This window comes from Phoenix dactylifera, unplaced genomic scaffold, assembly GCF_009389715.1.
Source record: "Phoenix dactylifera cultivar Barhee BC4 unplaced genomic scaffold, palm_55x_up_171113_PBpolish2nd_filt_p 000216F, whole genome shotgun sequence".
Lineage (NCBI taxonomy): Eukaryota > Viridiplantae > Streptophyta > Magnoliopsida > Arecales > Arecaceae > Phoenix > Phoenix dactylifera.
The window spans coordinates 817,200-889,288 of record NW_024067726.1 but is presented as its reverse complement, the minus strand read 5'-3'; the positions used below and the strand labels follow the sequence as shown (position 1 = coordinate 889,288).

The 72,089-nt window shown below is 40.6% G+C and overlaps 1 protein-coding gene and 1 pseudogene across 1 annotated transcript; one reads left to right on the top strand and one right to left on the bottom strand.

Moving 5' to 3' along the window:
* The first annotated feature begins 38,923 nt into the window (after nucleotides 1–38,923).
* On the top strand, nucleotides 38,924–39,021 carry LOC120105172 (annotated as a pseudogene).
* A 19,129-nt stretch (nucleotides 39,022–58,150) lies between these two features.
* Nucleotides 58,151–60,861, bottom strand: LOC103697724 (transcription factor BHLH148-like). The gene is made up of 3 exons (XM_008779641.4): nucleotides 60,408–60,861; nucleotides 59,456–59,743; nucleotides 58,151–58,537 (listed from the first exon to the last, which is right to left on the bottom strand). Exons 1-3 carry the CDS (start codon nucleotides 60,798–60,800, stop codon nucleotides 58,448–58,450), a joined length of 771 nt encoding a protein of 256 aa, XP_008777863.1. The 5' UTR covers nucleotides 60,801–60,861; the 3' UTR covers nucleotides 58,151–58,447.
* Between the last annotated feature and the right edge of the window lie 11,228 nt (nucleotides 60,862–72,089).

The following is a 72,089-nucleotide window of genomic DNA, read 5'->3' as shown; positions in this document are numbered from 1 at the left end:
TATTTTTTATCTTTGGGAAATCATTCCCAGAATGACCAAAACTCTTCTCTCCCTTCTCTGTTTCCGTGGGACTCCGCCTCCGAAGAGCTTCATAGAAGCCTCCCCCCCCCCCCGGTGGGGGAAGAAGAATAAAGGGAACAATCCCCTCCCCTGGTGGGGAAGAGGAGGAATGGCCATCTCGGTTCATGCTAGGCCTTTTTATAGGCTGCAACTCCCTCTTTCCTCCCCTGTTTCGAATCATGGATAAAGATGAACAGATGACTTCTATCCCTTGATCCTTGGACGCGGTGGATGATTTCATTCTATCCGTGTCTGCTGAAGCTTATCTTCCTGCTGGCGAGAACATGGGATCATGAATGTTGAGAGGATCTCGGACGGTTGGAACAAGCGTGGGAGAGATGGGATGTTGGGAGATTACATGAAATTACGCTGGAAGAGGATGGGATCCCGTGAGTTATGTAGAGGATTTGGCTCCATTCTAGAAAGATAATCTGAGAGATAATCTTTGCAATCAGTTTGGTGTTGAAGACTTATCTGTGGATGAAGGAATCGTTGGTCAAGAAGTTTGCTGGGGTCAATCTGACAGAAGAGGATAGGTTGGTTCGGAATGAACACGGAGAAACAGGGGATGATGTGGTTGAAGTTTGGTGGATACGGCTGATGGCTGATTCATGGGAATGGGACTCATGGCTATGTGGAGATGCCGGAAGAATCGGGATGCTGATCCGGATGGCCACACGATGAGAATAGATTGCGGGATACTCGAATGCGGAAGGATGGATTACGTCCGTGGATGAGGTGCTGGGAACGGAACTGGGAGGGAGTTTGGATAAAATCTGTGATGATATGGATGACGTGGGAGCGTAGGTTGATGGGAAGATGAATACGGTTGAAGCTGGGATCAAACGTGGATGAGAGGATTTGATTCATGATGACGAGGAGATGATTTAGGATGCGGGAGATCGCTTCCGGCTGAGATGCGGCTGGGATTTGATTTTATCCCACGGATCATGCGACTCTATTCCAGAACAGGGGAAGACGCTGGGACGTTGGGGAGTTCATGAGATCAAGATGGGATTCTATTCCGAAGAAGGGGTAAGGCTATCACAGACGTGGATGACAGAGTCAGTCCGAACGACTGGCATGCTGCGGGATTGGTTTTGTGAGAGGAAATCTGGGATACAAGCTAGATTTGCATCTATCTTGGCTGAGAACATGTCCACTCGGCTGGGAATGAATCCAGATGAAGACGTGGCTTTGGTTGTTTCGGATAAGGAAATCATCCTTGGGTCTCGGCTCTGTTCCGGTTGTGGAGAATGTGATCCGATTGGGAACAGGGGATGCTGGGATTAAGGATGATGCGGACGGTAAAGGATGGTTGCTGAGATATTGGGATAAGGTTGATTGCAACGGGATGAAGCTTGGAGTTGGTTCTGTGATGAAGAAATGATGGGAAGATGACACGGACGAGAGAAGATATGGCTTTCGGCTGGGAATAGGTTCATGTGGCTGGAGTGTTATATTTTATTTTTGAATGGGGAAGGGACTTGGTTTGGAAGGAATAAGGGAGTCGGTTGTTGAGCCCAATGTTGATAGAAATAAGGAAGTTGGGAGAGTAATGAAACGGATCTGTGAGCTAAGATATTGGGAGATCAACATGGGACAGCTGGGATCAAACTTGGAGCATTAATCGCTAAGCACTTAGAGGGTGATGTGGACACAGGTTCAGCTGCAAACGCGACCTGCACACATTAGTTCAAACATCATCCCAATTAATTCGACTTGACCTGCACACATTAGACTTAATCATTAAATAATTAAATCAACTCGAATCACCTCTTATAATTTTTAAAATGCAATGATGATGGTAACAAATATTTAATGGTTAAATTTACGAAATATGCAAATTAAAATAATGATAAGTGCTATGAATAAAAGGTTAATTTATGCATTATTTAGCACTTATCACACCCCCCAACCTACATTTTGTTAGTCCTCGAGCAAAATAAAAAAAAACTAACTCACTTTCGCAGGAATCGCGATTGCATTTACCGTATGCAATAAGGCTTTAAACCCCTAGGTGGCCCTAGTAGACGAGTTTTGTCTCGTGAGGGTTTCCGGCTCAGATACCCACAAACTGTTGTCTCTACCTAATGAATTTGTTTTATTGCTTTATAAAATCTAATTTTAAATGCATAAGTGCCAAGAATTTTAAAAGCACACAAAGTTTTAATTACTAAGTCAGCCCAAACCTAAATCAGTATGCAATTTAAGTTGAAGTCATTAAGTTTCTGTTAGAGAGTTGTAAGACTAATTTATACTTAGGTGCTCGGTGATATCTGGACCATACACAAGCTAAGATTTTAGATCCCCAAAATACTGCTAAAGCTAGTAATTTTCAAGAATTGGTCAGATAAGACCTAATCACTGATTCAAAATCATCCTATCTTGCAGGATTTCGAGAGTTGTGGATGTTTACTTTAATATCTCATGGGCTTTATCTGTAATATTCCAGTTTACTCGAATTTTTACAACGACGGCTTTCACACTATCGTCTTTTTCAAGGTCAATATTATATTTTTTTTCTCTTTTTCTTTTTCTCTTTTTTTTTTGAGATTTATAAATTATGCACTTTTACTCTTGTAATGATTCCTCCGTGTAGCGAGCACTCAGTCAACACTCCCACACCAGATGGCGTAAGGTGTTGGGCATCAAGACTCCCCTACGGACCTATGCTCGGGTTCCTCATTACAAGCCCGCTGACCTTTGACAATAGGTAGCCCTTTTCGATGTACCTGACTAAATTCACCCTTTTTTTTTTCTTAAATAGTGAATTAGATAGGTATGATTCATCAGGACTCAAGGTTGCTATCAGACTTAACAACATAATGTTGAACCTAATCCTTAGAAGTGCAGGCCATGTGTGTTGTGAAATTCTAAAGTAAAAATTATCTTACAACTCGCTAAAAGAATTTTTAATAAAAAGAACTCAAATTGACTTACTCCTGACTAGTTATTGGACTTTTTAGATTTTATATACTTTGTGTGTTTATCATTTCAGCACTAAAGCATAGAAATTAGGTTTTTTTTTTTGAAATTCACTTTTTTTTTAAATTCACTTAAAAATGTGAAAATGCGAAAAATTTCTTCAAAAATTCGAATCCTATACCCCCCAACCTAGATCAGACATTGTCCTCAATTTTTTTTTTTTGATGAATTTTTTTGAATATTATATTATTATTTTTATTGTTTTATATATTTTTTTATTTTGGACGAAAATAGGATGCATATGGAGGATAGAAGCATTTTACCGTAGTTGCATCAGTAATATGAGGGATCCTGAAAAAAATGTGACAAGAAAATATGCAAAAATAACCAACGAGAATTGGGTTGCCTCCCAACAAGCGCTAAGTTTAACGTCTTCATCCAGACGCATCAGGTGCAGTTAAGCATGCATTAAAAGAAAAACACATCAATTCCTCATGTTTGTCCTAAAATCACTAGACAGCTCCTAACTGGTTTGAAGAGGGCACCTAAGCCTCCAATCCGGTCTAATGAACTGAGTTGACCAGGTAAGCTCCTAGGTAAGTGGGGGGGTCACGATGCGTTGCAAAGGTCCCACTTAAAAACCACTTGCCTCGAACAGATGAACTGTCTCCCTTGGGACAAAGCTTGCCTAGACATCAACTGAGCCACAGAGCGAAATTGGTGCAACTTTCGGTGATCTTCGTCCTATTGAGCTCGAATGTCCCTAGGGGCCAACATCTAATTGATTTTATTTAACATGATAGCTATGTGAGAATTGATTCACCTAATTTGGACTAGAATCTGGTGATGAAATCCAGTTCTTATCTTGTTGGGGTGATTGCCCTTACTATGTGCGGATTAATTGGTGTATGTGTATCAAGCATGCATTCACACTTTTGCTGAAATTAAAATCAAACAATCACCACAAAATTTTAGGCTAATTGGGAATCAATTTAAATAAGAAAGATTCAGATGTTACCAAGAGGAATTTCCTCAGCAATTTTTAAAGCAAACCTTTACAGTATTTCTTTTTCAGCCGTTCCCTTTCTGATTGTTCCAAACTTCCCCTTCGGCTCCTGATCAAATGATACCAGGAAAAATCAAAAATTAGTAAGAGAGAAGAAGGGGATAAAGAAAGTAAAAATAGAAACTATTTTTATTTTATTTTTTTTTGAATTTTGTTTTTTTTTGAAAAAAAAATTTTAATAAAAAGAAAAACAACTATGCTACCAATCCCCGGCAACGGCGCCAAAAATTGATAGTCAACTTTAAAGACCATGCAATAGCACGTATCTAGTAGGATAGTGATTACGGGTATCGATCCACAGGGATTGGGGTATAGTTGCTTTTCTTAAAATAAAAATATTTAAAATGATGAATTTGTGAAGACTATTAAACTAAACAATTCAATAAAAGAAAATGCAATTAAAGGGATATCAGTTTAGGAGAACCTAGGGCAAGAAATTCACCACTAACATCAGAACAAGGGTTATTTATATTTTATTTCATTCTTGGATTAACATGCAAATTGGCTACAAGCCTAATAAGCATTTAAATAAAAATTCACAAAAGTAATTTGGGTATAATCCATCTTCAGTAGGCATGAAATGTCTACCCTAATCTAAGGTGGCAGCACATCGCATCTTTCCTAAGCATGGACTATCTTATATTTACTTAGTGATCATGAAGAACAGTTGTACGAACATCATACTTAAAATCACAAAAATTAAATATGATTCAAAAGAATATATCCATTAAAAACAATAAGTTCATACAACCCCAAGAATATAAAATCAAATATAAAACTCATGTCCCTGTGTTAGGGCTGCATCCAGCCCTAGAGAAGAGATCAGCCTTCCATGGAGTTGGAGATGGCAGCAGCAGCACAGCAGCGGGCTCCCATCTCTCCCTGTTTCTTTATTTTTTTCTTTGGGAAATCATTCCCAGAATGACCAAAACTCTTCTCTCCCTTCTCTGTTTCCGTGGGACTCCGCCTCCGAAGAGCTTCATAGAAGCCTCCCCCCCCCCCCCCCCCCCGGTGGGGGAAGAAGAATAAAGGGAACAATCCCCTCCCCTGGTGGGGAAGAGGAGGAATGGCCATCTCGGTTCATGCTAGGCCTTTTTATAGGCTGCAACTCCCTCTTTCCTCCCCTGTTTTGAATCATGGATAAAGATGAACAGATGACTTCTATCCCTTGATCCTTGGACGCGGTGGATGATTTCATTCTATCCGTGTCTGCTGAAGCTTATCTTCCTGCTGGCGAGAACATGGGATCATGAATGTTGAGAGGATCTCGGACGGTTGGAACAAGCGTGGGAGAGATGGGATGTTGGGAGATTACATGAAATTACGCTGGAAGAGGATGGGATCCCGTGAATTATGCAGAGGATTTGGCTCCATTCTAGAAAGATAATCTGAGAGATAATCTTTGCAATCAGTTCGGTGTTGAAGACTTATCCGTGGATGAAGGAATCGTTGGTCAAGAAGTTTGCTGGGGTCAATCTGACAGAAGAGGATAGGTTGGTTCGGAATGAACACGGAGAAACAGGGGATGATGTGGTTGAAGTTTGGTGGATACGGCTGATGGCTGATTCATGGGAATGGGACTCATGGCTATGTGGAGATCCCGGAAGAATCGGGATGCTGATCCGGATGGCCACACAATGAGAATAGATTGCGGGATACTCGAATGCGGAAGGATGGATTACGTCCGTGGATGAGGTGCTGGGAACGGAACTGGGAGGGAGTTTGGATAAAATCTGTGATGATATGGATGACGTGGGAGCGTAGGTTGATGGGAAGATGAATACGGTTGAAGCTGGGATCAAACGTGGATGAGAGGATTTGATTCATGATGACGAGGAGATGATTTAGGATGCGGGAGATCGCTTCCGGCTGAGATGCGGCTGGGATTTGATTTTATCCCACGGATCATGCGACTCTATTCCAGAACAGGGGAAGACGCTGGGACGTTGGGGAGTTCATGAGATCAAGATGGGATTCTATTCCGAAGAAGGGGTAAGGCTATCACAGACGTGGACGACAGAGTCAATCCGAATGACTGGCATGCTGCGGGATTGGTTTTGTGAGAGGAAATCTGGGATACAAGCTAGATTTGCATCTATCTTGGCTGAGAACATGTCCACTCGGCTGGGAATGAATCCAGATGAAGACGTGGCTTTGGTTGTTTCGGATAAGGAAATCATCCTTGGGTCTCGGCTCTGTTTCGGTTGTGGAGAATGTGATCCGATTGGGAACAGGGGATGCTGGGATTAAGGATGATGCGGACGGTAAAGGATGGTTGCTGAGATATTGGGATAAGGTTGATTGCAACGGGATGAAGCTTGGAGTTGGTTCTGTGATGAAGAAATGATGGGAAGATGACACGGACGGGAGAAGATATGGCTTTCGGCTGGGAATAGGTTCATGTGGCTGGAGTGTTATTTTTTATTTTTGAATGGGGAAGGGACTTGGTTTGGAAGGAATAAGGGAGTCGGTTGTTGAGCCCAATGTTGAAAGAAATAAGGAAGTTGGGAGAGTAATGAAACGGATCTGTGAGCTAAGATATTGGGAGATCAACATGGGACAGCTGGGATCAAACTTGGAGCATTAATCGCTAAGCACTTAGAGGGTGATGGGGACACAGGTTCAGCTGCAAACGCGACCTGCACACATTAGTTCAGACATCATCCCAATTAATTCGACTTGACCTGCACACATTAGACTTAATCATTAAATAATTAAATCAACTCGAATCACCTCTTATAATTATTAAAATGCAATGATGATGGTAACACATATTTAATGGTTAAATTTACGAAATATGCAAATTAAAATAATGATAAGTGCTATGAATAAAAGGTTAATTTATGCATTATTTAGCACTTATCAAGCAATACATCAAAGGTTCCTCCATCTCCCTCCCTAAGAAATTAGCCGTCCATCAACATAAAAGAAATCTCCCCTGTTCCTCTTCCTTCACTCTTTTTTTTCTTTTTATTTTCGGAAACAGGACATGCCCTGTTTCCTCTCTTTCTTTTTTTCTTTTCAATAGGGGCTGAGGCTCTGTTTTTTTCTCGAATGAATGCCTGCCCCCCTATTTCCGAAAAGAACTTCCTTTATACCTCTCGATGGACTCCCTGATCACACGGGATGCTCCTCTCGTGCTGGCTGCCGAGTATCCCGGACGCGGAGAGGCTGTGATTGCGGGATCTGGGGCTCGGGTGATTGCGAATCCGGGAGAGGCGGAAGCATGGAACGATCCCAGTGCCTTGGATGCTGGAATCTGGGATCTGGAAGGCTTCGTGGACGGCTGGGAGCTGATCAATCGGACGCATGGGAAGCTGGGAAGCTTCACAGAAGCCGGGATCTTCGGTAAGGGAGGAAGGCTGATCGCAGGAGGCAGCTGAGATCCTCTGTGAACGTGGAAGCTTGGGGCTTGAACACTTGGGATCGGTTGGAATGCGCGTGGACTCGGAAGCGAGCTGATATTCCGGAAGATTGCAATCGCCATGGGATGCGGAAATGCTGGGATTCGGATGGAGGTTTGGAGCTGGGATCACGGACGCCTGCGGGAGAAGCGGAAGGAAGCTGAGATCTTTGCTGGAATCTTGGATGCGGACGGCTGGTCGCAGGAGGATCGGACTGCTGGCGCTTGGATGGAGTTGCTCGCGAACGGACACTGGGAGGATCCAACGCTGAGAGGAATCTGGGATGAAGTCGGGACTTGGATGCAGACATGGAAGCTTTACGGGCAGATCACGATCACGGAGCTGGGAGGCGCTGTGAACCGAAGCTGGAGCTGAAGCTTGGGAGGCTAGGAGATGAACTCGGATGGGAGCTAGGACGCGTGGCTTTGAGATCACGAGTGATGAACCTGGGACGCTGGAGTGGACGCGAGCTGATGATGCAGGGGTGACGACTGGGAAACAATCCAGAACGTTTGGCTGGTCACTTACAGTGATGCATCTTTTTGGACCCAATACATATTTTAACTTTAATTTACGATCACCTGCACCCCACAAAAAAATATAATATTAATACAGCACTTCTATCATCATTTGTTAGCAATAATACTAATTTGAGTGATGTGTAGATCGCACTTTTGTGCTCTCATATGCTAACTCTACTTGGCCACTAGTCTGCAGGTGATAAGGGGTTGCAATTCTATGAGTGATACCGTACTTTCGTAACAGGATAGCAAAAGACTTATTACAAAAATATTTTCCCCCATCACTAATTATAACCTTGGGCATCCCAAACCTAGAAAATATGTTTTCTTTAAGAAATTTTAAAGCTGGTTTGTGGTCATTTGTTCGACAAGACACAGCTTCTACCCATTTGGACATATACTCAACACCAACTAAAATGTACTCATATTCAAAAGACGGTGGGAATGGGCCCATGAAATCGATGCCCCACATGTCAAAAATTTCAATAGCAGTAATGGGCTGAAGAGGCATCATTTGCCTACGAGTTAGACTTCCAACACGTTGACATGGGTCACATGTCCTACAGAACTCGTGGGCATCTTTAAATAGTGTAGGCTAATAAAAACCACATTGCAACACCTTAGCTGCCGTTTTCTTAGATGCAAAGTGTCCTCCGCAAGCACTGGCATGACAAAAAGAAAGTAAACTTTGCATCTCATGATCCGGTATGCATCTTCTAAAGATTTGATCATTGCAATACTTGAACAAATAGGGGGCATCATAATAATAACTCCTTACTCCATGCAAGAAATTATTCTTATCATTCGATCCCCAATGCTCCGGCATCCAGTTCGTGACAAGAAAGTTTACAATATCAGCATACCATGGCATAATAGAAATTGTAAACAGCTGCTCTTCGGAGAATGAATCCTTGATGGAAAACTGTGGCACCGAATCATTAAAAACTAGCCGTGATAAATGGTCAGCAACTACATTTTCCACTCCCTTTTTATCTTTGATTGTGATGTCAAATTCTTGGAGTAGAAGTATCCATCGTATTAAGCATGGTTTGGCATCTTTCTTATCCAATAAATATTTTAGCGCTGCATGATCTGTAAAGATAACAATAGGAGCACCAAGGATATAAGAGCGAAATTTGTCTAATGCAAATACTACTGCAAGCAATTCCAAAAATAGACCATTGCACATAGTCTTTATAAATTGTTTTAACTGTGGAGACAACCCTTCGTAAAAGAAACTAATTGTTGCCCAGAGATGGTCACCCAAGAGGGGGGTGAATTGGGTGTTTTAAAATTTTTTGTCTAATTAAAAATAAAACACACAAATGTATGAACTAGAGTAAAGATAGAGGTATGAGAACAGTCAATCGCAAACACAAGGTTTTATAGTGGTTCGGAGCTTCCACTGCTCCTACATCCACTCCCCAAAGCACCTTTGGAAATTTCCACTATAATCCAAGATTACAGTCCGGTAGTTTTGCGAGTGCACTACCCAACTCGTTGTTTTACTCCGGGCTAACAACGAACCCTACAATCCCCCAATTTCACCTAGGCTTGGGATGCCTTTCCCTTGTTCCAAGTCCCTTGACTGGAACAAGCACAATAATGAAAAGTTTTACAAGGATTTAAAAGCTCTTAATGAAGCGAATATAGAAATGAGAAATATTAAAACCCGGAAGAACCTTTTTGGCCGTTGGAAGCTTGGGGAATGATGGTTCTTCCGATGTGGACCGCGTTGGCTTGAATGTGAGCTTTGAATGCCAAGTGGGAGTGAGTGGTTGAGCACGAAATCAGTTGGAAAAACTTGAATGCACTTGATTTCTCCTCTTGAAAGCTCTAACTCCCTTGAACCTCTTTTTCTTTCTTCTCTCTTAAATGATCTTATGTTGGGTTGGTGAGAAGATCTAGGAAGGCACTCAAGAGCTCTCTTTTATAGACCAAAAAACAAATATAGCCGTTAGACACAAAGATATGGAAGTTTGAAATTCAAACAAACCTGAAAAAGTGTTGGGGTATGTGGAGACCTTTGGTGATGAAGAGAATTGAAGGAAAATCAATTTTGCATAGTTTTCTGTCTGGCGGACTGTCGGAGTCGACTCGAGCTTCAGTCGAGTCGACTCGGGAACAGTCGAGTCGACTCGAGGTCTGTCGAGTCGACCCGAGAGGAGAAAGCCGCAAAAACCATGTTTCTGTCTGGACTGTCAGAGTCGACTCGAACTACAGTCGAGTCGACTCGGAGCATCGTCGAGTCGACTCGAGATACAGTGGAGTCGACTCGAGATCGTGCCAGTTAAACTGGAAGTTGTTCAGACGTGCCAGAGTCTACTCGGACTTCAGCCGAGTCGACTCGGGCTCGCGAAAATCGTACGGACGATTTTCTTTTGGTGTTTTTGGTGGCGTTTCGACGGCTATGATCATCTGAAGGTCTTGAGACTATATATAGGACTCATGAGAGCCCTAGGGTAGGGTTATTGGCCGTATATTTGAGAGAGACTCTTGTTTGTGAGCCTAGGGTTCTAGAGAAGAAGAGGATTGGGATCCTACTTCTTGTGCAAAGGGAATTCTGTGTGAATCTCTTGTAGATCGATCGCTTGTGATCGTTCGGGTGTGTGCTATCTCTGTAATCAGTTCATCCTTATTGAGATTTGGAGCGGTGGAGGACGTAGGCTATTTGTAGCCGAACCTCGTTACATTTTTGTGTTTGCTTTGCTATTTTCTTCCTTCTTCTTCCTTTGATCTTTGATAATCCGTTGCGGTGCTCAAGTGTTTTATCCTACTGATACCACGGGGTAATCTTTTGCCCTTCGTAGGCGGAGCGAAGAGGTGATCCTTGAGTCCGGAGTCGAGGGAGCGAGAGAGTGCTTATCCGTTTGTATCTCTCTTGCTTATCCGACGTCGGTGGCGGCGCTGGTGTGAGTGGGTTCCGGTGCGGGGCGCCGACAACAATTGGTATCAGAGCTATTGGTTATTCTGCAATGGCGGATGAAGGGAAGTTGCGAATTGAGAAGTTCAATGGCACGAACTTCGGATTTTGGAAGATGCAAATAGAAGATTACCTTTACCAGAAGGATCTCTATTTACCTCTTGGAGGTAGAGCAAAGAAACCAGAGAAGATGTCCGATGAAGACTGGGAGGTCCTCGATCGGAAGACGCTCGGCACCATCAGATTGTCACTTGCATCCCAAGTGGCATTCAACATCAAAAACGAGAAGACGACGATGGAGTTGATGGCAACATTGTCGCGGATGTACGAGAAACCCTCAGCATCAAACAAGGTATTTCTCATGAAGAGGTTGTTTAATCTTCGTATGAAAAATGGCGGCAGCATAGCAGAATACCTCAACGAGTTCAATGGACTCACGGCCCAGTTGGAGTCAGTGGAGATTAGTTTTGACGATGAGATTCGGGCATTGCTAATCCTCTCCGGATTGCCTGATAGCTGGGAGGGCCTGGTGATGGCGGTGAGCAACTCTTCGGCAACGGGGAAGTTGATTTTTGATGACGTTGTGGGAGTGCTTCTGAGTGAAGAAGCAAGAAGGAAATCTTCTGGAGCTACGGAGTCGTCTGGAAGTGCACTAAACACCTCTGACCGGGGAAGACAAAAGAAGGACGGTCGATTTCGAAGCGACTCGAAGTCGAGATCCAGCAGGTCTCGAGCACCTCAGAACAAGGGAGCGAAGTGCTGGAACTGTGGGAAGACGGGGCACTTTAGGAGGGATTGCAAATCTCCTAAAGGAAAACAAGGCGACCACACCGAAGGAGTCAGCAAGGATCTGGCAAATCTTGCTGAAGACGGTGATATGGATGCCCTCGTTCTATCTTTGTCTACCTGTGACGAGTCTTGGGTGATAGACTCAGGCGCGTCTTTCCATGCTACATCCCAACGGAAGCTTCTTGAAGGATATGAGAAGGGAGACTTTGGCAAAGTCTACCTAGGGGATGGAGAGCCTTGCACCATACAAGGAAGGGGAAGCGCGGAAGTGAAGTTGGTTTCTGGATCTTCACTTGAGCTTGAGGACGTACGGCACGTACCTCAACTGCAGAGGAATCTGATTTCTGTTGGACAGTTGGCGAGCCAGGGGTACAAGGCTACTTTCACAGCTGATCAGTGGAAGATATCCAGAGGTTCGTTGACGGTGGCTAGTGGCAAGAAGGTTGGGACACTTTATGTCACCAACGGCACGGAGAACTCTATTGGAGTTGTTGCAGCAGATGTGGACACCAAGTTATGGCATTGTAGACTTGGGCACATGAGTTATCAGGGACTGGAGGTGATGCACCAGTTGGGAAAGCTGCAGGGTCTCAGGAGTGTTGAGATGGACTTCTGTGAGGATTGTGTTCTCGGAAAGCAGAAGCGTGTTTCATTCAACAAAGAAGGTAAACCTCGGAAGCAAGAAAAGCTAGATCTCGTGCACACGGACGTGTGGGGGCCTGCACCAGTTTCTTCCATTGGTGGATCTCAGTACTATGTTACTTTTATTGATGATGCTACCAGGAAGCTTTGGGTGTTCTTCTTGAAGCACAAGTCAGAGGTATTTGGGGTCTTCAGGAGATGGCAGGTGATGGTAGAACTCGAGACAGGAAAGAGGTTGAAATGCCTGAGATCGGACAACGGTGGTGAGTATTGTAGCAGGGACTTTGAGGACTACTGTGCAGATGCTGGGATCGTCAGGCAAAGGACAGTTCCAGGAACACCACAACAAAATGGAGTTGCTGAAAGGATGAACAGAACAATTAATGAGCGTGCCAGGAGTATGAGGATACATGCTGGATTGCCACAGCAATTTTGGGCGGAAGCAGTTAACACTGCTGCCTACTTGATCAACAGAGGGCCATCAAAGAAACTTGAATTTGGGATTCCTGAGGAAGCATGGACAGCGAAGAAGATTGATTTGGCGCACTTACGAGTATTCGGTTGTACCAGTTATGTCCATGTTGATTCCAGTCAAAGAAGCAAACTAGACGCCAAATCAAAGAAGTGTATTTTCGTTGGATACGGAGGTCAACAGTTTGGGTACCGGCTTTGGGATCCCGAACACAAGAAGATCATTCGTAGTAATGATGTGGTATTCAATGAGAAAATGCAGCAGAGCACTGAATCAGAAACAAAACCTGTTGAGCCGTGTTTTGTGGATCTTGAAGAGGAGTCTACAAATTCTGGTCAGAAGACTCAGTCAGAGCAAGAACCTGAAGCATTGGCACCCCCTCCACAACTAAGAAGGTCCACTCGTAGTACTCATGGGAAGCCTCCTCAAAGGTATGATGGGACTCTTAGTTATTTGCTGCTCACAGATAATGGCGAACCTGAATGCTTCACGAAGGCATTGGAGGTTGATACCAGGAAGGAGTGGGAGTTGGCCATGGATGATGAGATGAAGTCATTGGAGCAGAATCAAACATGGGATTTGGTGGATCTGCCCAAGGGGAAGAAAGCACTGTCAAACAAATGGGTTTACAGGCTGAAGGAAGAGCAAGGCGGGAAGAAGCGATACAAGGCCAGGCTGGTTGTAAAAGGATTTCAGCAGAGAGCAGGTATCGACTTCACAGAGATCTTTTCTCCTGTAGTCAAGATGAGTACTATTCGAGCGGTGCTGAGCATGGTGGCAGTAGAGGATCTTCACTTAGAGCAGCTTGATGTGAAGACGGCCTTTCTCCACGGAGATCTCGATGAGGAGATATATATGCAGCAGCCGGAGGGATACATTGCAGCTGGCACGGGTGACTTAGTCTGCAAACTAAAGAAAAGCCTCTATGGTTTGAAACAGGCACCCAGACAATGGTATCTCAAGTTCGATAGTTACATGCTTGAGATAGGATACAGGAGATGTCAGGAGGATCACTGTTGCTACTTCCGGGACTTCGGTACATCTTACATTATCTTGCTATTGTATGTTGATGACATGTTAGTTGCAGGAGCTAGCATGCATGAGATTGCAAAATTGAAGCTGAAGCTGTCAAGAAAATTTGCAATGAAGGATCTAGGAGCAGCAAAACAGATCCTTGGGATGCGGATCAGTAGAGATAGGTCTAAACATATCCTCAGACTATCTCAGGCGGAGTACATCAGCCGAGTACTCAGGAGATTCTGCATGGAGGGTGCCAAACCTGTTGGCACACCGCTGGGTGCCCATTTTAAGCTCTCAAAAGGGCAAAGTCCGAAGACGCGGGTGGAGGAGCTCAATATGTCAAAAATCCCGTATGCATCGGCAGTGGGGAGCTTGATGTACGCTATGGTGTGTACGAGACCAGACATTGCTCAAGCAGTGGGAGTTGTGAGTCGCTTCATGAGCTGCCCAGGCTTGGAGCATTGGCGCGCAGTCAAATGGATACTGAGGTATCTGAAAGGCACTGAGCACATGTCATTGTGCTATGGAGGTTCTGAGATCCGGTTACAGGGCTATGTGGACTCAGACATGGCAGAGGACTTGGACGGCAGGAGAAGCACGACAGGGTACTTGTTCACCTTGGGCAGTGGAGCCGTCAGTTGGATTTCCAGGTTGCAACTAGTTGTTGCATTGTCGACTACGGAGGCGGAGTATGTGGCAGCCACAGAGGCGTGCAAGGAACTAATATGGCTTCAAGTCTTGATGAAGGAGCTTGGGAAGGAACAGAAGGATTGCATGTTATATTCAGATAGTCAAAGTGCAATTCATCTGGCAAAGAATTCAGCTTTCCATTCAAGGACGAAGCATATTGACATACGGTACCACTTCGTGAGGTCATTGCTCGAGCAGGGACTCGTCAAGTTGGAGAAGATTCATACAAGTCAGAATCCTGCAGATATGTTGACGAAGGTCGTCACGGTGGAGAAGCTGAGGAGTTGTTCAGCTTCTGCTGGTCTTCATGCTTGAAGACGTTGAGGAGGCATCGTACCTATTTCACTAGGATGATTTAGTTTCAGTGGGAGCACAGAGGAGAGCCAAGTAACAAGAGGATATACCCAAGGTCTCCAAGTGGGAGATTGTTGGGGTATGTGGAGACCTTTGGTGATGAAGAGAATTGAAGAAAAATCAATTCTGCATAGTTTTCTGTCTGGCGGACTGTCGGAGTCGACTCGAGCTTCAGTCGAGTCGACTCGGGAACAGTCGAGTCGACTCGAGGTCTGTCGAGTCGACCCGAGAGGAGAAAGCCGCAAAAACCATGTTTCTGTCTGGACTGTCAGAGTCGACTCGAACTACAGTCGAGTCGACTCGGAGCATCGTCGAGTCGACTCGAGATACAGTGGAGTCGACTCGAGATCGTGCCAGTTAAACTGGAAGTTGTTCAGACGTGCCAGAGTCGACTCGAACTTCAGCCGAGTCGACTCGGGCTCGCGAAAAATCGTACGGACGATTTTCTTTTGGTGTTTTTGGTGGTGTTTCGACGGCTATGATCATCTGAAGGTCTTGAGACTATATATAGGACTCATGAGAGCCCTAGGGTAGGGTTATTGGCCGTATATTTGAGAGAGACTCTTGTTTGTGAGGCTAGGGTTCTAGAGAAGAAGAGGATTGGGATCCTACTTCTTGTGCAAAGGGAATTCTGTGTGAATCTCTTGTAGATCGATCGCTTGTGATCGTTCGGGTGTGTGCTATCTCTGTAATCAGTTCATCCTTATTGAGATTTGGAGCGGTGGAGGACGTAGGCTATTTGTAGCCGAACCTCGTTACATTTTTGTGTTTGCTTTGCTATTTTCTTCCTTCTTCTTCCTTTGATCTTTGATAATCCGTTGCGGTGCTCAAGTGTTTTATCCTACTGATACCACGGGGTAATCTTTTGCCCTTCGTAGGCGGAGCGAAGAGGTGATCCTTGAGTCCGGAGTCGAGGGAGCGAGAGAGTGCTTATCCGTTTGTATCTCTCTTGCTTGTCCGACGTCGGTGGCGGCGCTGGTGTGAGTGGGTTCTGGTGCGGGGCGCCGACAACAAAAAGTGTGTCAGTCGCGTCCCAGGCGCTCCGGAGACGTCTCCGCTTCAACGCGAGACGTCTCGGCTGTATAAACTTTCTTTTGACGTTGTTTGGGGCCGACTCTGCGCTTTACGGGGACGACTCCGCAGAAGGACTCTTTGACTTCTTGTTTTTCTATTTTTCTGAGAGAGTCGGCTCGGCACTTTACGGGGACGTCTCGGGATGTTTACGTTTTTTGCATGGGGATGACTCCGCTGCCTCGGGGACGACTCCGCTGTTTTATCTCTGAAAAATATGTCCTCTGGAATTCTCTGAGAGAGTCGACTCCGCTCTTTCAGGGGACGTCTCGGCAGTTCTGTCAACGAAAAACACACCCTCTGGAATACCCTGAGAGAGTCGACTCCGCACTCTCTGGGGACGACTCGGGAAGTCTGCTTTTTACTTGCGGGGACGACTCCGCTTCCTGTGGAGACGACTCGCGCGCATCCCTTGAAATCGGCCTTTCTGCCGCCTCTGAGAGAGTCGACTCCGCAGTGTTGGGAGTCGACTCCAACCCTGCGAGACGCCTCGCCAGGTGCCGGGGACGTCTCCAGACGTGCCAATTCTTCCTGTTTGTGCCAGAGACGTCTCTGAGACGACCCGGAGACGTCTCGGCTGTCCCTGATCTATTTTCTTCAACTCAAAAATTCTTCAATAAATTCTTGAAAAATATGGAAACCTGCCTAGACATTTCTTAACAATATTCTTAGTTAATCACCTGAAATCCTCAAGTAAATTGTTAAGATAAATGGAATTAAACTCTAGTATTTTGTATTCATCAAAATCCATTAGGGGGTCAACAATCTCTCCCTTTTTGATGATGACAAAACACTGAGTATATGCAAAATTCGAAATTTAAACATATACACAGTATTTGATCAGATGTACAAGTATTGTGTTATGGTTAGAGCTAGATACAGTGTGCATAATTCAAAATAGTCAATTTTCAGTTTTTCCCTTATGCATAAGTATTAGTCTTAGTAGCTCTTGAGCAATTTTGGTATATCAACTGAATTTGAATCAAGTTAAAATGTAAATTAATGAAGTATTGATGCTAAAGACAATTGAAGGCTAAGTACTTTTTGACTCCCCCTTTCTTTTCCAGAAGGGCAATTATCTTACAGCCAATATTCTTCAATTTTGTCTTTTCTAATTCAACTTTTAAGTATGAGTGTAAATTTTGCATTCCATATTTAGGTTCTACTCCATATACTTCATATACTCCATATATAGGTTCTATATATCTACTCCCCCTTTTTGTCATCAACAACAAAGGGGACAAATTATTCTTAGGTACTTAAAACACAATTTCTAGTGGAATTCAGCATGTTACCATGATTCACTTAAGAATATTCAAGTTATGCTCCCGCTGTCCAAGTTATGTCTATTAATGAATGCGGCATTCATTTCACTCCCCCTTTGTTTTGGAATTCATTTCAGACCCTTTTTTTTGTTTAAAATAGTTATTACAAGATGTGCTCCCCCTGTTTTATATGCATTGATAAGTTGTGTCAAGTTTGAACACTTAAGGTATGTTATGAGATTTTTATGGCACATCACAGAATCACATACACAAAGTTTCAAAGGAATTGTATGACATTCATATATCATTGCAATCATTTGAAGTCATTACAAAGTTAAGAGAGGAAATCATTACAAGTATTGATTCCTAATACAAAAGAAGTTTCAAAATGAGCCTAGGGTTTTACAAAACAGATGAACCCTAGATTTTTTACAAAATGTCCCTCATCGGCGACGTTGTTCAATAGCCCTAGCTGCTACCTCTATAAATGCATTTATTGAGTCCAGTAGAGTTTTTAACTGATCTCCTTGAGATTGATGGAAGGCTGCTACTAATGCTTCAAACTCGAGACTTGCCCTTTCAATTTTTCCTTTAAGTTGGGCAGCCACGGTGCCCAAATTGCCTCCAGGGCTCGTCAACTCTTGAAGACCATCTGATATGATCTTCAATTTCTCCTGTAGCTCAATTGATCGTATAGTTTGGAGGGTACCCACATGAACCAACTCTGATGCTGTAGCTTCTACCTGAGTTTTGATCTCCTTCAATTCTTGTAGAAGCCCTTCATGTGAGGTACGAAGAGGAGCCAACTCAGCAGTGATCAACGATCTCATCTCCTCTCTCATCTGCTGGCATATCACAGATGCTAGAGTGTGCATCTGTTCATCTGACAGGGAGAAGGATCCACTGACTGGAGGAGGAGGAGGCATGGATGTGGAAGGTCCAGCTGAGCTGGAGGGTACATCAGGAAAGCCCATATGGCTATGTGGAGGAGAGTGGTGGTCTGGCTCCTGATGTGGGATCTCAGGCTCTAGAATTTGAGATTTTCTTTTTGGTACCTTAACCCATGATCCATCTACCTTGTGAAACTCCATTCTATGCATTGTACTTTCATTGCAGTAGTCGGTGTTTCTTAAGGGTTTTGCAGGCTCATTTTCAGGAATGGGAACTTTGAAGTGTTTGAATAGTAAAGTGAAAATCATCCCATATGGTATGCTAAACCTAGAATACCTATGACATATAGAGATGTAGTTTAACATAAGTCTAGGGAGGTTTAGGGGGATCCCTAGTAAGATGTGGTGCATGATAACTAAATCTCGCTCCGAAATGAAATCGAAGCGGCCGGTTTTTGGGAATAGGACCCGGTTAACAATGCTCAAGAGTAATCTCATCTCGGCATTGAGGTCTTGGGAGTTAACCACATCAAGAGGGCCGCAGTCCTCTCGTCCTAAAACTAAGTTTAGGGCAATTTTCCTTTGAGGGTGTGAGGTCGGAGCCTCACCATATTTAGGAATTTGTAATACACTAGATAGAACATCCTCATTAATCTCTATCAATGTCCCTCGGACATATCCAGTGTACCCCGAGTCCCCTAAGGCCATGTTGCTAAACATTTTCCTAACTAGGCCGGGATAGGTTGATGTATTTAGGGTACAAAGGTATTGTTGGGAACCCGCCCATGCCGCTGATATTTCAAAAATTTTTCAGATGGCAGCGGAATCGGCATGCACGGGTTCGACGTTCATCGCATGAACGTTGTTTCGAGACCTTTCGTAATTAGGTAAGAATTAAAACTTTTAAAACTATTAGGAAGATCAAATCTTCACCTTGCGCGGGTAGATGATCACCGCAAATCTGAATTCGTGGTTTTGGAAGAGGGTTCGCTTGAAGCCGTTCAAACGTCCGGCCTCTACGGGTATCCACACGAAGCAGGATCCGATCCAAGCTTTCTATCTCACCGGGGTGCTAGCTCCCTTGCAGAGATAGCTTTGATGGCTGATGTCCTCCCTCTCAATCAACTCTTGATTGTGCTTAGAAGGAGGAAGAAGAAGAATGAAGAAGAGGAAGAAGATGAGCCCCTACGCAGCCTTCTGCTGTTCCTTGCGTTGGATGAAGGAAGGGAAGGGAAAGGAAGCCGCCAACTCTTGGCTTTTCTTCTCCCTTTGCTTGTGGCTGAACCAAGAGGAGGAGAGGGGGCTTCCACGGCTTGAAGAGGAAGAAAAGGATTCAATCTTGAGGGGGGCCGGCCCTAGTCCTCCTTTTAAAGTGAGTGGAGCTCCTAACAATTAGGAGCTCCATGATAACTTACCAAAGAAGGGGCGCCGGCCCTAGCTCTTCATGTCGCCCTAGCCAAGTGGAGAGGGGCTGATGTCCCTCTTACTTGGTTAACCTAATCCTCTTTCAAAGAGGATTAGGTGCCTCTCTCATGGTTTAATCCTAATCTAATTAGGATTCGCCAAATTGGGTTCAATCTATGCTAGTCCTAATCCAATTAGGACTTGAATGAACCATGACTCAATTGAACTCTTCAATCCTAATCCAATTAGGAGTCATGTTGATTCATTAGATTATTAATTAATTTAGACTTAAGGAATCCTAATCCAATTAGGATTTGTTTAATTTTAGTCCTAATCTAATTAGGACTCTATTTGAATCCGAAGTCCTAATCTAATTAGGATTTCTAGGAATCCTACTCCAAGTAGGAATCCTATTTTAATTCAAAATTCCTAATCTCATTAGGATTGTAGGAATCCTATTCCAAGTAGGAATCCCAGTCCTACTCCAACTAGGATTTCCAGTCCTAATCCAATTAGGATTCTAGGAATCCTACCCGAAGTAGGACTCTTGTTTCAAGTCCAATTAATTAATTCCCTTGGTTCCTTCTTCAACTTCTTTATCAATCAAATTGATTACTTGTGATTCTTAATCACGATTTCAACCATCGGATCGGTCAATACTTCTAGTGTGTGTGACCCCATAGGTTCTATTCTGACTGGTAGTGAGATATATTGTGATCTCTATCTCAATATCATTGAAAACTCCTTTCAATGGGTTGGAACGATTCCAACTCAACTCATTTGGGTTTATCCATCATCGAGATAATCCCTATGAGTCCCACCATCCACCAGTGACACCTAGCAGCATGTAGTGGCTACCCAGCAGAATGGAATGATGAACCTCTAGGTGCAGTTAACATGTGATACAGTCCTACTATCGTGGATCCTTACAGGACGGAGGTCATGGAAACTCGTCAAACCCCATCATCTGTCATATGTCAAGATTTATTTGACTCGAGGTCGATAGTGGAAAACTCTTTCTCCACTTTATATTACTGCCCTGGCCAAGGTCTTAGAACTCAGTCTAACAAATCACATAGGATCACTCCTCTTCTATCAAGGTCGATAGATTCTTTATAGGTGCATACCCTACTCCTACAGTGAACCTACTGCAGCCAATCTACACTGCATGGACCCATATGGCTAGAGACCATGTATGTGTGCAGTCAAACTACAATAACCTCACTGTGAGTAGCCGAAGCACCGCAGGTCAAAGGACCAGTCACACTACTGCAACATCAAGCAAGTCACTGACGAGTGGATAGACATCCAAGTGACTTCTTGTCTTGGTCACGCTCAGTACCCTTGTTCTCTAACAAGCACCTGCACTATCACTTCAGTGTCCCTACACTGTGGACTCAAGTCTCGTCCATCCAGAAGGAAAGTGATCTGTGCACTGATCGGATCGATCACCGTCCTCGTGATGATTCATTGATCAGGAGCATTTAGAAATTAATCACCAATGATACATGGCTCAAATTCTCAACTCTTGAGAATATGTATCATCATCTTATTAATTCCTTGGACGATTCATAGACACATAAACAATATGAATGAAAAGATGCCTTTTATTTATTCAATAATAAATAGTCAAGTACAAAATTATGTCCCTAGAATTAATAATGTGTCAGCCAGATTGGCTTCTAGGGCATACATCTAACAATCGCCCACTTGCACTAAAGCCAATTGGTCATATATCTTAGGCCCATCTTCTCAAGGTGGGCTTCAGTCTTTTGCTGACTCAGCTGCTCAGTGAACGGGTCCGCCACGTTATCCGCGGAGTCTACTCTCTGCACCTCTACATATTTCTTCTCTACATAGTCGCGTATGAGGTGAAAGCGCCGCTCTATATGCTTAGACTTCTGATGAGACCTTGGCTCCTTAGCAAGGGCTATGGCGCCATTATTATCGCAGTAGAGTGTTATGGCATCTGATGTCATCACGTCCAACTCTGCAATGAATTTTTTGAACCAAAAGCCTTCCTTAGCAGCTTCAGAGGCGGCGATGTATTCAGCTTCCATAGTAGAATCAGCAATGATCGGTTGTTTAGAACTCTTCCAATTTACCGTACCACCATTGCACAAGAACACATATCCAGATGTTGACTTCTTGTCATCGACATCAGTCATGAAGTCTGAATCTGTGTACCCTTCTACCTTTAACTCTGATGATCCTCCAAAAACCAAGAATAAATCTTTAGTTCTTCTCAAGTACTTAAGAATATTCTTCACAGCTATCCAGTGTTCTTCACCTGAATTCGACTGATATCTGCTTGTGACACTCACAGCAAGAGCTATATCAGGTCGTGTACATAGCATGGCATACATGAGGCTTCCTATTGCCGATGCATAAGGAATCTTGCTCATGCGTTGAATCTCTTCAGATGTGTTGGGGCACATCTTCTTGGAGAGATGAATTCCATGCCTTAGGGGTAAGAGACCCCTCTTGGAGTTTTCCATGCTGAACCTCTTCAGCACCTCCTCTATGTACATCTTCTGTGAAAGGCCAAGCATCCTTTTAGATCTATCTCTATAGACCTTCATTCCCAAAATATAGGATGCTTCCCCGAGGTCTTTCATGGAGAATTCTTTTGACAACCAGACCTTGACCGAGGATAGCATGGGAATATCATTCCCAATCAGGAGAATGTCATCTACGTACAGTACGAGAAAAACGACAGCACTCCCACTAACCTTTTTGTAAACACACAGTTCCTCTTCGTTTTTGATGAAATCAAACATTTTGATTGCATCATCGAAACGAGTGTTCTAACTCTGAGATGCTTGCTTTAGTCCATAGATGGACCTTTGCAGCTTGCAGACCTTGTGATCTCCATCACTGGAACAGAAACCCAAAGGCTATCCATATAGATATCTTCATCAAGATATCCATTCAGGAAAGCAGTTTTCACATCCATCTGCCAGATTTCATAATCATGAAATGCTGCAATGGCAAGCAATGTTCAGATGGATTTTAGCATGGCTACAGGTGAAAAGATCTCCTGATAGTCAATGCCTTGCGCTGACTATACCCTTTTGCCACAAGTCTTGCCTTATAGGTCTCTACCTCTCCATCCGAACCTATCTTCCTTTTGTAGATCCATTTGCATCCAATAGGTACAATACCTTCTGGTGGATCTACTAAGGTCCAGACTTGGTTGGAATGCATGGAGTCTAACTCTGACTTCATAGCTTCCAGCCATTTCTCGGAAATCGATATCAGATATCGCCTCGTCGTAGGTTTTGGGATCTTGTGTATGATCCCTATCTCCCACTAGGAACATTTCCTTGGTATCCTCTTCAAGTATACCTAAGTATCTATCGGGAGGATGGGAGACCCTACTAGATCTACGAGGTGGTCGAGGGACATCGTGTATTGGCTCTGTATGAATGGGTTCAATAGGATCCATGACTCGTTGCTTTTCAGAGACTTTCTCTTCAAGCTCAATTTTCCTTCCACTGCCTCTATCAAGGATAAACTGATTTTCCAAGAAGATGGCATGACGGCTCACAAACACATTGTGATCCTCTGAGACGTAAAAATTGTATCCTAATGACTCTTTAGGATATCCTATAAAACGAGCACTTATGGTCCTAGCCTCTAACTTGTCCGCCTGTAGTCTCTTGACGTGGGCCGGACATCCCCAAATCTTGAGATGACCCAGACTTGGTTTCTTACCATGCCATATCTCATACGGTGTGGTAGGAACGGATTTAGAGGAAACTCTATTCAACAAATAAATCGCTGTGAGTAAGGCACTCCCCAAAGGAACATAGGTAAATCAGTGAAGCTCATCATGGACCTGACCATATCTAATAGGGTCCGATTCCTCCTCTCTGACACCCCATTGAGTTGAGGTATACCCGGAGGTGTCCATTGTGAGGCTATGTCGTTTTCTTTGAGATAGTCCCGGAATTTCCACTAAGGTATTCTCCTCCTCGATCTGATCGAAGAGCCTTAAGAGGTTTTCCAGTTTGTTTTTCTACTTCATTCTTGAACTCTTTGAACTTTTCAAAAGACTCAGACTTGTGTCTCATAAGATACACATACCCATACCATGAGTAATCATCGGTAAAGGTAATGAAGTAAGAATAACGTCCCCTGGCTAGCACATCGAATGGGCCACATACATCTGTATGTACTAGGGCAAGTAATTCAGTGGTCCTCTCCCCATGTCCTACAAAGGGCAGTCTTGCCATTTTTCCTTGAAGACAGGACTCGCAAACTGGATATGACTCGGAAGTCAATGAGCCTAAAAGCCCATCTTTATCCATTTTGTTCATTCTGTCCTCTCCAATATGGCCAAGCCTGAGGTGCCACAAATATCTTTGGTTTATCTCATCTCTGGATCTTTTGGATCCTTTGGCACTCACTTCTTGCTCGGTAACATTCACAGATACATCCATATGTAAATGATAGAGACTGTCAATCATGAAACCACGTGCGACTATTTTATTTCTCAAATAAATAGAACAGCAGTCTTTGTCAAATGTAAAAACATGACCTTCCTGTGCTAGACATGAAACAGAAATCAAATTTCTGCTAGCAACAGGTACATAATAGCAGTCTCTAAGTATTAAACTAAATCCAGACGGTAGTCGCAGATGGTAGGTGCCCACAGCCACAGCAGCAACTTTTGCCCCGTTGCCAACCCGAAGGGTTACCGCACCTTCCGCCAGCCTTCTACTTTCCTTTAGATCCTGCATGGTAGTGCACAGATGAGCACTAGAACCAGAATCTATAACCCAACTAGAAGTAGAAAAAACCGTTAGATTAGTTTCAATTATGAGCAAGTCTATACCTTCTGAAGGTGTGTCACCTTTCTTCTTCTTCAGGCTCTCGAGGTATGAAGGACAGTTTCTCTTCCAGTGGCCTTCGACATTGCAGTGGAAACATTTTCCTTTATCGTTAGCCTTTTTCTTTTGAACTTCCTTCTTTGGCTTCTTGTCTTTCTTCTGCTTCTTTGCAGGCTTCTTTTTCTTCCAAGTAGACTTTCTCTTGGAACCAGAAGTCAACTCAGCAGCAAGGACATTGCCCCTTGAACCTTTCAAGGCTCCCTCAGTAGTTACCAACATGTTGATTAGTTCAGTCTTAGTGCATTCAATCTTATTCATGTGGTAGTTTACTATAAACTGACCAAATGAATCAGGAAAGTGACTGTAGGATCAAATCCACTTGTAATTCCATGTGCATGTCCATACCGAGCTTCTCAAGCTCCTCTAGGTCCTTGATCATGGTCAGACCGTGATCATGGACAGACTGCCCCTCGCGCATCTTCGCTTTAAAAAGCCTCTTGGACACTTCAAAACGAGCTGTGCGACTCTGCTCACCATACAACTCTTGCAGGTGTGCCAGTATGTCCCTAGCAGTCTTCATATTTTCATGCTGGCATTGGAGTTCATTTGACATGGATGCCATCATATAGCATTTTACTCTAATGTCATCATCCAACCACTTTTTATGCATCTCACGCTGAACATCAGTAGGACGTGTTGGTAGTGTAGGGATATCTGAATCGAGTATGTAGCCTATTTTCTCACAGTCCAAAACAATTTTGAGATTTCTAAGCCAGTCTTTGTAATTGGTTCCGGTCAGTCGGTTGGTCTCAAGAATACGGGTCAAAGGGTTTGAAGCTGACATTGTATCTGCAGAGAGTAAAGATTCTAGTTAGACTTTTGTACTTGATCCTAATCTGTTCTAAGGTCTTTTAGAACAAATGTAACTCCCACTATTTTCTCGAATCCCTTACACTCCCCTGGTAGGGAAACGGAAATCCCACACGACTAGGGTTTCTAGTGGGTACTGCGGTCCCACCAATTTACATGCCACCTCACCTAACAGTTATTGGTGACACATAGATGGATGAGTGTACAACTCTTGTACAATGCTTCTCAAGCATGTTGCAGTGTAACTTGGTCTCTAAGCCATGAAGACCTCACCTAACAGTTATTGGTCCCATTTCTTAGTTAAGTCAGACCAACCGTATAACCGTAGGAATAAAGTCGTCATTGGGTCCTCACCTAACAGTTATTGGTGCCCAACCCCACCTTTACCCTACAACATCTCATGTCTATAGAGAGGTCCAGCCCCCCGATGCAACTTGACCACTGTGTCCAGCCGAGACAAATCAACATCAGAAAGGCCTTAGCAGCTCTACTACAGTGGAAGACCTATTGACTTAATATTGGTTAATCAGGTCTTAGTGTTTGCAACTTGAGCCCTTCATAAGAGGTAATCGAACAATTGGCCAGGTAAGCAGGTGGGAGGCTCCCCTTACTCAGAGAGTAAGGTCCTAATTAAGTAACCACCTTTCATGCTTTCCTAGACACCAATTAGATCAATTAATCTAATATGACTTGCTCATGTCGGTTCACTCTCGACTTGATTGAGGAGGTTTTGATTTAGGTCTCAATTGGGTTTGCTACATCACATGTAAACCTATCTACCCGACTCGCATTCACATCTCATGCAAACGGTACATCACAGGCAGTTATAATCGCAGCATCAAATAAAGTTAAACTTTAAATAGGTGATGATCATGGATTCTAATTAGGTCGTATTACAAGCACATGCACATCAATCGATCAAGTGGTCTTCAACTCTTGAATTGGTTCTAAGCCTCCTTGATTCGATCCTTGATCAACTCTTGATCCCATCGCCATCAACCGCTTAGATCACCTTTCATCTCATGCCTTTGCTTCAGCTTGATCGTTGATGTACATCACATCACAGAAATACAACCAGATGTAAAATAAAAATAAAAATAAATTACATCTCCTTTTAGGAGGCACGCAGGCCTCTCAAAATATCAAATAAGATGCATGCAAGCATCTGAAAAATTACATGACATTGCAGATCACATCGCAGGTCATTACATTTGATACCAAAAGGGTTTGAATCCTATGATCATCACCGTATGCAACAATTATAATTTTCAGATCTGAAAACTAACTGATTATATCATGACATAGGTCGCTGATCATGCTAATCATGATTCTAAACTTTGTAATCCCATTAACAATGCAATTAGAATCATCTTTTTATCACATAAAAATCAGCATGCAAAAATCAGCACCCCTGAAAAATCTGCATGCAGAATTTTTCAGCAAGCATGATCATTCAATTTTCAGATCTAATAAGCCTTTAGATATTTAATTCTTACCTTAATCTACAAAGCCTAGGCTCTGATACCACTGTTGGGAACCCGCCCATGCCGCTGATATTTCAAAAATTTTTCAGATGGCAGCGGAATCGGCATGCACGGGTTCGACGTTCATCGCATGAACGTTGTTTCTGTTAGAAGTATGCCCTAGAAGCCAATTTGGCTGACGCATTATTTTATTCTGGGACATAAATTTGTACTTGACCTAATTATGAATTTATTAAGTTGGGCATTCTTTTCATTCATGTTCTTATGTGTCCATGAATCGTCCAAGGAATTAATAAGATGATGACGCATATTCTCAAGAGTTGAGAATTTGAGGCATGTGTCATTGGTGATTAATTCCTGAATTGCTCCTGATCGATGGATCATCACGAGGACGGTGATCGATCCGCTGAGATTAGTGCACGGATTGCTTTCTTTGATGGACGAGTCTTGAGTCCACAGTGTGGCGACACTGGAGCAATTGTGCAAGTGCTTGTTAGAGAACAAGGGTACTGAGCGTGACCATAGCAAGTAGTCACTTGGATGTCTATCCACTCGTCAGTGACATACTTGATGCTGCAGTTGTATGACTGGTCCTTTGACCTGCGATGCCTCGGCTATTCACAATGAGGTTGCTGTAGTTTGACGAGCACATAAACATGGGCCCTATCCATTTGGGTCCTTGTGGTACAGATTGGCTGCAGTAGGTTCATTGTAGGAGTAGGGATGCATCTAGATGGAATCTATCGACCTTGATAGATTAGGAGAGATCCTATGTGATTTATGAGACTGAGTTCGTAAATCCTTGGCCAAGGTAGTTTTTGGAAAAAGAGTTTTCCAATCTCGAACTAAAGTCAAATAAATTTTACATATGACAGATGATGAGGTTTGACGATTTATCCATGACCTCCATCCTGTCGGGATCCATGATAGAGGGACTGTATCAGACACTAACTGCACCTAGAGGTTCATCTATTCCATTCTGCTGGGTTGCCACTACATACTGCTAGGTGTCACTGGTGGATTGTGAGACTCAGAGGCATTCACATGATGATCAGTGAATCCGAATGAGAAGAGTGGAAATTGTTCCAACCCATTGAAAGAAGTTTCAATGATATTGTGATAGGGATCACAATATATCTCACTACCAGACAGAATAGAACCTATGGGGTCACACACATTAGAGGTATTGACCGATCCGATGGTTGAATTATGCTTTGGAATCACAAATAATTTATAATTATCAATTTGATGGATAATTGTTTTAACTCACTAAGAGTTAGTGAGTAGAAGAAGGAATAATTGCAATTGGATTGCAATTTAATTAAATCAATTGGACTTAATTAAATGGCTTGATCTTATTTAATAAGAGTCCTACTTGCAGTAGGACTTCTAGAGTCCTAATTAGATTAGGACTTCAAATTAAATTAGAGTCCTACTTGGAGTAGGATTCCTAAAGTCCTAATTGGATTAGGACTAAAATTATATGAGTCCTAATTAGATTGGGATTCCTAAAGTCCTAATTAATTTTGATCTAACAAATTAAGATGACTCCTAATTGGATTAGGATTGAAGAGTTCAATTGAGTCATGATTCAATTGAGTCCTAATTAGATTAGGACTCCAAGAGTCATAATTGATTTAATCTTATGGATAAATATGAGGGGACTAAAGGGGCTGAAAGTGGAGCCCACGCACCTCATGAGATGAGGCTTGGGCGTGGGGCATGAGAGGATAAAAGGGAGGGGCATGCCCCTCCTCTTGGTTTTTACGTGAAAAAAAAAAAAAAAAGAAAGGAGATAGACGTGAGCTCCTAATTTGTAGGAGCTCACACCTAGGGTTCCAAAAGGGGAGCATGTAGCCCCCTCCTCTCATCCCATACAAGATACGGCGGACCCGCAAGGGAATTAATGGCATACTTCATTCAGCCGTTTAGGAGCTCCACACGCCTTAAAAGAAAGAATAAGGGGCGGACCCCACAAGGGAATAAAAGGCTATTTCCATTCAGCCGTGAGATCCTCATAAAAAACCCTTTTTTGAGCCGTGTGTGAGCTTCCTCGCTCTTGGGTTTTGTCAGCCGTAAGGCCCCTCTCTCCCATAGGGTTTTCAGCCGCCAGCAACTAACAAAAAAAAAAAAGAAAGAAGAAAGAGGGTGCAGCCCTTTCCTCCGTTGCTGGTTTTTGGTTCCAAAACAAAGAAAAGAAAAGGCTGCAAAGGATTTTTGGCCTTCTTCTTTTTCATCCACCCTTCTTCTTCCTCCTCCCTAAGGGAATCAATAGTTGATTCAAAGGAAGGATTTCAGCCATCAAAAGTTATCTCTGCAAGGGAGCTATCACCCCGGGGAGATTCAAAGGCTTCGATTGGTCCTCTGCCTCGTGTGGATACCCGTAGAGGCCGGACGCTTGTGCGGCTTCAAACGAACCTTTCAACAAATACCATGATCATCAGATTGCGGTGAATATCTACCCGCACAAGGTGAAGATCTGATCTTCCTAATCTTATATAAAAGTTTTAATCCTAATCTATCTACGAACGTCAGTTTTAAAATACGTTCATGCGATGAGCGATGCGGATCTCGTGCATGCCCCTTCCGCTGCGTTCGTTCTGTTTATTTTGAGGCGTGCAGGGATTCCAACAGTGGTATCAGAGCCATGGTTGCGTAGATTAAGATTAGGATTAAATGATTAAGGCATAATAGATCTGAAAATTTAAAGATTATGCTTGCTGAATTTTTCTGCATGCAGAATTTTCAGCTTGCTGATTTTTCTACATGCTGATTTTCTATGCGATTAGATTAATGATTCTATTGATTTATTAATGAGATTAAAAATATTTAGAATCATATCTTGCATGATCAGCAACTCATAAGATGACATAATCTGTTAAATATTCAGATCTGTAAATTTTATTTAATGCATGAGATGCGTATGGTGATGATCATGGATGGACCCTTTAATTGTGCTGAAATGTTCTGCAATGTCTGAGATGTTCTGTGATGTTATGTGATGGCATGTAAATCAGATTTTCAGATGCCTGCGTGCATCTTATATTGATGTATTAGAGACCTGCGTGTCTCATGAAAAAGGGTTGTAACTATTATTTAATTTTATTTATTTTTAAAGTTATCTGGGATGTAATCTGTGTGTGTTTGCATGTCAATGGTTGATCGGTGCATGCCTCTACAAGCATGATTTGCGCGGATCGAGATCAAGGGTTGATTGGAGATGGATCAAGGAGTTGATCGCAATTGGACCAAGGGTGCTCAAGATCGAGTCAAGAGTTGAAAACGATCTAACCAATTGACGTGCATGTGCTTGTACTATGACCCCATCCTAGATCCATGATCATCACCAGTTTAATTTTTGTTATTATGCCTGGATGTTTATGTTTATGTTTATGCATAGTGGTTAGATAATTATTTGCATGAGATGTAGATAATTAAATGAAAGAGACCTAAATTAAATCTCCTCGAAAAATATTAAGTCCATAGGTCTTCCACCGTAGTAGAGCTGCTAAGATCTTTCCGGCGTTGATTTGTCTCGGCTGGATACAGTGGGCAAGTTGCATCGGGGGATTGGACCTCTCTATTAGGCATGAGATGTTGTAGGGGTAAAGATAGGGTTGGGCCTAATAACTGTTAGGTGAGGGACCCAATGACGGCTTTGCTTCTGCGGTTATACGGTGGGTCCGACTTAACTAAGGAATGGGGCCAATAACTGTTAGGTGAGGTCTTCATTACTTAGAGACCTGATAGCGCTACAACTTGCTTGAGAAGCATTGTACAAGAGTTGTACACTCATCATTTATATGTCACCAATAACTGTTAGGTGAGGTGGCATGTAAATTGGTGGGACCGTAGCACCCCACTTGAAACCTAGAGTCGCAAGGTTTCCGTTTCTCTACCAGAGGAGTGTGAGAGATTCGAGGAAATAGTGGGAGGTGTATTTGTTTTTAAAAAAAAAAAGGCCCTAAAACAAATAGAGTTCAAGTACAAAATTCTAACTAGAATCTTTACTCTCTGAGGATTATAAAGTCAGCTTCTAGACTCTTAACTCATATCCTATAGAACAACCGTTTGACCAAACCCAATTATAAAAACTGGCTCAACAAATTTCAAAATAGTTTTGAATTGTGAGAAATTAGGGTATATGCTAGACCATGGAATCCCTGTGTTACCAATCCGTCCGATTACTGGTCAGCGTAAGACGCATGCTAAGTGGACGAACAATAACAATAAAGTTAGGTGCTGCATAATGGCATCCATGTCCAATGAATTACAATGCCAGCATTAGAACATGAAGACCGCCAGGGACATATTATATCACCTACAAGAGTTGTATGGTGAACAGAGTCACGCAGCATGTTTTGAAGTGTCCAAGAGGCTCTTCAAGGCCAAGATGCGTGATGGGCAGTCTGTCCATGATCATGGTTTGACCATGATAAAGAACTTAGAGGAGCTTGAGAAGCTCGGCATGACCATGCAAAAGGAATTGCAAACGGATTTGATCCCGCAATCCCTTCCAGCTTCATATGAATAGTTTATAGTAAACTACCATATGAACAAGATTGTATGCACTAAAATAGAATTGTTAAATAAATTGGTAACTACCTTAGGGATCTTGAAGAGTTCAAGGGGCATCGTTCTTGCTGTCGAGTTGGTTTCTACTTCCAATAGAGAGTCTACCTGGAAGAAGAAGAAGCCTGCGAAGAAGCAAAAGACCGAGAAAACGCCAAGCAAGGAAGTTCCAAGAAAAAGGCCAATTGCAAGAAAAAGTGTTTCCATTGGAAGAGGAACTGTCCTACATATATGGGAAGCATAAAGAACATGAAGGGTGACAGACCTCCAGAAGGTATGACAGATATGCTCAGGATACTTAGGGACTGTTACCTGTTGCTAGCAGAAATTTGATTTCTGTATCTTGTTTAGCACAGAAAGATTTTTATAAGACTGTTGTTCCATTTATTTGAGAAATAAATTGGTTCCATGTGGTTTTATGATTGACAGTCTCTATCACTTATATTTGGATCTATCTGTGAAATTATCTGAGCGTATAGTGAGTACCATAGTATCTAAAAGATCTAGAGATGAGATAAATCTAAAGTATTTGTGGCACCTCAGGCTTGGCCATATAGGAGAAGACAGAATAAACAAATTAGAGAAAATATGGGCTTTTAGGCTCATTGACTTTTGAGTCATATCCGATTTGTAAATCCTGCCTTAAAGGAAAGATGGCCAAATTATCCTTTGTAGGACACGGGAGAGGTCCACTGAAATACTTACCCTAGTACACACTGACGTGTGTGGTCCATTCGATGTGCAGGCTAAGGGTCATAATTTTTATTTCATTTACCGATGATTACTCACGGTATGGATATGTGTATGAGACACAAATCTGAAGCTTTTGAAAAGTTCAAAGAGTTCAGATATGAAATTTATAAAAAAAAAAAAAAACAAACAGGAAAAACTCATTAAGGTTCTTCGATTGGATCGAGGAGGTGAACACCTTAATGGAGAGTTCTGTGATTATCTCAAGGAGAATGGTATAGTTTCATAATGGACCCCTCCTGGTACACCTCAGCTCAATGGGGTGTTAGAGAGGAGGAGTCAGACCCTATTGGATATGGTCAGGTCCATGATGAGCTTCACTGATCAACCCTTGTTTCTTTAGGGAGATACCTTATTTTCAGCTATTTACATATTGAATAGTGTTCCCTCTAAGTCTGTTCCTACCACACTATATGAGATATGACATGGTAAGAAGCTGAGTCTTGGTTATTTCAAGATTTGGAGATGTCCGGCCCAAGTCAAATGACAACAGGTGGACAAGTTAGAGGACAGGACAATTAGTGCTCGTTTTATAGAATATCCTAAAGAGTTATTAGGATACAATTTTACGTCCCAAAGAATCACAAAGTGTTTGTAAGCCGACATGCTATCTTCATGGAAAATAGTTTATCCTTGATAGAGGCAGTGGGAGAAAAAATGAGCTCTAAGAGAAAGTCTCTGAAGAGCAATGAGCCATTGTGCCTATAGAACCTATTCATATTGAGCCAGTACATGTTGTACCTCCTCCACCTCGTAGATTTAGTAGGATCTTCCATCCTCCTGAAAGGTACTTAGGTATACTTACAGAGGATGTAGAGGAAGTGTTCCTCATGGAAGATAGGGATCAAGGTAAGGATCCCAATACCTACAAGAGGCGATGTTAGACATCGATTCCGAGCAATGGCTGGAAGCAATGGCTGGAAGCAATGAAGTCAGAGATGGACTCCATGCATTCCAACCAAGTCTGAACCTTAGTAGATCCACCAGAAGGTATAGTACCTATTGGATGTAAATGGATCTATAAGAAAAAATTAAGTTTGGATGGCTAGGTTGAGACCTATAAGGCAAGGCTAGTGGCGAAAGATTATAGTCAGTACGAGGGCACTGATTATCAGGATACTTTTTCACCTGTAGCCATGCTGAAGTCCATTCGAATATTGCTTGTTATTGCAGCATAATATGATTATGAGATACTGTGATGGTGATCACAAGGTTTGCAAGCTGCAAAGGTCCATCCATGGATAAAAGTAAGTATCTCGGAGTTGGAACACTCGTTTCAACTATGTAATCAAATCGTTTGATTTCATCAAGAACGAGGAGGAACCATGTATTTATAAGAAAGTTAGTGGGAGGGCCATTGCATTCTTCGTATTGTACGTGGATGATATCCTTCAAATTGGGAATGATATTCCCATACTAACTTAGGTTAAGGTTTGGTTGTGTAAGGAATTCTCCATGATAGACCTTGGGAAAGCATCCTATATTTTGAGAATTAAGGTCTATAGAGATAGATCTAAGAGGATGCTTGTCCTATTACAGAATATATACATAGAGGGAGTGCTGAAGAGGTTCGGCATGAAAAATCTCTAAAAGGGAATTATTACCCCTTAGGCATGGGATACATCTCTCCAAGAAGATGTGCCCCAACATATCTAAAGCGATTCAGCAGATGAGCAAGATCCCTTATGCTTTAGCTATAGGGAGCCTCATATATGCCATGCTATGTACACGATCTGATATAGCACATGCTGTGAGTGTCACGAGCATATATCGGTCAAATCCAGGCAAGAAGCGCTAGATAGCTGTGAAGAGCAGTCTTAAGTACTTGAGAAGAACTAAGGACATGTTCTTGGTCTTTAGGAGAAGATCAGAGTTGAAGGTAGAAGAATGCACATATATTGATGATAGAAAGTCTACATCAGAATATGTGCAATAGTGGTTTAGTTAATTGGAAGAGTTCCAAGCAACCGATCATTGTATATTCTACCTTAGAAGCTGAATGTTTAGCCGTATCTAAGGGTGCAGTGGAAACCTTCTGGTTTAATAAGTTCATTGCTGAGTTAGGTGTAATGTCATCAGATGCCATAACACTCTACTGCAATAACAAAGGCACCATAGCACTAGCTAAAGAGCCAAGGTCTCACCAGAAGCCGAAGCACATAGGTTTAACCAAATAAGCGACTACCCAGAAAAGAAATAAGTAGAGGATCAGAGAGTAGACTCCACAGGAAATGTGGTGGACCCATTCACTAAGCAGATAAGTCAGCAGAAAACTGAAGCACATCTTGAGAAGATGGGGCTTAGATTTATGGCTGATTGGCTTTAGTGCAAGTGGGAGATTGTTAGAAGTATGCCCTAGAAGCCAATTTGGCTGACGCATTATTTTATTCTGGGACATAAATTTGTACTTGACCTAATTATGAATTTATTAAGTTGGGCATTCTTTTCATTCATGTTCTTATGTGTCCATGAATCGTCCAAGGAATTAATAAGATGATGACGCATATTCTCAAGAGTTGAGAATTTGAGGCATGTGTCATTGGTGATTAATTCCTGAATTGCTCCTGATCGATGGATCATCACGAGGACGGTGATCGATTCGCTGAGATTAGTGCACGGATTGCTTTCTTTGATGGACGAGTCTTGAGTCCACAGTGTGGCGACACTGGAGCAATTGTGCAAGTGCTTGTTAGAGAACAAGGGTACTGAGCGTGACCATAGCAAGTAGTCACTTGGATGTCTATCCACTCGTCAGTGACATACTTGATGCTGCAGTTGTATGACTGGTCCTTTGACCTGCGATGCCTCGGCTATTCACAATGAGGTTGCTGTAGTTTGACGAGCACATAAACATGGGCCCTATCCATTTGGGTCCTTGTGGTGCAGATTGGCTGCAGTAGGTTCATTGTAGGAGTAGGGATGCATCTAGATGGAATCTATCGACCTTGATAGATTAGGAGAGATCCTATGTGATTTATGAGACTGAGTTCGTAAATCCTTGGCCAAGGTAGTTTTTGGAAAAAGAGTTTTCCAATCTCGAACTAAAGTCAAATAAATTTTACATATGACAGATGATGAGGTTTGACGAGTTATCCATGACCTCCATCCTGTCGGGATCCATGATAGAGGGACTGTATCAGACACTAACTGCACCTAGAGGTTCATCTATTCCATTCTGCTGGGTTGCCACTACATGCTGCTAGGTGTCACTGGTGGATTGTGAGACTCAGAGGCATTCACATGATGATCAGTGAATCCGAATGAGAAGAGTGGAAATTGTTCCAACCCATTGAAAGAAGTTTCAATGATATTGTGATAGGGATCACAATATATCTCACTACCAGACAGAATAGAACCTATGGGGTCACACACATTAGAGGTATTGACCAATCCGATGGTTGAATTATGCTTTGGAATCACAAATAATTTATAATTATCAATTTGATGGATAATTGTTTTAACTCACTAAGAGTTAGTGAGTAGAAGAAGGAATAATTGCAATTGGATTGCAATTTAATTAAATCAATTGGACTTAATTAAATGGCTTGATCTTATTTAATAAGAGTCCTACTTGCAGTAGGACTTCTAGAGTCCTAATTAGATTAGGACTTCAAATTAAATTAGAGTCCTACTTGGAGTAGGATTCCTAAAGTCCTAATTGGATTAGGACTAAAATTATATGAGTCCTAATTAGATTGGGATTCCTAAAGTCCTAATTAATTTTGATCTAACAAATTAAGATGACTCCTAATTGGATTAGGATTGAAGAGTTCAATTGAGTCATGATTCAATTGAGTCCTAATTAGATTAGGACTCCAAGAGTCATAATTGATTTAATCTTATGGATAAATATGAGGGGACTAAAGGGGCTGAAAGTGGAGCCCACGTACCTCATGAGATGAGGCTTGGGCGTGGGGCATGAGAGGATAAAAGGGAGGGGCATGCCCCTCCTCTTGGTTTTTACGTGAAAAAAAAAGAAAAAAAAAAGAAAGGAGATAGACGTGAGCTCCTAATTTGTAGGAGCTCACACCTAGGGTTCCAAAAGGGGAGCATGTAGCCCCCTCCTCTCATCCCATACAAGATACGGCGGACCCCGCAAGGGAATTAATGGCATACTTCATTCAGCCGTTTAGGAGCTCCACACGCCTTAAAAGAAAGAATAAGGGGCGGACCCCACAAGGGAATAAAAGGCTATTTCCATTCAGCCGTGAGATCCTCTTAAAAAACCCTTTTTTTGAGCCGTGTGTGAGCTTCCTCGCTCTTGGGTTTTGTCAGCCGTAAGGCCCCTCTCTCCCATAGGGTTTTCAGCCGCCAGCAACTAACAAAAAAAAAAAAGAAAGAAGAAAGAGGGTGCAGCCCTTTCCTCCGTTGCTGGTTTTTGGTTCCAAAACAAAGAAAAGAAAAGGCTGCAAAGGATTTTTGGCCTTCTTCTTTTTCATCCACCCTTCTTCTTCCTCCTCCCTAAGGGAATCAAGAGTTGATTCAAAGGAAGGATTTCAGCCATCAAAAGTTATCTCTGCAAGGGAGCTATCACCCCGGGGAGATTCAAAGGCTTTGATTGGTCCTCTGCCTCGTGTGGATACCCGTAGAGGCCGGACGCTTGTGCGGCTTCAAACGAACCTTTCAACAAATACCATGATCATCAGATTGCGGTGAATATCTACCCGCACAAGGTGAAGATCTGATCTTCCTAATCTTATATAAAAGTTTCAATCCTAATCTATCTACGAACGTCAGTTTTAAAATACGTTCATGCGATGAGCGATGCGGATCTCGTGCATGCCCCTTCCGCTGCGTTCGTTCTGTTTATTTTGAGGCGTGCAGGGATTCCAACAGTTTCGAGACCTTTCGTAATTAGGTAAGAATTAAAACTTTTAAAACTATTAGGAAGATCAAATCTTCACCTTGCGCGGGTAAATGATCACCGCAAATCTGAATTCGTGGTTTTGGAAGAGGGTTCGCTTGAAGCCGTTCAAACGTCCGGCCTCTACGGGTATCCACACGAAGCAGGATCCGATCCAAGCTTTCTATCTCACCGGGGTGCTAGCTTCCTTGCAGAGATAGCTTTGATGGCTGATGTCCTCCCTCTCAATCAACTCTTGATTGTGCTTAGAAGGAGGAAGAAGAAGGATGAAGAAGAGGAAGAAGATGAGCCCCTACGCAGCCTTCTGCTGTTCCTTGCGTTGGATGAAGGAAGGGAAGGGAAAGGAAGCCGCCAACTCTTGGCTTTTCTTCTCCCTTTGCTTGTGGCTGAACCAAGAGGAGGAGAGGGGGCTTCCACGGCTTGAAGAGGAAGAAAAGGATTCAATCTTGAGGGGGGCCGGCCCTAGTCCTCCTTTTAAAGTGAGTGGAGCTCCTAACAATTAGGAGCTCCATGATAACTTACCAAAGAAGGGGCGCCGGCCCTAGCTCTTCATGTCGCCCTAGCCAAGTGGAGAGGGGCTGATGTCCCTCTTACTTGGTTAACCTAATCCTCTTTCAAAGAGGATTAGGTGCCTCTCTCATGGTTTAATCCTAATCTAATTAGGATTCGCCAAATTGGGTTCAATCTATACTAGTCCTAATCCAATTAGGACTTGAATGAACCATGACTCAATTGAACTCTTCAATCCTAATCCAATTAGGAGTCATGTTGATTCATTAGATTATTAATTAATTTAGACTTAAGGAATCCTAATCCAATTAGGATTTGTTTAATTTTAGTCCTAATCTAATTAGGACTCTATTTGAATCCGAAGTCCTAATCTAATTAGGATTTCTAGGAATCCTACTCCAAGTAGGAATCCTATTTTAATTCAAAATTCCTAATCTCATTAGGATTGTAGGAATCCTATTCCATGTAGGAATCCCAGTCCTACTCCAACTAGGATTTCCAGTCCTAATCCAATTAGGATTCTAGGAATCCTACCCGAAGTAGGACTCTTGTTTCAAGTCCAATTAATTAATTCCCTTGGTTCCTTCTTCAACTTCTTTATCAATCAAATTAATTAATTCTCTTTTATAGACCAAAAAGCAAATATAGCCGTTAGACACAAAGATATGGAAGTTTGAAATTCAAACAAACCTGAAAAAGTGTGTCAGTCGCGTCCCAGGCGCTCCGGAGACGTCTCCGCTTCAACACGAGACGTCTCGGCTGTATAAACTTTCTTTTGACGTTGTTTGGGGTCGACTCTGCGCTTTACGGGGACGACTCCGCAGAAGGACTCTTTGACTTCTTGTTTTTCTATTTTTCTGAGAGAGTCGGCTCGGCACTTTACGGGGACGTCTCGGGATGTTTACGCTTTTTGCATGGGGACGACTCCGCTGCCTCGGGGACGACTCCGCTGTTTTATCTCTGAAAAAATATGTCCTCTGGAATTCTCTGAGAGAGTCGACTCCGCTCTTTCAGGGGACGTCTCGGCAGTTCTGTCAACGAAAAACACACCCTCTGGAATACCCTGAGAGAGTCGACTCCGCACTCTCTGGGGACGACTCGGGAAGTCTGCTTTTTACTTGCGGGGACGACTCCGCTTCCTGTGGAGACGACTCGCGCGCATCCCTTGAAATCGGCCTTTCTGCCGCCTCTGAGAGAGTCGACTCCGCAGTGTTGGGAGTCGACTCCGACCCTGCGAGACGCCTCGCCAGGTGCCGGGGACGTCTCCAGACGTGCCAATTCTTCCTGTTTGTGCCAGAGACGTCTCTGAGACGACCCGGAGACGTCTCGGCTGTCCCTGATCTGTTTTCTTCAACTCAAAAAATTCTTCAATAAATTCTTGAAAAATATGAAAACTTGCCTAGACATTTCTTAACAATATTCTTAGTTAATCACCTGAAATCCTCAAATAAATTGTTAAGATAAATGGAATTAAACTCTAGTGTTTTGTATTCATCAAAATCCATTAGGGGGTCAACACTAATGGTTCTCCATGTTTCAAACCCATGATGAGGACAAGAGAGAAGCAAATCTTTAAATCTCTCCTAGCATTCATAAAATGTTTCATGGTTTTTTTGTTAAAAATTACTAATGTGCCTTTTCAAAAAGTTAGTCCTTTGTGCGGAAAAGAATTTTTTCAAGAATTCTCTTTGCATATCATGCCATGTTCCTAGCGATCTAGGTCTCAAGGAGTTCAGCCATGTTTTGGCTTTATCCTTTAAGAAAAAAGGAAACAAGATCAATTTAAGGACGTCTTCCGATACATTTGGCACTCTAAATGTGATGCTAATTTCCTCAAAATCCTTAAGGTGAAGATAAGGATTCTCGGATTCCATTCCATGATACTTGGGCAGCAATTGAATTACTCCGGGTTTGATTTCAAAGTGTCCTACGTTTTCAGGAATAATCATGCATGAAGGTTGACTAGTCCTAGTAGGGTGTAAGTATTATCGAAGTGTCATAACTGGGGGTCTACCTTCATCACCATAGTGACTTCCTACATCGTCATCAGGCATCTCACCAGATCTGAGATTTTGCGAAAGAGTTTTAATAATATGATCTAAGGAATTGTCAAAAGTTTTTCGATTCAAACGCCCAGTGTTGTCCCTATTCCAACCTAGCATACAAAATTTTTTTTTTAAAAAAATATGTTTTTTTTAAAAAAAATAAATAAATATAAATATAAGTGCCAACTAAAGATATCCTAAAACGACACCCTAAAACAAAAATCTATTCACAATCAAACATGCAACAAAATATTACACCTTAATTTCTAATATTTTTCTTAAATTTCTAGACAGCTCCTAACTGGTTTGAAGAGGGCACCTAAGCCTCCAATCCGGTCTAATGAACCGAGTTGACCAGGTAAGCTCCCAGATAAGTGGAGGGGTCACGATGCGTTCGCAAAGGTCCCACTTAAAACTCACTTGCCTCGAACAGATGAACTGTCTCCCTTATAGGGACAAAGCTTGCCTAGACATCAACTAAGCCACAGAGCGAAATTGGTGCAACTTTCGGTGGTCTTCGTCCTATTGAGCTCGAATGTCCTTAGGGGCCAATGTCTAGTTGATTTTAGTTAAGCTTAGGATATTTATGCAATGGGGTGATTTTTGGGCTAAGGACGAGTGATGAAATCCCGACCTTATCTTTTTAAATGGGTTCAGCCCTTAGAATATTTTATGCTGATGCCTTATACTATATGCAACAATCAAGAAATTTTTTTTTAATGTTTTATGACATGACATTAAATTTCATTGAATAGGTGATCAAGCAAATTATTTATTTTTTTTTAAATTTTATGAGTTGAAGTTTGAAATTTGAATTCTGAAATTTGAAATTTGAAATTTTAGGTTTTTTCTCTCTTTTTTTTTTTGAATAATCACCCTTGATCTTTTCTTAAAGTTTTTTTCTTACAAGGATTGTCCGCTCTGAAATGTCCCAGCTTCTTGCATTCATAGCATCCGATTTCCTCATTTTCCCTTTTCTTACATTTATCCTTGTAATAGGAACTCGAGGGACCTCTCCTCTGATGAAAGGACTTCTTTCGGTTGATGAATTTTCTGAACTTTCGCACGAGAAGAGCCTCATCATCAACTCCCTCATGATCTTCTTCTTCACTGCTGCTACTGCAAGATAAATTCTTGTTAGAAGAAGTAGATTTGAGAGCTATTACCTTTTTCTTATGAGAGGATTCTTCTTCGCTGTGTTGTTTCATTGTGAGCTCGTGCGTCATTAGAGATCCAAGAAGCTCCTCAAGTGGAAGCTTGTTCAAGTTCTTGGCCTCTTGGATTGCCGTAACCTTGGCCTCCCATAACCTTGGCAGACATCGAAGAATTTTCCTGACAAGGTCACTATTAGTATAATTTTTGCCAAGGCTTTTTAGGCCATTGACAATATCAGTAAATCTAGTAAACATGCAAGTGATAGTTTCATTGGAATCCATCTTAAATAATTCATACTTATGTACTAGTATATTTATTTTAGATTCTTTTACTTGATTCGTGCCCTCGTGGGTCATTTCAAGTCTATCCCATATCTCTTTTGCAGAATTGCAAGTAGAGACTCTATTGAATTCATTTCGGTCTAAAGCACAATAAAGCACATTCATTGCTTTGGCATTTAGTTGTGCCTTCCTAATATCATGATCATCCCAATCTTTTTCAAGTTTGGGTATAGTAACACCCTCTACAAAAATAGATGGAGTGTATGGTCCATTAACTATAGTGCTCCAAATCTCATAGTCTTGAGCTTGGATAAATATCCTCATCCTAGCCTTCCAATAGGAGTAGTCGGTTCCATTAAAGAATGGAGGTCTATGGGTGGACTGCCCCTCAATATGAGAAGATCCAAATGGGATTGTCATTTTGATCTTTTACTCTTTTGGTAGAAGAGTTCCTGCTCTGATACCACTTGTTGCCCAAAAAGACAACCCAAGAGGGGGGTGAATTGGGTTGTAAACAATAATTGCAATTTAAAACCTTAATGAGTACCTAATTAACCTTAGTTGCAGGTGGATTAATTAGTTTACTATATGCAGTGGATGAGGGGAATGGAAGAGACAATTAAACAGTCACAAACACAAGTGATTTTATAGTGGTTCGGAGCTAACCCTTGCTCCTACGTCCACTCCCCAAGCTTCACTTGGAAGTTCACTATAATCCCTCGGATTACAGCCGGTTGTTTTACAAGCTCACAACCCAACTTGTTGTTTTACAAGATCACAACGAACTCGGTCGGTTTTCACAGGCTCACCGACTAGAACCACCCGATTGTTTTCCCGGGATCACAATCAAACCCTTACACCGTTGGTTTTAACCTCGGCTCACCAACCAACCTTAACACCCTTGATTCAATCCCCTGATTGAATCAAGTAAGAAAAACAGTTTGTAAAGAATACAGGAAAAGCTTCTTAACAAGCAAATATGAGCAATATAAGAAATGTAGAGTTAGAAACCCTCAAACAGATATTGGAAGAGGAGGAAGGGCCTTCTCGAACTCTGAGTCTCCTCTTTGAATGCTTTGATGATCTGATGTCAGAGGAGAGCCTTGAATGCGAGGAAGACGTTTGGAGAGTAGACTTCAATGCACTTCTTTCTTCTTTCTCTTGTATTAACTCTTGAAAGGCTTTGATAGGTGGAAATCTCTTTTTGCTTTCAATGGAGTCTCACTTTCTTACTCTATTACTGTTCACTCTGGCTATTTAAGTCATCCCCAACGAAAACTAGCCGTTAGACATACTTTTGGAGCCGTTCTGCACAATCTGCAACTCCTGACAAAGTGTCCGTTGGGATCGGAGTCGACTCGCTCGATCTGGAGTCGACTCGGCTGTTGCTGGAGTCGACTCATGCTTTACTGGAGACGACTCGCCCACTGTTCAGGATTTGAATTAAAGTGCTGTCCCATTCTGGAGTCGACTCGGCCAAACTTGGAGTCGACTCGCCAATATTCGGAGACGACTCTGCCTTCTGGTGACGAGTTGACCCATTTGGTTTCATACTTAGTCAGTAATAGGTGTGAGTGCGAGTTGACCCAACTTGATTTGAACTCTTCTAATCGATTTAGGTTCAAACTGCGCGAACCCGAACTTAACAATTAGAATTCTTTCTAATTGGTGATCGAATTAAACTCTTTAATTCGATCAAACCTATAAGATAAGATTGACGTCTAGCAACGTGTCATGTCTATCCAAAAAATATAAAATTTGATGGAGATACCAAAAATACCCTTCAGTGGTAAGTTACCATGCAATTCAATCCTTTAATCAAACTGCATCCCGAATATGTATATGAGTATGAATATATGTCAAACTCAAATTCATATTCATATCTTTCTCAATATTCTAATGATAATTCGAGTAATGAAACATTAGAAACTCTTTCTAATTTTTATTCTGCTTTGATCAAAGGCTCGCTGAATTATCATATGATTAGAATAAATAGGATGCGATCTTCTCTTACTAGAAGTGATTAATTCCTTGTTGACCGACTCATAATCTTCGTAAACAATCCACCATATCCAGAAGACCTCATACATAACTTATTGTCATGAATGAGTGTAAATCAAAACATAGATTCACGTGCATAAGATACTATGTTGATCTCAGATCAAAGGATCAGTTGCACAACTCCTACTAAGAGAATCATCTTTGAACATGTAAGTAAGACTTCATAAGATTTCTCTTTGCAGGTCAATTCAGTGAACTCATTCCTCTAATGAGTATCCACATCTTTGTATTAGTGTCTCACACAAGTGATTGTGAGATCAATCACCCTCTGTATCGAGCATACATAAGATGTGCCAGTCTATCCAGTAACATTGATCTCCGACTCAATGTACCAACGACTGAAAATTCTTACGATTAGGGTTTTAGGATTTTAGGTCTCACTACTATGATCTCATCATAGCCTCAAAACCATTGCCCTAATCTAAGGAGTTTAATACAAATATAATCAACAGCATATGATGAAACACAATGCCTTTATTTATATTAAATATCATGTACATGATTTGGAAAATCAAAAGAAAACCCTTCGCAATACATATTGCGATTGGCTTGTAGGGCATCTATTCTTTCACTTACCTAGCCAATTGTTTGATTGCCTATTATGGATAAGCTTAAAGTTGATAAAAATACTACAGATATCCTTCATACCTCAACATTATTATGTCAAGATCCATGCTAGTTTGTTGTGCAACCACAAGGCTTGCAACGAGGACTGATGTTATATTGTCTTGGTGCATAGAGATGCTTATGGCATATTTTAATATGTTGCTTTATTGTGCAACCACAAGAGCAATATTATTTGAATATGACTGTATGAAAATGAAGTGTTTGACTTAACTAAAACATTATAGTTTGTTCTGCAACCACAAGGCTATAAGTGTTTTAAGAGGACAGGATAAAGTTGAGAATTGCATGAGATGCAATTGGAAAGAGTTTCCTACCTTTGAACTCATAAGGGTTTGTTGTATAACCACAAGGCTTTTATGAGGAATTAGGATCTCAATCCTACTTAGAAAAATTAGGTTTTCTCGTTTATCATAGGAGAGGGCTATGATATTCGATAAAAATAGTAAGAGTAACAATTAGATAAAGTTCTTGTCTAATTGCATATTTGTCATCATGATTGGTTTGCTTATATTAGCTTTGTTCTTTATTTATGTAGAATTAATTTTAAATTAAATGGCATCTTCACTATCACTAAGAGGAATCTTGGATGCCAACAAGTTGACCGGTCCAAACTATGTGGATTGGTTGAGGAATCTTAAGATTGTACTCACTTAGGAGAAAATTTTCTATATTTTTGAAACTCCTGATCTTGGAGATCTAGGGGATGATGCTACAGAAGAGGAGGTAGCCACACATAAGATGTGGAAGAATGACAGTCTAACTGTCAAATTTCCTATTTCTACATTTATATTTACATATTATTTGATTGTTACCATTAAGGTGATCTAGGCTTATAAGGATTTCATGTTAAGAGATTTTATTAAGAAATTTTTAAAATTTCTAGCTTCCGCTGCCCATTATGACATGTTAAAACCCTGCAGTGGTATCAGAGCAATCCTTAATTGGTTCAATCAAGTGATTATGCATGATGTATGATTGTTAAATTACTATAAGATAGCAATGTCATATGTTTAGAAGAATGCTGAATTATATGATTCATATATGATATGATATATAATAAAATATCATGATATTAATTTTTCATATGAAGATATGTTGAAGCATGTTAATTAATCCAATCAATTGGTAATAATTTGTACATGCTATGAGATAGCCATGATGTATATATGCTATGAGATAGTATGATGTTATAAATGTCATGATATGAATTTTCATGTGAAGATATGTTAATTGATTTAGTTAATTGATAATAATTTATACATGCTGTAAGATATCCATGATGCATGATAGTTGGTTATGATTTATATATGCTATGAGATAGATATATAATTTGTTGTAGCATATACAAAGACATGTTCAATATGTTACAATTATAGAATGTGCATGAGACCAGTAAGCCCTCAATAAAAATTATATTAAGTCATAGTGTTGAAAAACTTTGAGCTGACCCATTCTAGAACAATTAATCTAATTGGTGTCTAAAGAAAGCACTAAAGGTGGTTCTCTAATTAGGACCTTACTCTCTGAGTAATGGCCTCTATGAGAAGTACACGCAAAGCCCTAGGTAGATCGTCTTCCGCGGGAGTGCTAGCTCGTGCAGGAACGTTGCAATGGCTGAAGCTTTTTCCTTCTAAACACTCAACCTTTGATTGTTCGTCAAGGAGATGGAGGATGGGCATGAGGAAGAACGAGAAGAAGGGATGGAGGCCCTCAGGGAATTTTTTCAGAATTTTTTGAAACCTCTAAATATTGTATATGTTGAACCCTAGGCATGGGGTTCTTTTATAGCCAAAAGACACCCCCACGTCTCACACCTAATTTAGCCAATTAATTTGGCTGATAAAATCCCCAAAAAACTCTGCTGATTTCGCAGCTAAGAGGAGATAAACATATCCAAATTTTGTGCATTTTGCATTCCTAAAAGATATGAATTCATACATCCAAAGTTTAGCCATAGACCACCCTATTTCATGCGCCATGCAATCTCTGCAAATTAGAAAATTCATCTAAATCTTTTTAGGAATATTTGAGGATCCATTTTTATAGAAAATATAGCCCCACACCTCCTCTCTTTCACGCCAATTTTTGGCCAAAAATAAAGAGGATAGAAATGAAAAATATTGGGGATAAATCAAGATGTCATTCTTCTCCAAGAAGATAAGGATGGGTTCCTAAAATTTAGGGATTCTTCTTCTTATCCAATTTGGATTATTTGGACTCATAATCTTAAGGTTTTCTAATTGATTTGGATCAAACCCAATCTAATTGGATCAAGTTCCATCAATTGGGTCAAGCTCAATCTACTTGGGTTGAATCCAATCCAATTAGGTCAATCCTATTCAATTTGGCTCAACCTAAGCCCAAATACTCAATCAAATTAAGTTCATTAGCAATCTAATTGCTAATTAATCCTCCAATAATTCAATAATTATTATAATACAATTTTTGCTTAGGATAATTTATCAATCGAATTGACCAAATTATCCTTGAATGATTCTTAATCAACAATCAGCCATTTGATCAACCTAAAAACTTCTATGCATGTGACCCAATAGGTTCGAACCTAAGCCGGTAACATAAGAATAATTTTTTGTACTAATCAAAATGACCATCTAGCAATGTTCAAAGCATTGAACTATAATTACCGTATAATTCATCCCTTTGACTCCTAATGCCAAGATGACTTAGAGCTCATTGTCAACCCTATAATTAGTACATCCATTATGTGATTAACTTTAGATATCCCGTGACTCCTCTCTGGGATTATCCTGGCTTTGTTAAATTAATCACAAGACATTATCTTTTATTTTCAGGAGGGATCAATTCCATCTTGACTCACAACTGACTACACAAGTACTTGACTGCACCCGGTGACCTTCCGTCACTGAATTAGAAATTCGGATAGTCCGGTACCAAAGTATAGTGAGTTGCTTGCTAATCACTGTGGTGATCTCAGGTCTGTGGGATACTTATACCCATATCCACTCGAAACATCTCTCGACAGTAGAGTATTCCGAAATTGGTCACGTTCAGTGAATGTACTCTTACACTTCACCTGTGTGATATATCAGTATCTTCACACCCCTTGGTTAAGAGGACAACCAACGTATATGTCACACAACGACCTAATCTCGATAATGCTGTCGTCCTAGTAACAGCATATCATTTGATCTCGAACAATTTTAAGGACTTGAAGATAAATCCTCCTTTATCATAAAATAAGTCCTAAGGACTCCATCATATAAGAGCTCATTTGAAGATGTACAATAAAATGATAAATAATGCCAAATAACACTTTATTAATTTATCAACTCATTTAAAAAATTCAATTATCAATATGCTGACGATTGACACTTAGGATACAAATCTCAACACAAATAAGGTTTTCTAATTAATTTGGATCAAGCCCAATCCAATTGGATCAAGTCCCATAAATTAGATCAAGATCAATCTACTTGGGTTAAACCCAATCCAAATAGGTCAAACCCTGATGCAGCTCAAATTAAATCCTATCCAATTTAGCTCAACCTAAGCCCAATTACTCAATCAAATTGAGTTCATTAGCAATCTAATTGCTAATTAATCCATCAATAATTCAATAATTATTTTAATACAACTTTTGCTTGGGATAATTTGTTAATCAAATTGACCAAATTACCCCTGAATGATTCTTAATCATCAATCAGCCATTTGATCAACCTAGAAACTTCTATGCGTGTGCCTCCATAGGTTCAAACCTAAGCCGATAGCATAAGAACAACTTCTTGTACTAATCGAAATGACCATCTAGCAATGGTACCCGATGTCCGGATAGGCCGAATGATTGCAAAGCAACATTCAAGAACCCTTGGACTATAATTACCGTGTAATTCAGACTCTTAATGCTAGGATGACTTAGAGCACATTGTCAACCCTATAATTAGTACATCCATTATGTGATTAACTTTAGATATCCCATGACTCCTCACTAGGATTATCCTGACCAAGGTTTTGCTAAATTAATCACAAGATATTATCTCCTATTTTCAGGAGGGATCAATTCCATCTTAACTCACAACTGACTACGCAAGTATTTGACTGCACTCGGTAACCTTCTATCACTGAATTAGAAATTCAGGTAGTCCGGTACCAAAGTACAGTGAGTTGCTTGCTAATCATTGTGGTGATCTCAGGTCTGTAGGATACTTATATCTATATCCACTCGGAACATCTCTCGATAGTAGAGTGTTCTGAAATTGGTCACGTTCAGTAAAATATACTCCGACACTTCACCTATGTGATATATCTGCGGAGTTACGCTCCGTTCGATGCGACGTTCGCAGCGGAATTCGAACGGAACGTCATTCATCGCATGAACGCACCTCGGATCGTAGGATTCAAAAATTTTTCTGGATTCAAATCCAGAAGATCTTCGAATTCATTAGGGAGGGGAGATTAGGATCTAAGGAAGGTTGATTAAGATTCATAAAACTGAAACTAAAATTAGAAGAAATTAATTTGAAGATATCATCTTCAAAAATTCTGTAGATGAAGAACACCGCAGCCTGATGATCTATCTAGGTTCCTGTTTGAGCCACACAATTGTCCGGCCTCTACAGGTATCCACACGAGGATCTAATTATCTAAGATAGGGTCTTATCGGAGTGCTAGCTCCTTGCAAAGACCTCTCATGATTATCATATAGATTAGAAGATAAAAATCTGCAACATACCTCCTTAAAGAAGAACCCTTTCTTCTTCAACCTTGCTCGCGATGGAGGAAGAGGAAGGAGGAACCTTGCACGTGGATCTTCCTTGCCTTACTACCATGGAAGAAGAGGAGGATGAAGACCCCTTGTTGCCGTGGAGAAGGAGGAAGAAAGAAGAGGAGGCGTGGAGAGGAAGAGGAGAGAATTAATTCATAACTTCTCCCTTGCTACCCTTTTATAGATTGGGTTTAGGGCTCCTCCTAATCTTATTAGGAGTATGGTGTTGTCGGCGCCCCGCACCGGAACCCACTCACACCAGCGCCGCCACCGACGTCGGACAAGCAAGAGAGATACAAACGGATAAGCACTCTCTCGCTCCCTCGACTCCGGACTCAAGGATCACCTCTTCGCTCCGCCTACGAAGGGCAAAAGATTACCCCGTGGTATCAGTAGGATAAAACACTTGAGCACCGCAACGGATTATCAAAGATCAAAGGAAGAAGAAGGAAGAAAATAGCAAAGCAAACACAAAAATGTAACGAGGTTCGGCTACAAATAGCCTACGTCCTCCACCGCTCCAAATCTCAATAAGGATGAACTGATTACAGAGATAGCACACACCCGAACGATCACAAGCGATCGATCTACAAGAGATTCACACAGAATTCCCTTTGCACAAGAAGTAGGATCCCAATCATCTTCTTCTCTAGAACCCTAGCCTCACAAACAAGAGTCTCTCTCAAATATACGGCCAATAATCCTACCCTAGGGCTCTCATGAGTCCTATATATAGCCTCAAGACCTTCAGATGATCATAGCCGTCGAAACGCCACCAAAAACACCAAAAAAAAATCGTCCGTACGATTTTTCGCGAGCCCGAGTCGACTCGGCTGAAGTCCGAGTCGACTCTGGCACGTCTGAACAACTTCCAGTTTAACTGGCACGATCTCGAGTCGACTCCACTGTATCTCGAGTCGACTCGACGATGCTCCGAGTCGACTCGACTGTAGTTCGAGTCGACTCTGACAGTCCAGACAGAAACATGGTTTTTGCGGCTTTCTCCTCTCGGGTCGACTCGACAGACCTCGAGTCGACTCGACTGTTCCCGAGTCGACTCGACTGAAGCTCGAATCGACTCCGACAGTCCGCCAGACAGAAAACTATGCAGAATTGATTTTTCTTCAATTCTCTTCATCACCAAAGGTCTCCACATACCCCAACATATGGGACTATAACCCACCCTTGGATTAATGCCAAGTGTCCAAACCTTGTGCTCATAGATGCATGACATGTGTCTATTTAATCAATTGATTAATTTTCTAATCACATTAGGATTCCTAATCTCATTAGGAGAATTAATTGATTTGGGAGCATGCATCCTACGACGCCATGTGGACTTTAAAGTCCGCATAGTGTGAACATGACTTTAGTCATATTCATCCTACGACGACATGTGGTCTTTAAAATCCGCACAAACCTTAGTTTAATCAAATTGACCCAATCATGAACCCAAATCAATTTGGGTCGAACCCAATTTGATTTGGCTCATTAAATCAGCCCAATTGCAATCCAATTGCAATCAATTCCACTCAATTGTGACCCCGTAGGTTCTATTCTGACTGGTAGTGAAATATATTGAGATCTCCATCTCAATATCACTGAAACTCCTTTCAGTGGATTGAAATAATTTCAGTTCTACTCTCAGGATTCACTTATCACCAAGTAAATACCTTCGAGTCTCACAATCCACTAGTGACACCTAGCAGTATGTGGTGGCAACCCAGCAGAATGGAATGTCTGAACCTCTAGATGCCGTTAGCGTATGATACAGTCCCTCTATCATAGATTCTGACTTGACGGAGGTTATGAATATCTCGTCAAACCCCATCGTATGTCATATGTCAAATTTATACGACTTCCAGTTCGAGATATGGAAAACTCTTTTTCCAAAATACCTGGCCAGAAATTTATCGAACTCAGTCTCATAAATCACATAGGATCACTCCTAATATATCAAGGTCGATAGATCCCATCTAGATGCAACCCTATTCCAAAATGAACCTACTGTAGCCAATCCGCACTACAAGGACCCGAATGACTAGGGCTTAAGTTCACATGCTCGCCAAACTACAGCAACCTCACAGTGAATAGCTAAGGCATCGCAGGTCAAAGGACCAGTCATACAACTGCAGCATAAGTAGTCACTGACGAGTGGATAGCATCCATGTGACTACTATCTTTGGTCACGCTTAGTATCTTGTTCTCTAACAAGTACTTGCATAATCACTCCAGTGTCTCTACACCGTGGACTCGAGACTCGTCCATCTGACTAAGTGTTCTGTGCACTAATCTCAGCAGATCGATCACCGTCCCTCGTGATGGATCCATCGATTAGGAGCATTTAGAAATTAATCCCTAATGACACATGCCTCAAATTCTCAACTCCTTGAAATTATGTGTCATCATCTGTTAATTGCCTAATTTTATTAATAAGTATCAAATTATAAATTTATGCTCCAGATTATAAATATGCATCAGCCATGTTGGCTTCTCGGGCATACTTCTAACAATATCAGTGTCTCCACACTCCTTGGTTAAGAGGACAACCAATGTATATGTCACACAATGACCTAATCTCGATAATGCTGTCGTCCTAGTAACAGCATATTATTTGATTGCAAACAGTTTTAAAGACTTGCAGATAAATCCTCCTTTATCGTAAAATAAATCCTAAGGACTTCATCATATAAGAGTTCATTTGAAGATGTACAATGAAATGATGAATAATGCCAAATAATACTTTATTAGTTTGTCAATTCATTTACAAAATTTAATCATCAATATGCTAACGATTGACACTTAGGATACAAATCTCAACACAAATAAGGTCTTCTAATTGATTTAGATCAAGCCCAATCCAATTGGGTCAAGTCCCATCAATTGGGTCAAGCTCAATCTACTTGGGTTGAACCCAATCCAATTAGGTCAAACCCTGTTGCAGCTTAAATTGAATCCTATTCAATTTGGCTCAACCTAAGCCCAATTACTCAATCAAATTGAGTTCATTAGCAATCTAATTGCTAATTAATCCTCCAATAATACAATAATTATTTTAATGCAACTTTTGCTTAAGATAATTTGTCAATTGAATTGACCAAATTATCTCTGAATGATTCTTAATCATCAATCAGCCATTTGATCAACCTAGAAACTTCTATGCGTGTGACCCCATATGTTCGAACCTAAGCCAATAGCACAAGAACACCTTCTTGTACTAATCGAAATGACCATCTAGCAATAGTACCCGACGTCCGGATAGACCGAATGATTGCAAAGCAACATTTAAGAACTCTTGAACTATGGTTACCGTATAATTCATCCCTTTGACTCCTAATGCCAGGATGACCTAGAGCTCACCGTCAACCCTATAATTAGTACATCCATTATGTGATTAACTTTAGATATCCCGTGACTCCTCACTAGGATTACCCTGGCCAAGATTTTGCTAAATTAATCACAAGACATTATCTCCTATTTTCAGAAGGGGTCAATTCCATCTTGACTCACAACTGACTACGCAAGTACTTGACTGCACCCGGTGACCTTCCGTCACTGAATTAGAAATTCAGGCAGTCCGATACTAAAGTACAGTGAGTTGCTTACTAATCACTGTGGTGATCTCAGGTCTGAGGGATACTTATACTCATATTTACTCGGAATATCTCTCGACAGTAGAGTGTTCCGAAATTGATCACGTTCAGTGAAATGTACTCCTACACTTCACCTGGGTGACATATCAGTATCTCCACACTCCTTAGTTAAGAGGATAACTAACGTAAGTTACTAATGAGTAGATAGACATCCAAGTGACTTATTGCTTTGGTCACGCTCAATACCCTTATTCTCATCGGTTCGATCACCGTCCTCGTGATGATCCATTGATAAGGAGCATTTAAAAATTAATTATCAATGACATATGGCTCAAATTCTCAACTCTTGAGAATATGCATCATCATCTTATTAATTCCTTGGATGATTCATAAACACATACACAATATGAATGAAAAAGATGCCCATTTATTAATCAATAATAATAAAGTCAAATACAAAACTATGTTCCAGAATTAATAATGTGTCAACCAGATTGGCTTCTAGGGCATACATCTAACAGGAGGGGTGTCACACTCCTTTCCGTCTTTGGTTCCCCACGCCACAAGAGGAGGCCCTGTTGCCTCTCCTTGATTCTCTCTAATCCCTTTTAAGTAAGGGGTGTGGAAGAATTAAGTAAGGAGTGTGGAAGAATTAAGTAAGGGGTGTAGAAGAATTAAGTAAAGGGTGTGGAGAAACTAGGAGGGGTGAACCAAGAAAAGATTTAGAGAAATATTTTTCTGGTTTTGCCAAGGCATGAGATGCCTATAAAAGGAGGGGTGGCATGAGGGCTTAGATGCATTGGAGATCCCTAGATTCAGCCGCCCACCCCCTTCCTCCTTCTCCTTCCAGGAGTGAGCAAGAAAAAGGAGAAGCAGCAGCACCGACATCTTCTTCTTCTTCCTCCTTCTTCTTCTTCTCAAAGCAATCAAGGAGTTGATTGAAAGAGAGAGAAAATCAGCCATCAAGAGAGGATCTCTGTAAGGGAGCTAGCACCCCGGTGAGATCAAGATTTTTGGAGCGATCTACCTCGTGTGGATATCCGTAGAGGCTGGACACTTGTACGGCTTCAAGCGAATCAAATACAACGATCATCAGACAGCGGTGAAGATCTACCCCCTCAAAGATAAAGATAGTGTTGGGAACCCGCCCATGCCGCTGATATTTCAAAATTTTTTCAGATGGCAGCGGAATCGGCATGCACGGGTTCGACGTTCATCGCATGAACGTTGTTTCGAGACCTTTCGTAATTAGGTAAGAATTAAAACTTTTAAAACTATTAGGAAGATCAAATCTTCACCTTGCGCGGGTAGATGATCACCGCAAATCTGAATTCGTGGTTTTGGAAGAGGGTTCGCTTGAAGCCGTTCAAACGTCCGGCCTCTACGGGTATCCACACGAAGCAGGATCCGATCCAAGCTCTCTATCTCACCGGGGTGCTAGTTCCCTTGCAAAGATAGCTTTGATGGCTGATGTCCTCTCTTTCAATCAACTCTTGATTGCACTTGAGAGGAGGAAGAAGAAGGATCTTGAAGAAGAAGAAGAAGATCAAATCCCTTCGCAGCCTTCTTCTCTTCACACGCGCTGAAGCCAAGGAAGAAGACCAAGAGGAGGGAGACGCCTCCTCTTCTTTTCTTTTGCTGATGGCGGCTGAACCAAGGGTGGAGAGGGAGAGGGTGGCCACGGCTTGGAGGAAGAGGGCTCTTCTACCTTGGGGCCGGCCCTAGTCCTCCTTTTATAAGGAGTGGAGCTCCTAACAATTAGGAGCTCCAAGACAATCTTCCAAAGAGGGAAGGGGGGCGCCGGCCCCTCTCTTCATGCCGCACACAAGGAGAGGAGGAGGGGCGTGATCCCTCCTTCTTGTGTTGCCCTAATCCTCTTCCAAAGAGGATTGGGTGCCTCTCTTATGGTTAAGTTCTAATCTAATTAGGATTGACCATATTGGGTTCAATCTACGCTAGTCCTAATCCAATTAGGACTTGAATGAACCATGACTCAATTGAACTCTTCAATCCTAATCCAATTAGGAGTCATGTTGATTCATTAGATTATTAATTAATTTAGACTTAAGGAATCCTAATCCAATTAGGATTTGTTTAATTTTAGTCCTAATCCAATTAGGACTCCATTTGAATCCGAAGTCCTAATCCAATTAGGATTTCTAGGAATCCTACTCCAAGTAGGAATCCAATTCAAAATTCCTAATCTCATTAGGATTGTAGGAATCCTATTCCAAATAGGAATCCCAGTCCTACTCCAACTAGGATTCCTAGTTCTAATCCAATTAGGACTCTAGGAATCCTACCCGAAGTAGGATTTGTGTTTAAGTCCAATTAATTAATTCCCTTTGTTCCTTCTTCAACTTCTTATCAATCAAATTGATTTCTTGTGATTCCTAATCACGATTTCAACCATCGGATCGGTCAATACTTCTAGTGTGTGTGACCCCATAGGTTCTATTCTGACTGGTAGTGAGATATATTGTGATCTCTATCACTATATCATTGAAAACTCCTTTCAATGGGTTGGAACGATTCCAACTCAACTTATTAGGGTTTATCGATCATCAAGATAATCCCTATGAGTCCCACCATCCACCAGTGACACCTAGCAGCATGTAGTGGCTACCCAGCAGAATGGAATGATGAACCTCTAGGTGCAGTTAACATGTGATACAATCCTACTATCGTGGATCCCTACAGGACGGAGGTCATGGACAACTCGTCAAACCCCATCGTCTGTCATATGTCAAGATTTATTCGACTTGAGTTCGATGGTGGAAAACTCTTTTTCCACTTTATATTACTGCCCTGGCCAAGGTCTTAGAACTCAGTCTAACAAATCACATAGGATCACTCCTCTTCTATCAAGGTCGATAGATTCCTTATAGGTGCATACCCTACTCCTACAGTGAACCTACTGCAGCCAATCTACACTGCATGGACCCATATGGCTAGAGACCATGTATGTGTGCAGTCAAACTACAATAACCTCACTGTGAGTAGCCGAAGCACCGCAGGTCAAAGGACCAGTCACACTACTGCAACATCAAGCAAGTCACTGACGAGTGGATAGACATCCAAGTGACTTCTTGTCTTGGTCACGCTCAGTACCCTTGTTCTCTAACAAGCACCTGCACTATCACTTCAGTGTCCCTACACTGTGGACTCAAGTCTCGTCCATCCAGAAGGAAAGTGATCTGTGCACTGATCGGATCGATCACCGTCCTCGTGATGATTCATTGATCAGGAGCATTTAGAAATTAATCACCAATGATACATGGCTCAAATTCTCAACTCTTGAGAATATGTATCATCATCTTATTAATTCCTTGGACGATTCATAGACACATAAACAATATGAATGAAAAGATGCCTTTTATTTATTCAATAATAAATAGTCAAGTACAAAATTATGTCCCTAGAATTAATAATGTGTCAGCCAGATTAGCTTCTAGGGCATACATCTAACAGATAGGATCTTTACAATTCCTAATAGCAGATCTGAAATTAATCAAGTTAGTAATTTTAATCTTTTCTTAAGATTTCATAATTTTCTGAGTTAGAGAACTCAGAATTTTTTTGAAATCTACGTTTCCTAGGACATTCATGAGATGAACGACCCTGCGTGTGTTTCCTTTGCGATCGTCGCAATACGTGCGGGGGTAACCCAACAACACCAATAGCATTGCAGCTAATTTTCTATTTCGTGTATACGAGTATGCATTTGGTGACGATTACAAAATCATTATCAAAATTAGTAATTAAATTAATTAGAAACTATAATATATCTTTGCTAAAAGTCTAGAAGTTCTTGAGAACAATATCTCATTGCGAAAAGTCTTATATCATCACCAAACTAGTTCCCATGAAAAGGCTGGGGAGTATTCATCATCACATTTTTTTGAAAAGTTTGTAATGAAATAATGTTTTGCCGCCCCAAATATTTTTTAAGTGATATTTCATAACGATATTTGTATTTCACTATATGGATATTTACTAGAGACAAATAACAACTAGTAGTTAAAACATTTTATGCGGGTTGACCATTTTAATGTCGCATTATTTTTTAAAATAATAAGAATAATTTGTAGAAGATAAAAGTAGAAATAATTGTATGAAGTATGTTTTTATCTAAATTTTTTCTTTTATTCTAAAAATAGCAAGTAAAAAATAAAATTGATGCTAATAGATTTTTAGTATCCATGTACTTTTTCTATTTTATTTTTTTAATAAAAATAAGAAGGCCAGAGCCATCCTGTCCTTACCTACCCTGCCTATCCTCCAGAGAAAGTCTAAGCTTATGAATGATAATTAATTTCTTATTGCCACCAAATCAAAGTAAATTTAGAATGAAAATTATTTTGTCACCAAAATAAAGGAAGTTGGTATTGAAACTATCCAACACCAATAGCATTGCAACTAATTTTCTGTTTTGTGTATACGATGCATTTGGTGATGATTACAAAATCATTATCAAAATTAGTAACTAAATTAATTAGAAACTATAATATATCTTTACTAAAAGTCTTGAAGTTCTTGAGAATATATCTCATTGTGAAAAGTCTTAAATCATCACAAAAGGACTTCCCACGGAAAGATAGGGGTGGAGTATTCATCATCACATTTTTTGAAAAATTTGTAATGAAATAGTGTTTTGTCGCCCAAAATATTTTTCAAGTGATATTTCATAACAAAATTTGCATTTCACTATATGGATATTTACTGGGGACAAATAACACCTCGTAGTTAAAACATTTTATGCTGATTGACCATTTTAATGTAGCATTATTTTTAAAATAATAATAATTATTATTATAAGATAAACATAAAAATAATTGTATGAAATATGTTTTTATCTCAGTTTTTTATTTTTATTTTAAAAAATAGAAAGTAAAAAATGAAATTGATGCTGATAGACTTTTAATATCCATGTACTTTTTTCTTTTTTGTTTTTTTAATATAAGAAGGTCAGAGTCATCCTGTCCTTACCTACCCTACCTATCCTCTACAGAAAATCAAGTCTAAGCTTATGAAACATAATTAATTCCTCATTGCCACCAAATCAAAATAAATTTAGAATGAAAATTATTTTGTCACCAAAATAAAAGAAATTAGTAGTGAAAACTATCCGACACCAAAAGCATTGCAACTAATTTTCTTTTTTCTATATACGAGTATGCATTTGGTGACGATTGCAAAATCATTTTCAAAATTAATAACTAAATTAATTATAAACTATAATATATCTTTGCTAAAAGTCTTGAAGTTTTTGAGAGCAATATCTCATTGTGAAAAGTCTTAAATAATCGCCAAAGGACTTCCCATGGAAAGGGAGTTTTATCATCACATTTTTTTTGAAAATTTGTAATGAAATAGTGTTTTGTCGCCCTAAATATTATTTAAATGATATTTCATAACAAAATTTGTATTTCACTATATGGATATTTACCGGGGATAAATAACACCTCATAGTTAAAAATTTTTATGCTGATTGACCATTTTAATGTAGCAATATTTTTTAAAATAATAAGAATAATTTTTGGAAGATAAAAGTAGAAATAATTGTATGAAATAAGTTTTTATCTTATTTTTTTTATTTTTAAAAATAGAAAGTAAAAAATGAAATTGATATTGATAGATTGTTAATATCCTTTTTTTATTTATTTTTTAATAAAAATACAAGATCAGAGACATCCTGTACTTACCTACCGTGCCTATCCTCCATAGAAAACCATGTCGAAGTTTATAAACCATAACTAATTTCTTATTGGGGGTTGAAAATTATAAGATCCTGCCTCTCAGAATTGAATGCCAATCACTTGCTTATACGATAAGAGCAAATTCTATCCACATCAGCTGCACCATCCCATTCAAAATTTTTATTTTTGTGGACCTTATTCGTTATACGACTTATTTTGATTTATCGCCTCCCTCACTTCGTAACGGATTATGTGAATACGGCTCGTTTCAGATTACCGTCTTTCTTGCCTCATCTCAAATTATTTCTGTGGTATACTGCCAGAATGGTACATTTGATGCCGGATATAATTTGTGATGCAGTAAGAGCTTTTGAAAATAATCTAATTACTTAGGTACGAAATTAGCTGCATCTTTTTTCATGTTTAGTTTTCTGATCGTTTTACATGTGCGCCCCTTTTTAGGCAGAAGGTTCTGTGCATTATTCCTGAAATTTTAAAGGTTATTTCTCCTGTCCTCACGTTCAACCTACTCCTTAAATCATTAACCAATAATGCGGGCAGTTCCGATAGAGACATGTCACACAAATACCTTGGACTTAAACGGATAAAACCGAATTTATATACACCATGGAATGTGAAAAGTTTAAGAAAAATAAAAAGAAAACAAAGAATGACAACCTCCGTAGACTCCGAATAGACAGGCGTAGACCAACCCAGCCGCAAATGCCGTTGAAGGCTCCTTCAAGGAAAAACAATATATCGTCACGTGACCAATCTCCTCCCGTACAAGAAGAGGTTTGATGACATCGGCGTTGAAAGGGATCATGGCACATTTTCCCCGTGACAGAGTTGGGACGATCAGTGGGTTCGAGGCAGGGGGCGAAGAAGCTTCGCCTCTGCTTCCCTTAGGGCGCCTTCTACGGCTCTCTCCACCTCATCAGCTGCTATCTTTTTATATGCAGAAATATTTCAACTTAGTTAATTGTAAATATTGAGATGAAAAATATATTTAAATCATAGTATGTGGTAATGAAAACTAATTTATATTACATCATCCCTGACTTACTAGCCTTAATTAATATTAAAGGCAATTTTGCTTTGGCTCTGTGATTCAATTCAAATCCAAGCAAGTCATTTGACAAATTTAATCTTGTTTTAGTAGTTCAAGGACTAAACTTGTGGAAGGTGATTGAATTCTAATGATCTTTATATATATATATATATATATATATATATATATATATATATATATATATATATATATATATATATATAGATATATATATATATATATATGTATATATATATGTATGTATGTATGTATGTATGCGCGTGCTTGTCTGAAAAATAGATTCAAGTTTTATGAGATTCATGCTTGACTATACTATATTCCTACTATTATTTTTAGAAACTATAGTGACCTAGTGGTTGTATTTCTGGATAAGATGATAATGGTACATTCCAGATCAGATCTAGGCTTATCAAATCCACTTGCATGCTGACACAAGGAGATATTGTTCTTTAAATGGCCATAGAGTAACCTTATAGCGACCCTTAGACCATGTAATTTATTGATCTCCCACTAGTAGCTAAGAATCAAATATAAGATTTACATTGGCAGTGATTTGAAGTGTGTAGCATACCCCATCGTTTTTTTTTTATTTTCTTTGGGTAAGTAGTGGTGTATCCCATAAATATTTTATTTGTCTTCTAAAGAAGGACCATATTAACATAAAACTGATGCCCAAGCATGTCAAAACTTTAATGGAAGATATGGGAATGGCAATAAATAGAGTGAATTATAAAATTTGTTTCTTTTCAAGTGAGTAGAAGCCTGGACTTTTGGAATTTTATTTCCATGCGCACCTTTGTTTCAATGCTCATGATAGCAGACAACTCCTTGCCGGAGAGATCAGCCCGGATGGCTCTGGCCTTGACATCCATGCTCTTCAAGCATTGAAAAGCTCCAATCAAGGAGTCGATGGCAGACGATGGATTTGCCACCCGAAATTTAACGTTCGCCTCCTCTGTTTTTCCATTGGTCCCTAAAATCATTGACTTAAGCTCCTCATTTCGCCTCTGCAGCTGGTCCTTCACTCCCTTCAGCTCCCTCACATACAAAGCAGCCGATTGCACAATAGAGTTCTTATCACCCTACAAAGAAAATACAAACAAATTGCTTAAACAAAAACAAATCCTAAATTGATCGATTAAACTTCAGTATACAATACTTACACGCATTAGTTCATTGAACTTGATGATTATTAACGAGACTGACTGACTGATTAATATCGAAACTTTCCAAAAAGTTAAAATTCAATTGGTAAAGGCATATATCTAAGCTCTCTGATGGTAGCTTAGCTTTCTTAACTAAACCTCAAAATATAGCTATATAATTTAAGAAAACATAGGTGCTCATCGATATACAGAAGATCAAGGAAAAGTAGTTCTCATGATCCTGTGAGAAAATTAGATATGTTTGGAACAAGAACCACTGCGTTTAGTATAAAAAATCTAAATTATCGAATAAGCCCTATTACAAAGTATAAGGTTACAGAGGAGGAAGAAAACGGAGATTTAAAGGAAGAGAGGGATTACAAAGCTAAAACATAAAGGACTAGAAGAAGAAAGCATAGGGCACATTGTATCATCGGCTTCCCCATAAATCCTCGTCTAGTTTGTAATTTCATAAAAGGATATCTGTGTGAATATCTGTGAAGCCACTTTAATATTTGAAGAAAAGGATTAATAAATTTATCTCCAAGAAAACAAATTTCTGTATGAATATCCAAGAAGTAGAATGAGACTGGAAGCTAACCTTTGATCTGGTAGAAAGCATTGAGTACAGGTCAGCATAGCTCTGGCTGAGCTTCTCCCTCCTCTGCCTTTCCCTCATCATATGCCTAAATCCACGGCTCGTCTCTACTCCTCTGCAATCCTCTTTGGCGTTGGGAATCCTTTGTAACATCTCGATCACTCTCCGGTGAATGTTCCGACGACCTCTGGATCCCGAGCTCGAGGCCTCCATCTTGTATTCATTCTCCGTTCTAGTGTACAGCTCGAAGGCGCTCCTGAGAACAACCGGTGGCTCCACGAGAGTTGGCTCGGGGACGGCGGCGATGAGATCGAAGGCCGGCTCCGGCGAAAAGGCCCAGTAAAGCATGTTGTCCCCATGGAAGAGCTCCTCTTGGAAGGAGGCAAAGGATTCCATAGCATGTCTCTCTTCTCAGTTCTCACTCCCCCCGCTAAGTTTAAATTTCAGGTACCCAGGTTGGCCTTATATACGGTCCGCACTTCGCAGCATTTAACAACACGTGGTCAATGCTGATCAAATTGGAACGGTCAATTATATTCGAAGAAACACGTGATGGTAATGGTAGTCTCCCCCTACAATTTTTCATGTGACGGAATGGAGCGCGTGGGGCCTATACTGGTCGACTGCGTGAGCTAAATGGTGATGGTGTTGCGATGAGAAGTAATCGATCTGGACCGTTCGTTGATTCGAATCGACAGATTGGTCGGACTGGTTGACAGATCTCAGCCATCCTTTAGGTGGTCCTCTTCCGAACAAGGCTAGGGGGACGAGATTAGTAAATAATCTCATGTGGTGGCCTAGAACCTACCACGCAGTTGCTGATATTACTATTATTTGTGGACCGTGACGTGTGGAGAAGTAGAAAGCACGTCTGTTTAGATTAAAGAGAGTAGCCTGAGCATCCAAGAAAGGGACTCAGACAAGGACGTTAGATCTAGAGAAAATTATTAGGTTAAATTGATGGCTGATGAAGACCTAGTACATATCCTTGAGGTCCCATGAATTCGAAAGGAAAAATGCTCACTCCATGTCATCTTTGTGGTTCAAATCTGGTCCGAGGGTGACTACGCCGGAAAAGTTGGGGAAGCTGCCGGAGTGCAGAATAAGATGGGGAGAGCCACCTCCTGCGACCGGCAGTATACCTGCACAAAGCCTCACCGGTGTTTCCTGTAAGAGCCCTCCGACGATCAAGTTAGAGTAGAACTTCGTATCTCCAGCCAAGAGTCCCCCTAAGAGTTACCTGTTGGAGTCCTTTATAGTCCTGATAGGAGTGCTTAGGTGGTGGAGGTATGGCCTGTCCCTATCATAAGAGAGAGTGGCGCGCAGCTTGAGCTTACTTATGGCGCGCGGTGGAGTCCGCCCCGGAAAATGGTGAGACGTTGACAGCCGTAGCAGGGCATGGTCCGTTTCCATCATGAGCAGGAGTGGCGCGTAGCTTAAGCTTATATGTGGCGCGTAGTGGAGTCCGTTATGGGGAATGGTAAGGCGTTGTCCTTGACTGTTGTGGGTTGATAGGTGAAGCACGACGTAATGGCGTCGCAGCGCATAGCCTTGTAGGAGGGCGGAGGCACGCACATGGGTACGGTTGTTGGCGGAGCCGAGCTCGTTGAGAGGTTAGTTAGGAGGGTACTGAGACCAGCCTGGCATTCCAGGTTCAGGAGTGTATTTGGTGGAGCGCCCCGAACTTAAGAGCCGAGGTGCAGTACTGAAGAGGGCGCCAGAGCTTGGTCGGGCGCGTCGACGAATAAGGAGGGTGTTCGAGCTTGGTCGGTCACATCGGCGAATAAGGAGGGCGTCCGAGCTTGATCGGGTATGCCGGCAAATATCCGAGGTTGAAGGAGCCTTCGGCGGAGTCTAAGCTGGATTGAGAACACCTCCGGCCGGCGTTGGTATCTGTTGGGCCGAAATTGGGTGCTTCTTTTTCATGTGAGCTAGACGATCCATTTTGCCCCCATCAGAAAAGATAAGTCGTTCCATTTTATTTTTTCAGAGAATTCGATGCTCCATTGTAGTCTAATTTAGGAGCCATCAAATATTATATATCATGATGCATTAGATGTGCTGTGCAGCGCATCATCATATCCCCCGCAACTGATGATATTTTTCCGGCGTTGTTGGGTTCTTTTAATTTGCATTATTTTAGTTGCGCGTATTCAAATTAAACAGTAACTCGAAATTATAAATTTTTCAGATATATGCGCACCAGCTGGCAATAACGCAGCGCCATTCTAAATCTAATGCTGGGGCTGCTCCCCTTCAGCTTTCTAGGCACTGTTGTTGCCCCTTGGTGCCCTCCAAGTACAAATATTCAACAAGTTCCTTGTTTTTTTCCTTGGCAACATGCATCCACACTCTGTACATTCACTGTAACTCTTCACCTGCTTTGTTAGCCAATTGAGCCCTTTGAATATCCTCCAGTTTGCATATTACACTTCAAAGTAAAATTGTAATTAGACCCCAGTTCACAACAGCAAGCACTTTCTTCCATTTAAACCATAAGGTATATTCTAGGTCTGAAGTTTCAATTCTAGAGCATTTCTTAATTCAGTTGAGTCCTTTGAATATCCTCCAGTTTCTTTCCAACCCTTGCAGCTCTACTGCATTTTTTGTCTATTTTAATCTATCATCTTCCGCTAAGCCACCAAATTTGGTATCAGAGCTTTTAAAGCCCGGTCTTAGCTGGTGTGAATCCATCCTTGGAGTTAACCATCCTTGCATCCATTATCAACCTTCTTTTCTTATGAAATCTTTCTTATCTTTTCTAATGGCGGCTAATCTTGTTCCAACCATGTTCTCATATTCTCCTAATCAAGTTCCTATTTTTGAAGGAGAATATTATGATTATTGGAGTAGCCAAATGAAGATCATTTTCATTTCTCAAGACCTTTGGGAGGTGATTGAAGACACTTATGAAGAACCAGCTACCGAAGAGAGCTCATCAACTTGGATGGAAGAGCAACAAAAGCAATATAAAGAAAATATAAAAAGAGATGCAATGAAGAGCATTAAGGCTTATCAAACAAGGGGTGAGAAAGGCCATTTATCCTGAGATATTTGGTGCCAACAAGGCAAAGCAAGCATGGGATATATTGAAAGACGATTTTCATGGAAATGATAAAGTCGTCTCCATGAAGCTATAATCTCTTTGGAGGGATTTTAAAAATATGGCAATGAAGAAGATTGAAAGTTTGGTGCGGACACCAGTGCCAGGTCAGCCGGTCGCCACAGGATCCAGCCAGCTCAGCAGGTCTCAGCCGATTCAGCCAGCCTGATTTTATTTTAGATTGATTTATTTTAGTTGGATTTATTTTATGTTGATTGGGTTTGTCTGTATATTGTCATTTGGGTTTATTTGTATATTGTCATTTTAGGATCTTTTTGCAATTATTTTATTTGTAGGGGTTTATTTGCTATTTTGTGGCCCTATATATATGGGTTCATCCTCATGTTTAGGGTTTGGATGAATGATGAATGAAAATTAGCCTCCTTGTCTTATTCTTCCCCCTCCTCTTCTTCCCCTTCCCTCTCCTTCCAGCAGTTGTCCTGCATCGAAGTTCTCAAGAATTTCTCTCCAAAGTTGCAGAAATTGTTAACCAAATTCGGAGTTGTGGAGATACCATTGAAGACAAAAAAAATTGTCCAAAAGGTTCTTCGAAGCCTTCCCCCAAATTTTGATCATGTTGTGGCTGCCATTGAAGAATCCAAAGACCTCTATACTTTGTATGAGCTCATGTGTTTTCTTCAAACTCATGAACAAAGAATTAATAGATCTTCAAGTTCTCACTTAGAGCAAGCATTCCAATCCAAACTAACCTTCAAGGTGGCAAAGTCAAGACAAGTAAGAAAAGTTTCATCCTTCAAAAATAGCAAAGGGCATCACAACCAAAATGAAGGAGAAGTCAAGCTAAGGGAAGGTACGGCAGCACACAACAAAAATTTAAAAACTCAGTGCCGGTTGCTGAATTTGCAAGAAGTCTAATCATGAGACAAAGGATTGCTACTATAAGTGCAAAAAGTGCAAAAATTCTAATCATTCTCAACGGAATTGTTGGTTTCAAAATAAGAAGAAGAATGAGAAGGATGAAGCTAACTTCACAAAAGATGAACCCGATCAACTCTTCTCTTGCATGAGTATTCAACAAGAAAACCAACAAGTTTGGTACTTGGATAGTGGTTGTAGCAACCACATGACCGAAAATTACGACTTGTTTGTGGAGCTTGAACAAAGCATCACTTCTTAAGTTAAACTTGGAGATGGAAAACTTCAAAATGCCATTAGCAAGGGAGTCATTTCAGTCCACACTTATGGAGGTCAGCAAAAACTCATCAAAGATGTTCTTTATGTCCAAATCTTGCACAAAATCTTTTAAGTGTCGGACAACTCTTACAAAATGGGTATTCACTAACCTTTGAAGATAAAAAATGCAAAATACTTGACAAAAAAAATAATCTCACTATGACAATAATTGAGATAACCCAAAACAAAGTGTTTCCTCTCTTTATGCCACAAGTTGAAAAAGTTGTTTTCAAAAGTGAGACTCTAGATAAGACCTTCTTATGTCACTTGAGATATGGTCACTTGAACAACAAAAGGCTCCATTTGCTCGAGCAAAAGATTATGGTTATTGGTCTTCCTACAATAGAGCAAAGAAATTAAGTTTGAGAAGGATGCATATATGGGAAGATGCATAGGCTTTTATTTTCTAAGACCTCTTGGAGAGCCAAAGCACCATTGGAGTTGGTTCATGCCGATATTTGGGATCTTTCAAGAACTCCATCTCTCAGCAACAAGAGGTACTTTATTCTTTTGATAGATGATTTTCACAAGGATGATGTGGATCTATTTTTTTGATCAAAAATTCAAGGCTTTCTCCACTTTTCTTCATTTTCAAACACTTGTGGAAAAGCAAAATGGTCACCAAATCAAGACTCTTCAGACTGACCGAGAAGGAGAATTTATTTATACTCCATTCATGAATTATTGTAAGAAAAATGGTATTCAAAGGCAGCTCACTATCAAAAGAAGTCGCAACAAAATTGAGTAATGGAAAGAAAAAACTACACTATTATAGAAATGGCAAGAAGCATGATAAAACTACACTATTATAGACCTACCCAAAATTTTTAGGGTTGAAACTATTAACACGATTGTTTACATTCTCAATCTCTCTCCCACTAAAGTAGTAAGAAATAAAACTCCATTTGAAGCTTGGAATCAAAGGAAGCTGATAGTAGATCATTTCGAAGTCTTTGGATACATAGCTTATTCTCATATCTTAACTCAAAATCAAGATAAGTTTGATGCAAAAGGTGAGAAACGTATTTTCATTGGATATAGTGATGAGTCCAAAGGCTATTGTTTATTTAATCCCAAAACAAACAATCTTGTTATCTCAAGGGATGTTATTTTTGATGAAATGTCATCATGGAAATGGAAATGGAATTCTATTCAAGCACCATTTACATTTGAGTTTTGGGAACCATCGACAAGGCAAAAAGAAGCTCAACATGCTCCACTGCCAACTCCTATTTCAACCCTTCCAATGTTACTAACTTCAAGATCTTCAAATCAAGAAAGTTCAACTTCACCACCAAGAAAGACACGGGCACTACGAGACATTTATGAAGCATGTGATGTTGTTTTCTTCTCTTGTGAACCACAAACTTTTGAAGAAGCTACCAAAGAAGAAGTATGGAGGAAAGCTATGGATGAAGAAATTGTAACCATTGAGAAGAACAACACTTGGAAGCTTGTGGACTTGCCAAAAGGAAAGGATGTAATTGGCCTAAAGTGGATTTACAAGACAAAATTCAAGAAAGATGGCTCTATTCAAAAGCACAAAGCAAGACTTATTGTTAAGAGCTACTCACAACAACCCGAAATAGATTTTAATGAAACATTTGCCTCAGTTGTCCGAATGGAAACCATACAAACTGTTCTTGCATTAGTTGCACAATTGGAACTCAATATTTTCCAATTGGATATCAAATCAGCATTTCTCAATGGGGACCTTGAAGAGAAGTATATGTAAAGCAACCACAAGGTTATGAAGTAAAAGAAAAAGAAGACAAAGTATACAAACTTCATATGCTCTCTATGGATTGAAACAAGCATCGAGAGCTTGGAATAGCATGTTTGATGGATACTTCAATCAAAATGGATTCCAAAGAAGCCCAAGTGAACCATCACTTTATGTAAAGATTGAAGGTAAATTTTTTTTCGTTGTTTGCTTATATGTTGATGACTTGATTTACATGAGCACAAATATGCAAATGGTTGAAAAATTCAAGAAGAAGATGATGAAGGAATTTGAGATCACTAATTTGGGACTTATGAAGTACTTTCTTAGAATTCAAGTCAAGCAATCCAAAGAAAAAATATTTATTTCTCAAGAAAAGTATCTTGAAGATTTGTTGAAAAAATTTCAAATAGACAAGTGCAAACCAGTTTCAACCCCGATGGGCTTGAATAAAAAGTTGCAGCAAAATGATGGTGCTGAAAAAATTGATGCAAAAATATTCAGAAGTCTTGTAGGTTCCTTGATTTATCTTACGAATACAAGGCCCGACATTGTGCACTCGGTGAGCATGACTTCAAGATTCATGAGTGAGCCAAGCAAACTTAATTATGCTATCGCAAAAAGGGTGCTTAGATATCTTCAAAGAACAAAGAAACATGGCATCTTATATGAGGAAGAAGAAGATAATAAGCTTATTGGATTCACTGACAGTGATTGGGCAGGTTCCTTAGATGATAGAAAAAGCACTTAGGCTATTTGTTCTGCCTCAGCACAAAGGTAATTTCTTGGAGCTCAAAGAAGCAAAAGACAGTGGCATTATCGTCAGCTGAAGCCGAATACATAGCTGCTATAGATGCTGCTTGTGAAGTAGTATGGCTAAGAAGAATTTTCTCAAATTTGCATCGAGTTCAATCACAGCCAACTATAATTTATTGTGACAATATGCCGGCCATTACAATAACAAAGAATCTGGTGTTTTATGCTAGGACAAAGCATATGGAACTTCGGCATCATTTTATAAGAGACTTGGTATGCAAAGTAGAGATATACTTGGAGTTCATCAACGCAAACTTTTAGCTAGTGGATTTTCTTACTAAAGCTGTCACAAGTGAAAAATTTGAAAACTTCAAGAAGTAACAGAAAATTACAAATTAAGATAGGGTGTTGGAAAACTAATTTGTAATTTTCTGGAAGCATGAAGAATCATGTGGAAGAACCTGGAAGATGATGGATTAGCCTCCAATAAATTTTGGGTTAAGCGTCCATTAATAATGGTCAATAGTCAATAGTTAATTTACTATGTATACGAAACTTGAGTAAACATTAATTAAACTAGTCTAGAAAATTCTGTCTAGGTCTATAAATATGAGAAGTTAAAATCAGTTTGTATAAGCCAGAAAATATAATCAAAAATATATTTTGAGCAGCAGCTAAAGTATTCATAAAAAATTCCTCAAGTTTTCATTCCAACCTTGCAACTCAACTGCATTTTTGTCTATTTTAATCCACCATCTTCCGCTAACCTAACAAAGTCAAGCAATTAACCCTTCTTTCTCTTCATCTGCTCTTACCTCTAATCAATACAAGCCATCCTTCGACCCTAGCAGGTGAGTCAAGGGATAACATAGTATTTGAAATTGATGTCTTGCAGTTTCTTATCCAATATTTATATAGAGGAAATTTACTTGATGTAAGAGATTTCTTGCATAGAACTTTTGCTAGCTTAATCAAGATGACTCGAGGATATCAATATATATAAAGATTTGGTCAGAAGACAGTCCATACAAGAAACAAATACCACCCAAGGCCAAAAGTACACAAGTACTTTTACATATTCAGGAAAAAAAATGATCTATGCTTAGGCAACATTTGTTTTGGAATCCTTGTGTCATTAGGTTTCCAAATAGTACAGCCTTCCACCTCAACTATATGTAATGCAGAATAGGCTACAGACAACTATTTTCATTTTAAAACTTTTCTCCATTTTACTGTATGGAAAGGAATCATTCTTTACGGGCATAAGCTTGAACTTTATTTCGTTTATCTTGCTAATGGAATTATCGCCTTGGTTATTATAATTAACCTTTTACGCCTTGGCTGACATAGAAGGATATGACAGGTCACCATTGATACAATGTCACTCACTTTCTTCCGTCAAAGTTCCTAAGCAAAAGGTATAAATCATTTTTTTTAATTCAACTGAATGATTGACACTTAAATCAAAAATATGTTGCAGTCACTAAATGCTCTTTGATATCAAAGTTTATTTTTTCAACCAACTTGTAATGCAAAGTTCTTGCAGCATCCATGATTAATTCCTAGCTTGATTTTCTGCACATATGAGAAAACTAGGTGAAAAATTTTCAATTGTCGATAGCGTTACCATATCCATGTCTGCCATAGCTTTACTCTTGCTTTAATTTTCTAAAAATTAAGGTTATTTGAATCTTACATGTTTATCAATTCAATAGTTGATTCAGAAGGATCACCGAACTCGATGTGAACTAGTTTGACTACTACGAGTATTCAGGAGGATCACCAAACTTGATGTGGATTACTTTGACCACTATGAATATCCAAAGAGATTACCAAACTCGATATGCACCACTTTGACCACTACGAGTACTTAAGAGAATTACTAGACTCGATGTGGATACTTTGGCCACTACAAGCAGGGCTGAACAGGGTTCAAAAGCAAGATCCGCTACATCGAAAAGCTAAGTCGCATACCAAACTTCATGAGGCCATAATTTAGTTATATAATGCCCGATTGAGATTATCTTTTTTTTTGAAATTAGATTTTTTTTAAGATCAAAATCTTTGGGCCAACCTCCTTGGAGGTTGATCGGGCCGAAATTCCAACGTTTAGGCTCCGAAAAGGATTGGTCAAACAGAAAGTTTTCTTTTTGGATAAGAATTTGATGGGTGTAGCTCGTTATCCGAAAAGAATCAAGCGGAGCGACAGAAGATAGAATTGATATAGAAGTCGATATCTACCTCCTTGAAAATTTTAGTTTTTTCTAAAATATGCTTCTTAATTATATTTAGTTTAGGATATCTAGTCCTATTCAAACTAAGAGATGAATCCAATCCAAACTGTGAAAGGGGGACCTCATTAGTATTATAAATAGAGTTATGTACCTCAGTTTAAGAGGCGTGGAGGATCAATAAAACAAAAGAGGATTTAAAGCCCAACTTTCGAGATTCCTCCATCTTCTTTTAGTTTTCTTTTGAGAGATTCGAATTGAGCAGGTTGAAGAAATTTTTCCTTCTCCCCGATCGGATCAATGGTCTAGGGTATCTAACAAAACATTGAGGCCTTGAATGTTACTGACAAGAATAAATATGATCCTATATCAATTTTGAATTGAATTATATGGAGAATTGGTATTCAATGATCCAAACCAATCATCTGATGTTTTTGACGTAAGAAGTCATAAAATAAAACTTCAACCAAGTTTCTCCGTCTCATTACCAAACCCCATACTAGTGCCATTTGATATAGTGTTAGGATACCCAGCACGGGGGTCGGTTTAGCATATCGAGACTCAATACACCTCCCGTACCAAATCTTGGTTTGGTATCGGTATGGTATGATATGCCTGATATGAGGCAATACACAGCATTAAGGCAAATCTTGACTTCAAAATAGGTACCGTTGCAACTAGATCTTAGACTCTGAGTTGGTTTTATATGCAAGTAAGCTCTAGCATGATGCTCGTGGCACCTTGACAGTTGCATTGAATCATTAATTTGCCATGCTTCATGTACTCGATGCTCCACCACAATCATGCTATGATGCTAAAGATGGCATGGAATGCCTGAGCCAAGAATAGTGATGTGAGATTCGGATGAGACCATGCAAAAGCCGATAATGATACGCATTGCGAGCAGAAAATTGTTAGATGTATGCCCTAGAAGCCAATCTGACTGACACATTGTTAATTCTAGGGACATAATTTTGTACTTGACTATTTATTATTGAATAAATAAAAGGCATCTTTTTATTCATATTGTTTATGTGTCTATGAATCATCCAAGAATTAATAAGATGATGATGCGTATTCTTAAGAGTTAAGAATTTGAGCCATGCATCATTGGTGATTAATTTCTGAATGCTCCTGATCAATGGATCATCACAAGGACGGTGATCGATCCGATCAGTGCACACATTGCTTTCCTTATGGATGGACGAGACTCGAGTCCACAGTGTGGCGACACTGAAGTAACAGTGCAGGTGCTTGTTAAGAATAAGGGTACTGAGCGTGACCAAGACAAGAAGTCACTTGGATGTCTATCCACTCGTCAGTGACTTGCTTGATGTTGCAGTAGTATGACTGGTCCTTTGACCTGCGATGCTTCGGCTACTCACAGTGAGGTTATTGTAGTTTGACTGCACATATACATAGTCTCTAGCCATATGGGTCCATGCAGTGTAGATTGGCTGCAGTAGGTTCACTTGTAGGATTAGGGTATGCACCTATAAGGAATCTATCGACCTTGATAGATAAGGAGAGATCCTATGGAATTTATAAGACTGAGTTCGTAAGACCTCGGTCGGGGCAGATTGCACAGTGGAGAAAGAGTTCTCCGCTCTCGAACTTAAGTCGAATAAATCTTGACATATGACAGACGAAGGGGTTTGACGAGTTATTCATGACCTCTGTCTTGTAGGGATCCACGATAGAAGGACTGTATCACATGATAACTGCACCTAGAGGTTCATTATTCTATTCTGCTGGATAGCCACTACATGCTGCTAGGTGTCACTGGTGGATGGTGGGACTCACAGGGATTATTTCGATGATCGATTAACCCTAATGAGTAGCGTTGGAATCGTTCCGATCCATTGATAGAAGTTTTCAATGATATTGTGATAAGAGATCACAATATATCTCACTACCAGTCAGAGTAGAACCTATGGGGTCACACACACTAGAGGCATTGACCGATTCGATGGTTGAATCGTGATTAGGAATCACAAGTAATCAATTCGATTGATAATAAGTTGAAGAAGGAACAAAGGGAATTAATTAATTGGACTTAAAACAAGAGTCCTACTTGGAGTAGGATTCCTAGAGTCCTAATCGGATTAGGACTTCGGATTCAAATTAGAGCCCTAATTGGATTAGGACTAAAATTAAATAAGTCCTAATTGGATTAGGATTTTTTAAGTCCTAATTAATTATTAATCTAATGAATCAACATGACTCCTAATTGGGTTAGGATTGAAGAGTTCAATTGAGTCATCGTTCATTCAAGTTCTAATTGGATTAGGACTAGTATAGATTGAACCCAATTGATTCATGATTTGGTTAAATCCTAATTGGATTAGGGTTAAACCATATTAGGGCCTCCCAATCCTCATTAGATGAGGATTAGGGCAACACAAGAAGGAGGGGCTCACGCCCCTCCTCCTTTGCTTCTTTGGTGCGGCAACACAAGAGGGGCCGGCGCCCCTCTTGGTAATGGATCAAGGGCTCCTAACTTGTAGGAGCCCTAGATGCTATTTAAGAGGAGGCTTGGGGGCTGACCTAATTCAAGTGAAAGCCCTCTCCTCTCTAGCCGTGGCCACCCTTTTCCCCTTTGTTTCAGCCACCAACAGCAAGAGAAAAGAAGAGGAGGCGTCTCCCTCCTCTTGGGCTTCTTCCTTGGCTTCAACGCA

What these genes read in the sequence shown, in the direction of transcription:
- LOC103697724 (XM_008779641.4), bottom strand. Translation starts at nt 60,800, where the DNA reads ATGGAATCCTTTGCCTCCTTCCAAGAGGAGCTCTTCCATGGGGACAAC. An exon ending in TGCTTTCTACCAGATCAAAG is followed by an intron (nt 59,744 to 60,407) that starts GTTAGCTTCCAG and finishes TTTTCTTTGTAG; the next exon opens with GGTGATAAGAACTCTATTGT. An exon ending in TCATGAGCATTGAAACAAAG is followed by an intron (nt 58,538 to 59,455) that starts GTGCGCATGGAA and finishes GCATATAAAAAG; the next exon opens with ATAGCAGCTGATGAGGTGGA.